The 70,347-nt window shown below is 44.4% G+C and overlaps 4 protein-coding genes, 1 long non-coding RNA gene and 5 other non-coding genes across 17 annotated transcripts; 6 read left to right on the forward strand and 4 right to left on the reverse strand.

Moving 5' to 3' along the window:
• Positions 1-4,767: 4,767 nt before the first annotated feature.
• Positions 4,768-6,215, forward strand: LOC115129039 (intelectin-like). The gene has a single exon (XM_029659184.2). It carries the CDS (start codon positions 4,793-4,795, stop codon positions 5,786-5,788), a length of 996 nt encoding a protein of 331 aa, XP_029515044.1. The 5' UTR covers positions 4,768-4,792; the 3' UTR covers positions 5,789-6,215.
• A 17,965-nt stretch (positions 6,216-24,180) lies between these two features.
• Positions 24,181-33,953, reverse strand: LOC115128546 (glucocorticoid modulatory element-binding protein 1-like). Of its 4 annotated transcripts, none has more exons than XM_029658463.2 (10): positions 33,826-33,953; positions 32,691-32,835; positions 32,445-32,491; positions 32,231-32,352; positions 31,668-31,771; positions 31,250-31,398; positions 30,804-30,941; positions 28,859-28,996; positions 28,340-28,477; positions 24,181-28,083 (listed from the first exon to the last, which is right to left on the reverse strand). In XM_029658463.2, exons 2-10 carry the CDS (start codon positions 32,819-32,821, stop codon positions 27,113-27,115), a joined length of 1,938 nt encoding a protein of 645 aa, XP_029514323.2. In that variant the 5' UTR covers positions 32,822-32,835; positions 33,826-33,953; the 3' UTR covers positions 24,181-27,112. The 4 variants fall into 4 exon arrangements, with proteins under 4 accessions (XP_029514323.2, XP_029514322.2, XP_064873870.1 ...); XM_029658462.2 differs by having other exon boundaries at positions 32,691-32,838; positions 33,826-33,952; XM_065017798.1 differs by lacking the exon at positions 33,826-33,953 and adding an exon at positions 33,536-33,779 and having other exon boundaries at positions 32,691-32,838.
• A 193-nt stretch (positions 33,954-34,146) lies between these two features.
• Positions 34,147-34,282, reverse strand: LOC115129100 (U11 spliceosomal RNA). Its single transcript, XR_003863622.2, has one exon. It is a non-coding gene; the product is annotated as a U11 spliceosomal RNA (small nuclear RNA).
• Positions 34,283-36,647: 2,365 nt separating this feature from the next.
• On the reverse strand, positions 36,648-40,678 carry LOC115128547 (ras-related protein Rab-39B-like). Its single transcript, XM_029658466.2, has 2 exons — positions 40,362-40,678; positions 36,648-39,262 (listed from the first exon to the last, which is right to left on the reverse strand). The coding sequence occupies exons 1-2, from the start codon at positions 40,574-40,576 to the stop codon at positions 38,827-38,829; spliced, it is 651 nt and encodes a 216-aa protein (XP_029514326.1). The 5' UTR covers positions 40,577-40,678; the 3' UTR covers positions 36,648-38,826.
• A 1,212-nt stretch (positions 40,679-41,890) lies between these two features.
• Positions 41,891-44,654, forward strand: LOC115128549 (uncharacterized). 3 transcript variants are annotated; one of them, XR_003863536.2, is made up of 9 exons: positions 41,891-41,932; positions 42,568-42,632; positions 42,899-42,957; positions 43,180-43,244; positions 43,442-43,489; positions 43,717-43,776; positions 44,061-44,140; positions 44,333-44,385; positions 44,578-44,654. It is a non-coding gene; the product is annotated as an uncharacterized LOC115128549 (long non-coding RNA). The 3 variants fall into 3 exon arrangements; XR_003863535.2 differs by having other exon boundaries at positions 44,061-44,136; XR_010463835.1 differs by lacking the exon at positions 42,568-42,632 and having other exon boundaries at positions 41,896-41,932; positions 44,061-44,136.
• Positions 42,674-42,809, forward strand: LOC115129088 (small nucleolar RNA SNORA16B/SNORA16A family). The gene has a single exon (XR_003863611.1). It is a non-coding gene; the product is annotated as a small nucleolar RNA SNORA16B/SNORA16A family (small nucleolar RNA).
• LOC115129087 (small nucleolar RNA SNORD103/SNORD85) lies at positions 43,003-43,082 on the forward strand. Its single transcript, XR_003863609.1, has one exon. It is a non-coding gene; the product is annotated as a small nucleolar RNA SNORD103/SNORD85 (small nucleolar RNA).
• On the forward strand, positions 43,272-43,350 carry LOC115129086 (small nucleolar RNA SNORD103/SNORD85). The gene has a single exon (XR_003863608.1). It is a non-coding gene; the product is annotated as a small nucleolar RNA SNORD103/SNORD85 (small nucleolar RNA).
• On the forward strand, positions 44,439-44,512 carry LOC115129107 (small nucleolar RNA SNORD99). Its single transcript, XR_003863629.1, has one exon. It is a non-coding gene; the product is annotated as a small nucleolar RNA SNORD99 (small nucleolar RNA).
• LOC115128548 (CTP synthase 1-like) lies at positions 44,551-53,487 on the reverse strand. 3 transcript variants are annotated; one of them, XM_029658468.2, is made up of 18 exons: positions 53,009-53,218; positions 51,832-52,004; positions 51,004-51,174; positions 50,568-50,668; positions 50,202-50,402; positions 49,996-50,076; positions 49,632-49,783; positions 48,929-49,061; positions 48,269-48,357; positions 47,858-47,952; positions 47,602-47,708; positions 47,415-47,511; positions 45,844-45,899; positions 45,667-45,763; positions 45,422-45,566; positions 45,202-45,284; positions 45,050-45,102; positions 44,551-44,941 (listed from the first exon to the last, which is right to left on the reverse strand). In XM_029658468.2, exons 2-17 carry the CDS (start codon positions 51,995-51,997, stop codon positions 45,053-45,055), a joined length of 1,824 nt encoding a protein of 607 aa, XP_029514328.2. In that variant the 5' UTR covers positions 51,998-52,004; positions 53,009-53,218; the 3' UTR covers positions 44,551-44,941; positions 45,050-45,052. The 3 variants fall into 3 exon arrangements, with proteins under 3 accessions (XP_029514328.2, XP_064873871.1, XP_029514327.2); XM_065017799.1 differs by lacking the exon at positions 53,009-53,218 and adding an exon at positions 53,439-53,487 and having other exon boundaries at positions 44,551-45,102; XM_029658467.2 differs by having other exon boundaries at positions 44,551-45,102.
• Between the last annotated feature and the right edge of the window lie 16,860 nt (positions 53,488-70,347).

Genomic DNA, 70,347 nt, shown 5'->3' on the forward strand with positions numbered 1-70,347 from the left:
ACCTCATCTTTACTAGATGCTGTTCTTCCACTAACCTCATTGCAACTCCCTCCAAGTCTCCGACCACTACCTTGTATCCTTTTCCCTCTCGCTCTCATCCAACACTTCCCACACTGCCCCTACTCGGATGGTATCGCACCGTCCCAACCTTCGCTCTCTCTCCCCCGCTACTCTCTCCTCTTCCATCCTATCATCTCTTCCCTCTGCTCAAACCTTCTCCAACCTATCTCCTGATTCTGCCTCCTCAACCCTCCTCTCCTCCCTTTCTGCATCCTTTGACTCTCTATGTCCCCTATCCTCCAGGCCGGCTCGGTCCTCCCCCCCGCCTCCGTGGCTCGACGACTCATTGCGAGCTCACAGAACAGGGCTCCGGGCAGCCGAGCGGAAATGGAGGAAAACTCGCCTCCCTGCGGACCTGACATCCTTTCACTCCCTCCTCTCTACATTTTCCTCTTCTCTCTCTGCTGCTAAAACCACTTTCTACCACTCTAAATTCCAAGCATCTGCCTCTAACCCTAGGAAGCTCTTTGCAACCTTCTCCTCCCTCCTGAATCCTCCTCCCCCCCCCTCCTCCCTCTCTGCAGATGACTTCGTCAACCATTTTGAAAAGAAGGTCGACGACATCCGATCCTCGTTTGCTAAGTCAAACGACACCGCTGGTTCTGCTCACACTGCCCTACCCTGTGCTCTGACCTCTTTCTCCCCTCTCTCCAGATGAAATCTCGCGTCTTGTGACGGCCGGCCGCCCAACAACCTGCCCGCTTGACCCTATCCCCTCCTCTCTTCTCCAGACCATTTCCGGAGACCTTCTCCCTTACCTCACCTCGCTCATCAACTCATCCCTGACCGCTGGCTACGTCCCTTCCGTCTTCAAGAGAGCGAGAGTTGCACCCCTTCTGAAAAAACCTACACTCGATCCCTCCGATGTCAACAACTACAGACCAGTATCCCTTCTTTCTTTTCTCTCCAAAACTCTTGAACGTGCCGTCCTTGGCCAGCTCTCCCGCTATCTCTCTCAGAATGACCTTCTTGATCCAAATCAGTCAGGTTTCAAGACTAGTCATTCAACTGAGACTGCTCTTCTCTGTATCACGGAGGCGCTCCGCACTGCTAAAGCTAACTCTCTCTCCTCTGCTCTCATCCTTCTAGACCTATCGGCTGCCTTCGATACTGTGAACCATCAGATCCTCCTCTCCACCCTCTCCGAGTTGGGCATCTCCGGCGCGGCCCACGCTGGATTGCGTCCCTACCTGACAGGTCGCTCCTACCAGGTGGCGTGGCGAGAATCCGTCTCCACACCACGTGCTCTCACCACTGGTGTCCCCCAGGGCTCTGTTCTAGGCCCTCTCCTATTCTCGCTATACACCAAGTCACTTGGCTCTGTCATAACCTCACATGGTCTCTCCTATCATTGCTATGCAGACGACACACAATTAATCTTCTCCTTTCCCCCTTCTGATGACCAGGTGGCGAATCGCATCTCTGCATGTCTGGCAGACATATCAGTGTGGATGACGGATCACCACCTCAAGCTGAACCTCGGCAAGACGGAGCTGCTCTTCCTCCCGGGGAAGGACTGCCCGTTCCATGATCTCGCCATCACGGTTGACAACTCCATTGTGTCCTCCTCCCAGAGCGCTAAGAACCTTGGCGTGATCCTGGACAACACCCTGTCGTTCTCAACTAACATCAAGGCGGTGGCCCGTTCCTGTAGGTTCATGCTCTACAACATCCGCAGAGTACGACCCTGCCTCACACAGGAAGCGGCGCAGGTCCTAATCCAGGCACTTGTCATCTCCCGTCTGGATTACTGCAACTCGCTGTTGGCTGGGCTCCCTGCCTGTGCCATTAAACCCCTACAACTCATCCAGAACGCCGCAGCCCGTCTGGTGTTCAACCTTCCCAAGTTCTCTCACGTCACCCCGCTCCTCCGCTCTCTCCACTGGCTTCCAGTTGAAGCTCGCATCCGCTACAAGACCATGGTGCTTGCCTACGGAGCTGTGAGGGGAACGGCACCTCAGTACCTCCAGGCTCTGATCAGGCCCTACACCCAAACAAGGGCACTGCGTTCATCCACCTCTGGCCTGCTCGCCTCCCTACCACTGAGGAAGTACAGTTCCCGCTCAGCCCAGTCAAAACTGTTCGCTGCTCTGGCCCCCCAATGGTGGAACAAACTCCCTCACGACGCCAGGACAGCGGAGTCAATCACCACCTTCCGGAGACACCTGAAACCCCACCTCTTTAAGGAATACCTAGGATAGGATAAAGTAATCCCTCTCACCCCCCCTTAAAAGATTTAGATGCACTACTGTTCCACTGGATGTCATAAGGTGAATGCACCAATTTGTAAGTCGCTCTGGATAAGAGCGTCTGCTAAATGACTTAAATGTAAATGTAAATGGTCTGGGTGGGCGTCTGTCCGTGGTGGCGGCTCTGACGTGGGACGCGGACCCCACTTCACCATTGTCTTAGTCCGCCTTATTGTCTGCTTCCGTGGCCTCCTAACCACGGCGACCCCTCTAAATGACCCCACTGGACTGAGGGGCAACTCGGGACAGAGGGGCGGAAGCTCTGGACAGGGCGGAAGCTCTGGACAGAGGGGCGGAAGCTCTGGGCTGAGGGGCAGGGGCTCTTGGCTGAGGGGCAGGGACTCTTGGCTGAGGGGCAGGGGCTCTTGGCTGAGGGGCAGGGGCTCTTGGCTGAGGGGCTCTGGGCTGAGGGGCTCTGGCAGCTCTGGGCTGAGCGGCACTGGCGGCCCCTGGCTGACTGGCGGCACTGGCGGCCCCTGGCTGACTGGCGGCACCTGGCTGACTGGCGGCACTGGCGGCCCCTGGCTGACTGGAGGCACTGGCGGCCCCTGGCTGACTGGCGGCACTGGCGGCCCCTGGCTGACTGGCGGCACTGGCGGCCCCTTGCAGACTGGCGGCACAGGCGGCCCCTTGCAGACTGGCGGCACTGGCGGCGCTGGGCAGACTGGAAGCTCCGGCAACACTGGAGAGGAAGGCTCTGACAGCTCTGGACTGAGGGGCGGGAGCTCTGGTAGCGCCGAACAGGCGGGAGACTCTGGCTGCGCTAGAGAGGAGGAAGGCTCCGGCAGCGCTGGAGAGGCGGGAGCCTCTGTAAGGATGAGCCGGAGAGACAGCCTTGTGCGGGGGGCTGCCACTGGAGGGCTGGTGCGTGGAGGTGGTGACGGATAGACCGGACCGTGCAGGCGCACTGGAGCTCTTGAGCACCGAGCCTGCCCAACCTTACCCGGTTGAATGGTCCCGGTCGCCCTGCCAGTACGGTGAGGTGGAATAGCCTGCACTGGGCTATGCAGGCGAACCGGGGACACCGTGCGCAAGGCTGGTGCCATGTAAGCCGGCCCAAGGAGACGCACTGGAGACCAGATGCGTAGAGCCGGCTTCATGGCACTTGGCTCGATGCCCACTCTAGCCCGCCGCTTCACAGCATAACACGGTGCCTGCCCGGTCTCTCCAGCCCCCCGGTAAGCACAGGAAGTTGGCGCAGGTCTCCTACCTGTATTTATCATCATTAGTCATTTAGGTCAACATTGGATCATTCAGAGATCCTCACTGAACTTCTGGAGAGAGTTTGCTGCACTGAAAGTAAAGGGGCTGAATAATTTTGCACGCCCAATTTTTCAGTTTTTGATTTGTTAAAAAAGTTAGAAATATCCAATAAATGTCGTTCCACTTCATGATTGTGTCCCACTTGTTGTTGATTCTTCACAAAAAAATACAGTTTTATATCTTTATGTTTGAAGCCTGAAATGTGGCAAAAGGTCGCAAAGTTCAAGGGGGCCGAATACTTTCGCAAGGCACTGTATATATACCAGCAAACAGAGGAAAATAGGAGGGGTGTTCAACAATAATGTAATATAGAATAAATACCCACACACTACTGAATGTGCAGGTAGACATTTATTTTCATGAATCTTGCCTTGTAGGACTAAGTGATTTCCACTAGATGAGTCAGCTGCAATGTCAAAATTGGCAATATCGTAAAAAGTCATGAAAAATTAGGTTAGGGTTAGCGGTGTGGTTAAGGATAGGGTTAAGGATTAAAATCATATTTTACTACTTTGTGGCTGTGCCAGCTAATGACCACTCTGCAGAGCTGTCTCCAAGGCAGGATCCATGACAATAAATGCCAACCTGCGATGAATGCTCCCATTGTTAACAATGCACAGTAAAACAACATTGGCGTTCATCAGCGTGCAGATATCTTTTCATTATTTCAGAAGTACATTTTTTGTACCCAGCTCCTATAAGTCATTAGATGTGTGTACACTACATTTGAAATGAGTGCTCAACAACAAGGACAGGAATCCAAAAAAGGGCTTACCCAATAAGAAATATTAGAATGCTGAGGCTTCGTTCCATGAGATGGACAGAACAGGTATACTGACGTGGAATTCAAACTTTCTGTTTGAAAAGGAAACTATAGCACACTTGCATTTTTTTTGTCAAAATACCACCATCAATGTTTAGTACCAGGTCCATTAAACACATTGTGGAGCGTAAAATTGGGGGCAACATTTCCCACCTGACAGGTGTCTTCATGAGAGGAAAATGTTTCCCAAGTAAAAAAAATTCTACCAAGTCTGCAAAGATTTTTTATTTCAACATTACCCCATTTGCCAGGTGTGTCATTGTTAATAACTACCATAGTACTGATAGCTATGTGCTTTAACAAACATTGATATTGGAACATTGCCAAAACGTAACATATAAGTACCTCAAAGAAGCAACGTTCAACAGATCTTCACTGAAGCCTTACTACAACAGACATGATGTACCAGGCTTTTCTGCTGGCGATCCCTCTATTGATGGTGTTTCAGACGTCGTGCATAAACACTTCACCACTTGATTCTGTAAAAGCGATTGAGCAGGCAAGAGCTCCAAAAGTTAGCTTGAGCCGTCTTGATGAGCTAAGAAATAGGGCTAAATTCATTGGCAGAAGCTGCAAGGAAGTTAAGGACAGATATGGTCAAGCTGAAGACGGTCTGTACTACCTGACCACGTCTACTGGGGTGGTGTACCAGACCTTCTGTGACATGACCACAGCGGGCGGCGGCTGGACTCTGGTGGCAAGCGTGCACGAGGACAACATCTACGCGAAGTGCACAGTTGGCGATCGTTGGACCAGCCAGCAGGGCAACAATGCCAACTGGCCAAAAGGGGAAGGCAACTGGGCCAACAGGAAGACTTTCGGAACAGTGGAGGCAGCCACGGACGATGACTTCAAGAATCCTGGCTACTATGACATAGATGCAGAAGACATGTCGGTGTGGCACGTTCCCAACAAAACGCCCTTTTACCACTGGAACCTGGCCGCCATCATGCGCTACCACACTGAGAGGCGCTTCCTCCATCTGTACGGAGGAAACCTGTACTACCTCTTCCACCGCTACCCGGTCGAGTACAACGTTGGAAAACACCTGTCCGACAATGGACCCTCCATTCCCATAGTTTATGACCTCGGGGACAAAGAGTCCACCAAAATGTTCTACGGCCCTTACTCTGGAGGGGAGATTGAAGGAGGCTTCATCAGTTTCAGAGCCATAAACCATGAACGGGCGGCCACAGCCATCTGCTCTGGGGTCAAACCCAAAGGCGGTAATGTTGAACACTACTGTATTGGTGGTGGTGGGTTTTTCCCTGAGGGTAACCCTCTTCAGTGTGGTGATTTCACCGGCTTTGCCTGGAACGGCTATGGGACCCATATAGGCTTTAGTACATCAAAACAGATACTGGAGTCAGCTGTGTTACTCTTTTACCGCTAATTCACAGTGCATTTACTTTTCTTTGATTGTTTCATAAATTGATTGATAGATTTTTGGGTAAAAAAAATTAAAAGTACATTTAAAAGTAATTTTGGTAATATTAGTAATACCTTTTTATATTTTTTATCTATTCATTCCATTACTATAAAGAAATAGCATAAAGCAATAACCATTCCATTCATCATAAAAATATTTGTGTCTCATACAATCATTAAATGCTTATAGCTGATAGTGACAAGTATCATTATGTCATGTGAGGCTCTTAATAACTGAATTACGGTAAGGTTACTGTCAACCAGTATGTGACACCTGTTGTGTTGGGGTGATGGGTGCTGTGAATTCAGTGTATGGATTGTGTGTGCTTGTTTGATCATTCTTCCTGCAGTAATGTAACAATAAAGTAGTCTATGGATCTGAGAGCATGAAATGAGCCTACTGTACTTTTTCATTGTACAATTTATTTTTTTGGTGGGGGGGATGAACTTACCTTTTGTCAAGGAGGGAGAGAGAGACAGAGAGGACATATTCTGAGGAGGGAAAAAAGAGAGAGAGTAGAGAGCTATGAGAGAGAGAGAGAGAGAGAGAGAGAGAGAGAGAGAGAGAGAGAGAGAGGCGAACGGACATAGGGAGGACTTGTTCTGAGTGCTGTAATGATGCCCAATTGTTTGACACAACTAGATACACTCAACAACAAAAAATGCTGGGTTGTTAGAACAACCCAACTGCTGGTTTGCAGGGATTGGGTCACTTAGTTGTGTTTTCTTTAACAAGAGCAAGGTTCTGATCTTAATGCTGGGTTATTGATGTTGGGTTATTGAGATATGACCCAGTCATATTTATCCCACAAATGTAGAAGATCAATGTGATCCAGCAAGCTCGTGAATGAGGATTGTTGCAGCTGTGTACCATACAGTGCAGCTGGCACTGAGTAGAATGACTTTTAGACAGGCAAATGGGCAAGGCTTTGTGGCTGACCAACAAAAAAAAGCTAGGAATAAATGACCTAGCTATCATAATTACATATTATCTCAGTAATTGACAATTTTATATAATCAGAGTTAGCAAACTACTAACATTTACTAATTTAGCTGGCTAGCAAGCTATTTTCCTGTGCTGTGTGTGGTACTAAACATTTTAAGTTTGGTTGTATTTTTAAAATCCTAATTGTTTCTGAATTGGCTAGCTAGATGGGGATACCTAATCAGTTATACAACTGAAATGTGTCTTCCGCATTTAACCCAACCTCTGAATCAGAGATCGACATAATTGACATCCACGGCACATGGGGAACAGTGGGTTAACTGCCTTGCTCAGGGGCAGAACAACATATGTTTAACTTGTCAGCTCAGGGAATCAACACAGCATCCTTTTGGTTACTGGCCTAATGCTCTAAAAACTAGGGTACCTGCCTCCCCCTAGTCTCAGTCTGAATGTAGACAGTTACTTTAACTTCATATTGAAATGAAAAAAGCGTCTCAATTGTTCATCCAAATTTAGGCATTTTGACTCTCCACTTAATCTGCGTTAATGTTGTCTTTGTCACCAACTGCCCTGATACTAGAGGCTGCATGGCCCTGATACTAGAGGCTGCATGGCCCTGGTACTGGAGGCTGCATGGCCCTAGTACTGGAGGCTGCATGGCCCTGATACTAGAGGCTGCATGGCCCTGATACTAGAGGCTGTATAGCCCTGATACTGGAGGCTGCATGGCCCTGATACTGGAGGCTGCATGGCCCTGATACTAAAGGCTACATGGCCCTGATACTGGAGGCTGCATGGCCCTGATACTGGAGGCTGCATGGCCCTGATACTGGAGGCTGCATGGCCCTGATACTAAAGGCTGCATGGCCCTGATACTGGAGGCTGCATGGCCCTGATACTGGAGGCTGCATGACCCTTATACTGGAGGTTACAAGGCCCTTATACTGGAGGCTGCATGGCCCTTATACTGGAGGCTGCATGGCCCTTATACTGGAGGCTGCATAGCCCTGATACTAGAAGCTGCATGGCCCTGATACTGGAGGCTGCATGGCCCTGATACTAGAGGCTGCATGGCCCTTAAACTGGAGGCTGCATGGCCTGATATTAGAGGCTGCATGGCCCTGATACTAGAGGCTGTGGTAAATCACATAACCCAACAGTGCTGGATCAAAATAACCCAGTGCTGGGTATGTACTGTAGTGACCCAGCGCTGGGTTACAGGAATTACGTAAATTGGTCATAATTGACCCAGCATTTTGTGGGTGATGTATGTGATGTTTTGAAATGTAGATATACATTATATGCTGCTGTCTGTCGGATTAAAACATGTTTGTCACTTGACGAAAGACACTGGACATGATCGTATTCAACTAACAGTGCTCCTGTGGCACACACACATAGCTGAGAAGCAACATGTGACATAATGATGAAGAGAAGAAAAGCAGCCAGCCTGGCATAAGAATGTCCATGGCAATACAGCATCATTATTTCTGGGTCTGTTTCCCTGGTTGAGGCTTTCCTGGAGGTTGAGAGCCAGAGACGCTACCACCACCATCAGAGTAAAGGACACATAACTAGAGTGTTCTGGATAACACACTTCACCTTGTGTTAGGATCACAGTCACACACAGCCGTACACACACACCAGTGGAGGTTGCTGAGGGGAGGACGCCTCACATTAATGGCTGGAATGGAGTCAATGGAATGGTACACGTGGTTTCCATGTGGTTGATACCATTCCATTGACTCCATTCCAACCATTACTGTGAGCCGTCCTCCCCTCAGCAGCCTTTACTGCCACACACACGTGTCAAATCAAACTTTATGTGTCACATGCGCCGAATACAACAGTGAAATGATTACTTACAAGCCCTTAACCAACATTGCAGTTCAAGAAAGAGTTAAGAAAATAAAGATAAAGTAAAAAATTATAAAAAGCAACACAATAAAATAACGATAACAATAACGAGGCTATATACAGGGGGTACCAATACCGAGTCAATGTGCAGGGTTACAGGTTAGTCGAGGTCATTTGTACATGTAGGTAGGGGTGAAGTGACTATGCATAGATAATAAACAGCGAGTAGCATCAGTGTAAAAAACAAATGGGACGGGGGGGGTCAATGTAGATAATGATTTGATTAGCAGTCTTATGGCTTGGCGGTAGAAGCTGTTAAGGAGCCTTTTGGTCCTAGACTTGGCGCTCCGGCACTGCTTGCCGTGCGGTAGCAGAGAAAACAGTCTGACAATTTTATGGGCTTTCCTCTGACACTGCCTATTTTATAGGTCCTGGATTGCAGGAAGCTTGGCCCCAGTGATGTACTGAGCCATACACATTACCCTCTGTAGTGCCTTATGGTCAGATGCCGAGCAATTGCCATACCAGGCTTTGATGCAATCGGTCAGGATGCTCTCAATGGTGCAGCTGTAGAACTTTTTGAGGATTTAGGGACCCATGCCTTTTCAGTCTCCTGAGGGGGAAAAGGTGTTGTCGTGCCCTCTTCATGACTGTCTTGGTGTGTTTCGACCATGATAGTTCGTTGGTGACGTGGACACCAAGGAACTTGAAGCTCTCACCACGCTCCACTACAGGCCCATCAATGTTAATGGGGGCCTGTTCGGCCCGCCTTTTCCTGTAGTCCACGATCAACTCCTTTGTCTTGCTCACATTGAGGGAGAGGTTGTTGTCCTGGCACCACACTGCCAGGTCTCTGAGCTTCTCCCTATAGGCTGTCTCATCGTTGTCGATGATCAGGCCTACCACTGTTGTGTCGTCAGCAAACTTAATGATAGTGTTGGAGTCGGGTATGGCCACGCACGTATGCAAACGGCTGAGAGGTTGAGCACAGATACAAGGTCTAGTGTGTGTGTGTGTGTGTGTGTGAGAAACACAAGGGTAACCTACAGGCTTGTGCATTATTAGGAGGGAACCCTCACTGCACACACACACAGCAGAGGTATGTCATAGTTTTGAAACAAACTCTACATGGGACACTGAGTTATGCACCTTTAAGTGAGCCATTGAGAGCATACGTCATCACCCATCACGCAATAGACGTCATCAGAGCGCACAAAAGATCAGTGTACTGTCTACATTGTTGTTTTCATGACATACTGTAGTTTTGATTAAATTGTTTTTAATCATGTCAACAACAACAACATCTTTAACGATTGGAGGTTCTGATAACAAAGGATTCCGCAACGCGGTTAGCTTATTTGGTTGGGACCGCAAGTTTGTTTCCCAGATTCCTGCAAAAAAAAAAAAATAGTTATTGGTTAGCCATCAGGCTAACAAAGCAAGATCACGCTAGCAGCGCTAGAGTCAAAACACCAGCGGTATTTGTGTCTACGTCTGGGCTCAAATGCGCTAGGTGCGAGATCATATCTATGCAAGAGTAGGAAAATAAGGTGGAACTGATATATTTACAAATTCTTGTTTGTTCCAAATGTATCATCATCAAGCAGTTTAGAGAAGAGATTATCTGACTGCTAGCTCAGTTTTGGAAAAAACACATTATTTCAGTTCTGAATGCCTGCTACCGCCAAGGGGTGCCGACAAACCGGTGGGAATGACGTGCTCCAATCCACTGGACAGATGGTAAGCTCAACTCTGCGGCCCGTGGGAGACTTGACACTGGAAAGACGAAGGAGGTCGGGTGAAAGGCAGTCTGGTCGGCCTCCATATATCCTAGAAGATCAGGTCCAGCTTTTAAACAGCTTTACCCTGCTGGAGGTGGACATACTGGCCCGGGGGTCAGCTCTGATCCTGGGAGTACACCAACAGCCTTCAGCTGTCTAGGGACACCCTCCACAGCTCAGCCGGTCGCTGATCAAAGGACACTAGGTCTTGGGCCCTCCTCTATTTCTCTGAGGATTCCTACGCCATCCACTGCTACTGGTACATGTACAAACCTCCTCCCCCCAGGCCTGTTCTGTTCCACCTCTTCCTTCCCCTTTGGATTCCATCGCAACCACCATTGTCAAATCAAATCAAATTTTATTTGTCACATACACATGGTTAGCAGATGTTAATGCGAGTGTAGCGAAATGCTTGTGCTTCTAGTTCCGACAATGCAGTAATAACCAACAAGTAATCTAACTAACAATTCCAAAACTACTGTCTTATACACAGTGCAAGGGGATAAAGAATATGTACATAAAGATATATGAATGAGTGATGGTACAGAGCAGCATAGGCAAGATACAGTAGATGGTATCGAGTACAGTATATACATATGAGATGAGTATGTAAACAAAGTGGCATAGTTAAAGTGGCTAGTGATACATGTATTACATAAGGATGCAGTAGATGATATAGAGTACAGTATATACGTATGCATATGAGATGAATAATGTAGGGTATGTAAACATTATATTAGGTAGCATTGTTTAAAGTGGCTAGTGATATATTTTACATCATTTCCCATCAATTCCCATTATTAAAGTGGCTGGAGTTGAGTCAGTGTCAGTGTGTTGGCAGCAGCCACTCAATGTTAGTGGTGGCTGTTTAACAGTCTGATGGCCTTGAGATAGAAGCTGTTTTTCAGTCTCTCGGTCCCAGCTTTGATGCACCTGTACTGACCTCGCCTTCTGGATGATAGCGGGGTGAACAGGCAGTGGCTCGGGTGGTTGTTGTCCTTGATGATCTTTATGGCCTTCCTGTAACATCGGGTGGTGTAGGTGTCCTGGAGGGCAGGTAGTTTGCCCCCGGTGATGCGTTGTGCAGACATCACTACCCTCTGGAGAGCCTTACGGTTGTGGGCGGAGCAGTTGCCGTACCAGGCGGTGATGCAGCCCGCCAGGATGCTCTCGATTGTGCATCTGTAGAAGTTTGTGAGTGCTTTTGGTGACAAGCCGAATTTCTTCAGCCTCCTGAGGTTGAAGATGCGCTGCTGCGCCTTCTTCACGATGCTGTCTGTGTGAGTGGACCAATTCAGTTTGTCTGTGATGTGTATGCCGAGGAACTTAAAACTTACTACCCTCTCCACTACTGTTCCATCGATGTGGATAGGCGGGTTTTCCCTCTGCTGTTTCCTGAAGTCCACAATCATCTCCTTAGTTTTGTTGACGTTGAGTGTGAGGTTATTTTCCTGACACCACACTCCGAGGGCCCTCACCTCCTCCCTGTAGGCTGTCTCGTCGTTGTTGGTAATCAAGCCTACCACTGTTGTGTCATCCGCAAACTTGATGATTGAGTTGGAGGCGTGCGTGGCCACGCAGTCGTGGGTGAACAGGGAGTACAGGAGAGGGCTCAGAACGCACCCTTGTGGGGCCCCAGTGTTGAGGATCAGCGGGGTGGAGATGTTGTTGCCTACCCTCACCACCTGGGGGCGGCCCATCAGGAAGTCCAGTACCCAGTTGCACAGGGCGGGGTCGAGACCCAGGGTCTCGAGCTTGATGACGAGCTTGGAGGGTACTATGGTGTTGAATGCCGAGCTGTAGTCGATGAACAGCATTCTCACATAGGTATTCCTCTTGTCCAGATGGGTTAGGGCAGTGTGCAGTGTGGTTGAGATTGCATCGTCTGTGGACCTATTTGGGCGGTAAGCAAATTGGAGTGGGTCTAGGGTGTCAGGTAGGGTGGAGGTGATATGGTCCTTGACTAGTCTCTCAAAGCACTTCATGATGACGGAAGTGAGTGCTACGGGGTGGTAGTCGTTAAGCTCAGTTACCTTAGCTTTCTTGGGAACAGGAACAATGGTGGCCCTCTTGAAGCATGTGGGAACAGCAGACTGGTATAGGGATTGATTGAATATGTCCGTAAACACACCGGCCAGCTGGTCTGCGCATACTCTGAGGGCGCGGCTGGGGATGCCGTCTGGGCCTGCAGCCTTGCGAGGGTTAACACGTTTAAATGTTTTACTCACCTCGGCTGCAGTGAAGGAGAGTCCGCATGTTTTCATTGCAGGCCGTGTCAGTGGCACTGTATTGTCCTCAAAGCGGGCAAAAAAGTTATTTAGTCTGCCTGGGAGCAAGACATACTGGTCCGTGACTGGGCTGGTTTTCTTCTTGTAGTCCGTGATTGACTGTAGACCCTGCCACATACCTCTTGTGTCTGAGCCGTTGAATTGAGATTCTACTTTGTCTCTATACTGACGCTTAGCTTGTTTGATAGCCTTGCGGAGGGAATAGCTGCACTGTTTGTATTCGGTCATGTTACCAGTCACCTTGCCCTGATTAAAAGCAGTGGTTCGCGCTTTCAGTTTCACGCGGATGCTGCCATCAATCCACGGTTTCTGGTTAGGGAATGTTTTAATCGTTGCTATGGGAACGGCATCTTCAACGCACGTTCTAATGAACTCGCACACCGAATCAGCGTATTCGTCAATGTTGTTATCTGACTCAATACGAAACATATCCCAGTCCACGTGATGGAAGCAGTCTTGGAGTGTGGAATCAGCTTGGTCGGACCAGCGTTGGACAGACCTCAGCGTGGGAGCCTCCCGTTTTAGTTTCTGTCTGTAGGCAGGGATCAACAAAATGGAGTCGTGGTCAGCTTTTCCGAAAGGAGGGTGGGGCAGGGCCTTATATGCGTTGCGGAAGTTAGAGTAACAATGATCCAAGGTTTTTCCGGCCCTGGTTGCGCAATCGATATGCTGATACAATTTAGGGAGTCTTGTTTTCAGATTAGCCTTGTTAAAATCCCCAGCTACAATGAATGCAGCCTCAGGATGTATGGATTCCAGTTTGCAAAGAGTCAAATAAAGTTCGTTCAGAGCCATCGATGTGTCTGCTTGGGGGGGAATATATACGGCTGTGATTATAATCGAAGAGAATTCTCTTGGTAGATAATGCGGTCTACATTTGATTGTGAGGAATTCTAAATCAGGTGAACAGAAGGATTTGAGTTTCTGTATGTTTCTTTGATCACACCACGTCTCGTTAGCCATAAGGCATACGCCCCCGCCCCTCTTCTTACCAGAAAGATGTTTGTTTCTGTCGGTGCGATGCGTGGAGAAACCCGCTGGCTGCACTGCCTCCGATAGCGTCTCTCCAGTGAGCCATGTTTCCGTGAAGCAAAGAACGTTACAGTCTCTGATGTCCCTCTGGAATGCTACCCTTGCTCGGATTTCATCAACCTTGTTGTCAAGAGACTGGACATTGGCGAGACGAATGCTAGGGAGTGGTGCACGATGTGCCCGTCTCCGGAGTCTGACCAGAAGACCGCCTCGTTTCCCTCTTTTACGGAGTCATTTTTTTGGGTCGCCGCATGGGATCCATTCCATTGTCCTGGTTGAAAGGCAGAACACAGGATCCGCGTCGCGAAAATCATATTCTTGGTCGTACTGATGGTGAGTTGACGCTGATCTTATATTCAGTAGTTCTTCTCGACTGTATGTAATGAAACCTAAGATGACCTGGGGTACTAATGTAAGAAATAACACGTAAAAAAACAAAAAACTGCATAGTTTCCTAGGAACGCGAAGCGAGGCGGCCATCTCTGTCGGCGCTGTCGTGGACAGCTCGACAGGTGAGAGATTTTGGCCTTCCTGTGGCCTGTGGGCAGACCAAGGTTCACTGTCACCCAGGCACCCATTTCCAAGACATCAACTCCTTCATGCCCACAGTTCTACTACTCTAATATTGGCACCATTGTCACTCACGTTGGATTTAACAACATTTGCTTTCGGCAATCTCAGGAACTGAAAAAGGACTACAGCATTCTCTTGAACACCCTTGTTAGCACATGGAAGAGAACAGTCATCTCTGGTCCCCTTCCATGCTATAGAAGGGGAGCGGAACATTACAACCTCCTCGCTACCTCTGAACGAGTTCCTGAAGAAACTGTCTCCTTTTGTGAAAATGTTTACTTGCTATGGGAGCAACCAACACTCTTTAAAATATGAGCATGCATTTATAAGATTGTGCTGTTATGATTTCTATTAATATTATCTATTATTGTTACATTTTTTTTTTCTGGCTGTTTTCCATGATATTTGGTTAGTTCTCTTAAAAATCTCCCTCATACACTACCGTTCAAAATTTTGGGGTACTTTAGAAATGTCCTTGTTTTTGAATGAAAAGCAATTTTTTGTCCATTAAAATAACATAAATTGATCAAAAATACAGTGTAGACATTGTTAATGTTGTAAAGGACTATTGTAGCTGGAAACAGCTGATTTTTTATGGAATATTTACATAGGCGTACAGGGGCCCATTATCAGCAACCATCAATTCTGTGTTCCAATGGCACTTTGTGTTAGCTAATCCAAGTTTATCATTTTAACTTGTTAGGGCCGTGGTCCCGTGGTGGGAACATCAATCAGCGGAAATGTTCAAGAGCGCCACCTATAGTGGTTGATAAAACTCAAACTTTCATTAAAATGGACATACAATGTACTGAATTAAAGCTACACTCGTTGTGAATCTATCCACCAAGTCAGATTTGTAAAATGTTTTTCGGCAAAAGCATGAGAAGCTATTATCTGATAGCATGTATCCCCCAGAATACAGCAACGTCACCTAACGACAGATTTTGCGATAGCCGGGGCTACTCAAAACGCAGAAATAAAATATAAAACATTCATTACCTTTGACGAGCTTCTTTCTTGGCACTCCTAGATGTCCCATAAACATCATTTTGGGTCTTTTTTCGATTAAATCGGTCCATATATAGCCTAGATATCGATCTATGAATACTGTGTGAACAACGGAAAAAAATAGCGTTTTCTAACGTCATAATTTTTTTAAATTAAAAAAGTCGACGATAAACTTTCACAAAACACTTCGCTAATTGATCATTAGAAAACCCTTTTGCAATTATTTTAGCACAGCTGAAAACTGTTGTTCTGATTAAATAAGGAATTCAACTGGCCTTTAGACTAGTTGAGCATCAGCATTTGAGGGTTTGATTACAGGCTCAAAATGGGTAGGAACAAAGATAAACTCATCAGTTTATTCTTGTTCTGAGAAATTAAGGCTATTCCATGTTAGATATTGCTAAGAAACTGAAGATCTCGTACAACGCTGTGTACTACTCCCTTCACAGAACAGCGCAAACTCTCTAACTAGAATAGAAAGAGTGGGTGGCCCCGGTGCACAACTTAGCAAGAGGACAAGTACATTAGAGTGTCTAGTTTGAGAAACAGATGCCTCACAAATCCTCAACTGGCAGCTTCATTAAATAGTACCCGCAAAACGCCAGTCTCAACATCAACAGTGAAGAGGCAACTCCGGGATGCTGGCCATCTAGGTAGAGTTACTCTGTCCAGTGTCTGTGTTATTTTGCCCATCTTAATCTTTTTTTTTTTTGGCCAGTCTGAAATATGGCTTTTTCTTTGCAACTCTTTAAAGTATTTAGCTTCAAACAGGAGTAAAACAAGGCAGTCTGTTGTCTCCATATCTATTTATTTTGGCCATTGAAATGCGATTAAAATTAGATCCAACAAGAACATCAAGGGGTTAGATATCCAGGGGATAAAAACAAAAGTGTCACTGTATGCTGATGACTCAAGTTTTTTCTTTTCTTAAGTCTGCAATTTGGATCCCTGCGCAGTCTCATTGAAGATCTTGATCTCTTTTCTAGCTTCTCTGGACTAAAATGTAATCATGACAAGTGCACCATACCACGCATTGGATCGTTAAAAAACACTACCTTGTAGTTTACCAATAAAATGGGCGGATGGGGATGTAGACATACTTGGTATTCACATCTCAAAAAATATAAATGAATTTACCGCAATCAATTTCAATAGAAAATTAGCAAAAATAGAGAAGATTCTGCAACCAGGGAGAGGTAAATACTTGTCTATTCATGGAAAAATCACACTGGTAAACTATTTGTTCCTATCACAGTTTACTTACTTGCTAATGGCACTGCCTACTCCACACAACTTGTTTTTTAAATCATATGAGCAAAAAATATTTAATTTTACAAAATTAAACGTGCCTATTTATATAATGCATATGAGTTTGGGTGGCTAAAATTATTAAATATTAAAACTTTAAACCTCTCACTAAAAGCTTCACTCATACATAAAATATACTCATACATAAAATATACTAAGAATCCTTTGTTCAAAATGGCCTTTCTGCCTTTAAACAGATTACAACTTCTCATTTCCAACTAATTGAAAATCAAATTTTGTTTAAAGTATGGCCCTTTCTTAAACAAGCCATACAAAACTGGTTACAATTTCAGTTTTATCAACCAGAAAAGATAGAACAAATATTACAACAAATGTTATGGTTAAAATTCAAATATATTGATTAATAAAAATAAAATATATATTTTTTAATGGTATTATATTTATTAATGATATTATGAATAGAAATTGAGGAGTTATGTCACATACGCATGACAGCTGCACCACACAGGTTGCAAAATAAATGGGTAGAGATTTTCGATGTACCAATTCCATGGCATGGTGGCCAGGAAAAACTCCCTAGAAAGGCCAGAACCTAGGAAAAAACCTAAAGAGGAACCAGGCTATGAGGGGTGGCCAGTCCTCTTCTGGCTGTACCAGGTGGAGATTATAACAGAACATGGCCAAGATGTTCAAATGTTCATAGATAACCAGCAGAGTCAAATAATAATAATCACAGTGGTTGCCGAGGGTGCAACAGGTCAGCACGTCAGGAGTAATTGTCAGTTGGCTTTTCAAAGCCGATCATTCAGAGTATCTCTACTGCTCCTGCTGTCTCTAGAAAGTTGAAAACACCAGGTCAGGGTTCCATATAACATTTGAAACTGGAACAGCAGCACAACCAGGTGGACTGGGGACAGTAAGGAGTCATCAGGCCAGGTAGTCCTGAGGCATGGTCCTAGGGCTCATGTCCTCCGAGAGAGAGAAAGAAAGAAAGAAAGAAAGAAAGAAAGAAAGAAAGAAAGAAAGAAAGAAAGAAAGAAAGAAAGAAAGAAGAGAAAAAGAGAAGAGAGAATTAGAGAGAGCATACTTCAATTCACATAGGACACCGGATAAAACAGGAGAAATACTCCAGATATAACAGACTGACCCTAGCCCCCCGACACATAAACTCCTGCAGCATAAATACTGGAGGCTGAGACAGGAGGGCTCGGAGAACACTGTGGCCCCATCCGATGATACCCCCGGACAGGGCCAAACAGGCAGGATATAACCCCACCCACTTTGACTAGAAGGATATCTTCAACCACCAACTTACCATCGTGAGACAAGGCCGAGTATAGCCCACAAAGGTCTCCCCCACGGCACTCCCCCATGGGCGCCAACCCGGACAGGAAGATCACGTCAGTTACTCAACCCACTCTAGTGACGCACTCCCCCTAGGGGCGCTATGGAAGAGCACCAGTAAGCCAGTGACTCAGCTCCTGTAATAGAGTTAGAGGCAGAGAAACCCAGTGGAGAGAGGGGAACCAGCCAGGCAGAGACAGCAAGGGTGGTTGTTGCTCCAGTGCCTTTCCGTTCACCTTCACACTCCTGGGCCAGACTACACTCAATCATATGACCTACTGAAGAGATGAGTCTTCAATAAAGACTTAACGGTAAAGGTTGAGACCGAGTCTGTGTCTCTCACATGAATAGGCAGACCATTCCATAAAAATGGAGCTCTATAGGAGAAAGCCCTGCCTCCAGCTGTTTGCTTAGAAATTCTAGGGACAGTAAGGAGGCCTGCGTCTTGTGACCGTAGTGTACGTGTAGGTATGTACGGCAAAACCAAATCAGAAAGATAGGTAGGAGCAAGCCCATGTAATGCTTTGTAGGTTAGCAGTAAAACCTTGAAATCAGCCCTTGCCTTGACAGGAAACCAGTGTAGAGAGGCTAACACTGGAGTAATATGATCAAATTTTAGGGTTCTAGTCAAGATTCTAGCAGCCGTGTTTAGCACTAACTGAAGTGTATTTAGTGCTTTATCCGGGTAGCTGGAAAGTAGAGCATTGCAGTAGTCTAACCTAGAAGTGACAAAAGCATGTATTAATTTTTCTGCATCATTTTTGGACAGAAAGTTTCTGATTTTTGCAATGCTAAGTAGATGGAAAAAAGTTATCCTTGAAACAGTCTTGGTATGTTCGTCAAAAGAGAGATAATGGTCCAGAGTAACGCCGAGGTCCTTCACAGTTTTTTTGAGACGACTGTACAACCATCAAGATTAATTGTCAGATTCAACAGAAGATCTCTTTGTTTCTTGGGACCGAGTTTAAAAGTTGAACATTTGCAGCCATCCACTTCCTTATGTCTGAAATACAGGCTTCCAGGGAGGGCCATTTTGGGGCTTCACTATGTTTCATCGAAATGTACAGCTGTGTGTCATCCGCATAGCAGTGAAAGTTAACATTATGTTTCACCAAGAGGTCAAATATATAGTGAAAACAATAGTGGTCCTAAAACGGAGCCTTGAGGAACACCGAAATTTACAGTTGATTTGTCAGAGGACAAACCATTCACAGAGACAAACTGATATCTTTCCGGCAGATAAGATCTAATTTAGGCCAGAACTTGTCCGTGTAGACCAATTTGGGTTTCCAATCTCTCCAAAAGAATGTGGTGATTTATGGTATCAAAAGCAGCACTAAGGTCTAGGAGCACGAGGACAGATGCAGAGCCTCGGTTCTGACTCCATTAGAAGGTAATTTACCACCTTCACAAATTAAGTTTCAGTGCTATGATGGGGTCTTAAACTAGACTGAAGCGTTTCGTATACATTGTTTGTCTTCAGGAAGGCAGTGAGTTTCTGCGCAACAGCTTTTTCTAAAATTTTGGAGAGGAATGGGAGTATAGGCCGATAGTTTTTTTTTACATTTTCTGGGTCAAAGTTTGGCTTTTTCAAGAGATTCTTTATTACTGCTACTTTTAGTGAGTTTGGTACACATCCGGTAGATAGAGAGCCGTTTATTATGTTCAACAGAGGAGGGCCAAGCACAGGAAGCAGCTCTTTCAGTAGTTTAGTTGGAATAGGGTCCAGTATACAGCTTGAAGTTTTGGAGGCCATGATTAATTTAATCTATGTGTCAAGAGATATAGTACTAAAAAACTTGAGTGTCTCCCTTGATCCTAGGTCCTGGCAGAGTTGTGCAGACTCAGGACAACTGAGCTTTGGAGGAATACTCAGATTTAAAGAGGAGTCCGTAATTTGCTTTCTAATGATCATGATCTTTTCCTCAAAGACGTTCATGAATTTATCACTGCTAAAGTGAAAGACATCCTCTCTTGGGGAATAGGATGATGGAGCAGCAGTGAGGGCTCTTCGATACTGCATGGTACTGTCTTTCCAAGCTAGTCGAAAGACTTCCAGTTTGGTGTGGCGCCATTTCCACTCCAATTCTCTGGAACCTTGCTTCAGAGTTCGGGTATTTTCTGTATACTAGGGAGCTAGTTTCTTATGACAAATGTTCTTTGTTTTTAGGGGTGCGACTGCATCTATGGTATTGCGCAAGGTTAATTTGAGTTCCTCAGTTAGGTGGTTAACTGATGTTTGTACTCTGACGTCCTTGGGTAGGTGGATGGAGTCTAGAAGGGCATCTATGAATCTGTGTGTTGTCTGAGAATTTATAGCACGGATTTTGAATTTCCTTGGTTGGGGTCTGAGCAGATTATTTGTTGCGATTGCAAACATAATGAAATGTTGGTCCGATAGTCCAGGATTATGAGGAAAAACATTAAGATCCACAACATTTATCCCACGGGACAAAACTAGGTCCAGATTATGACTGTGGCAGTGAGTAGGTCCGGAGACATGTTGGACAAAACCCACTGAGTCAATGATGGCTCCGAAAGCACCTACGGCCATTAAAAACAAATTCAAATTGAAATACCTACTCAAATTTGGCAAATAGTAATTGAATGTGTCTATGAACCAATTGCACTTTATGGCAGCTGGGTGTGGGGTCCACTTGCAGAACAAAATTTTACCCAATGGGACAAACACCCCTTTGAAACCCTGCATACAGAGTTCTGGAGAGAGATGTGTGAGCAGCCAGTCACTGGATACGTTTTTTTTTATTTCACCTTTATTTAACCAGGTAGGCCAGTTGAGAACAAGTTCTCATTTACAACTGCGACCTGGCCAAGATAAAGCAAAGCAGTGCGACACAGACAACAACAGAGAGTTAAACATGGAATAAACAAACGTACAGTCAATAACATAATAGAAAAAAAAGTCTATATACAGTGTGTGCAAGTGGCGTAAGGAGGTAAGGCAATAAATAGGCCATAGTGGCGAAGTAATTACAATTTAGCAAATTAACACTGGATACATTAAGAGATTAAGTGTACCCATCTATAATCTTCACAACGTGTCAACTGTGTTGTCAGAATCCTCTGAATAGCCAAAACACTGAATAGACTCAGCTACCATTCTAGCTGGAAAAGGACACTATAGTACGGGTCTTCTCTTTCTTCTCGTCCTCTGAAGATGGATGGAAAGGTAACACTATCCAGACACTGTAATAGACCTGTCCACAGCTTCTCACCTTGACACAGGTGTGTGTGCTTGTGCACGTGTGTGTGGCCTGCATGTGTGTGTGTGTGTGTGGCATGCGTATGTCCACATGTGTGTGTGTGTTTGTGCGTGCACGCATGTACAGTGGGGCAAAAAAGTATTTAGTCAGCCACCAATTGTGCAAGTTCTCCCACTTAAAAAAGATGAGAGAGGACTGTAATTTTCAACCCAGATACACTTCAACTATGACAGACAAATTGAGGGGAAAAAATCCAGAAAATCACATTGTAGGATTTTTAATGAATTTATTTGCAAATTATGGTGGAAAATAAGTATGACAAAATATTTAGGAAGAGGTCATAATTTCATGGAGTCTGTAAAGGAAGAATGTGTGTGGCCTGCATGTGTGTGTGTGGCATGCATACAATATGTATACAAGATGGCATAGCAGTGGGGATATCTGTTATGATTGTCTTGTCACGTCCCTTGTATATATCGTTTTTCTTCGTATATACAGTGCCTTGCGGAAGTATTCGGCCCCCTTGAACTTTGCGACCTTTTGCCACATTTCAGGCTTCAAACATAAAGATATAAAACTGTATTGTTTTGTGAAGAATCAACAACAAGTGGGACACAATCATGAAGTGGAACGACATTTATTGGATATTTCAAACTTTTTTAACAAATCAAAAACTGAAAAATTGGGCGTGCAAAATTATTCAGCCCCCTTAAGTTATTACTTTGTAGCGCCACCTTTTGCTGCGATTACAGCTGTAAGTCGCTTGGGGTATGTCTCTATCAGTTTTGCACATCGAGAGACTGAAATTTTTTCCCATTCCTCCTTGCAAAACAGCTCGAGCTCAGTGAGGTTGGATGGAGAGCATTTGTGAACAGCAGTTCTTTCCACAGACTCTCGATTGGATTCAGGTCTGGACTTTGACTTGGCCATTCTAACACCTGGATATGTTTATTTTTGAACCATTCCATTGTAGATTTTGCTTTATGTTTTGGATCATTGTCTTGTTGGAAGACAAATCTCCGTCCCAGTCTCAGGTCTTTTGTAGACTCCATCAGGTTTTCTTCCAGAATGGTCCTGTATTTGGCTCCATTCATCTTCCCATAAATTTTAACCATCTTCCCTGTCCCTGCTGAAGAAAAGCAGGCCCAAACCATGATGCTGCCACCACCATGTTTGACAGCGGGGATGGTGTGTTCAGGGTGATGAGCTGAGTTGCTTTTACGCCAAACATAACGTTTTGCATTGTTGCCAAAAAGTTACATTTTGGTTTCATCTGACCAGAGCACCTTCTTCCACATGTTTGGTGTGTCTCCCAGGTGGCTTGTGGCAAACTTTAAATGCCGTGCCTCCAGCTCGCCTAGCTACTCACTGGACCCTTTGATCACTTGGCTACACATGCCTCTCCCTAGCGTCAATATGCCACCTGTGCTACTCCTCCTACTCCTCCTGCCTACATGCCCAGCCCTCAGACACTCTGACTGTTCAGTGTAAGGAAAACATCCCATATAATGGTGGGCCAGCTGGGCCCAGGTACCATGTCAGCAATGCACTGCGACCAGCCCCACACCCTTCATGGATACATCACATGACAGGGCGGATTAAACCCTGCAGAGCAGTGGGCGTGATAGAGAGAATCCAGAATGTTTATGCGTGCTGTCTATATTAATGAAGGACAGGGCAGAAGCAATTCTTGACTCAAACTCTGCAACCTACAATGAAAAGATCTTTACTGCTCTCTAGTGGTGATATAATGACATTACTTTCTTCCTTCATTTCTTTAGGAGCATACAGCAGGCCCCTCAAACTCAACTCTGGACCTCGAAGCCAGTTCCACCACATAAGGTTGGTGGGACTTAAATTAGGGAGGACGGGCTTGTGGTCAAGTCAAGTCTCAAGTAATAAACTTTGAGTTTCGAGTCCTTAACAAGTCATAATGTGCTCTTCACCAAATGTAATACCATTTTATATTTTTAACAAGAGTAATAGTTAGTATATTACATTTACACAAATCATGAATGCTTTTAAAAATATCTATATTTTTATTACTTTGTCAAGTCAGGTTGAATCAAAAGGCTCAAGTCGAAGTCACGAGTCAGTGGTGTTAAAGTCAAAGTCGAATTGCAAGTCATCATATCTGTGACTCAAGTCCTAGTCATGTGACTCAAGTCCACACCTCTGTTGATACCCTACAAAGGCAGTTGACGACTTCTCTCTATAACACTCTGTTCTGGGCTTCTCCAGCTCATTCCACCCCCCGCCAGATCTTTTGGTATCTGCTTCAAGCGCTCACCTCCAGGTGTTTTGTGGATGCCCTCTCTTCTATTTCCCTAGCGCAGGGGTATTAAACTCTTACCCCACGAGGTCCGGTGCCTACTGATTCTGTTATACCTGATCATTTATTGTACCCACCTAGTGTCCCAGGTCTAAATCAATCCCTGATTATAAGGGAACAGTTCAAAAGCTCTGTTGAACTTCGAGGTCCAGAGTTGAGTTTGAGGTCCCGAGCTGCATCCAGTACAGAGCTTGCCTGGTGATGTTGGAGGGTGGCTTTAAGAGGGTGTGGCCAATCCATCCATCTCCATCTCCTTTGGATCTCCTCCTCCACAGAACGTGACTGGTACGCTCCCAACCACCACACCCACAACAATCACCACACCACTACCAACCACCACACCCACACCAACCACCACCCACTACCAACCACCACCACACCACTACCAACCACCACACCAACCACCACCCACCAACCATCACACCCACACCAACCACTACCAACCACCACCACACCACTACCAACCACCACCCACCCACCAACCACCACCCACCACACCCACACCAACCACCACCCACCACCAACCACTACCAACCACCACACCCACACCAACCACCACACCACCACCACACCCACACCAACCACCACACCCACACCACTACCAACCACCACACCACCACCACACCAACCACCACACCAACCACCACACCCACACCAACCACCACACCCACCACCACCAACCACCACACCCACACCAACCACCACCAATTTATTTGTCTTTTAATTTTAATATTAAAACACATTACAAAGTCATTATGGAAATAACTTTTCAAGCCTTGAGTAAACAGAGGTTAACTATAGAACAGGTCATTACATATATATTAGTTGGCTTCAAATATCCTGCATGTATGTTCACATTCATTGACCAAAATAATTGAATGGATGTATTAATTTCTGTCTCAACACTGCACTTCTGTGTCTGACAGCAATCAGGATCATGGAACTTTGCATGTTATTATGGGTAAAGAAAACAAAGTAAGAACTTTCGTTTTTTGTTCTAGGCTGGGCAGCGGTTTGGGTAAAACTTTCTGACGGTTGTTATGAATGATACTGCAAGCTTTACATTTTAGTCTTTTAGCAGACGCTCTTATGCAAAGCAACTTACAGGAGCAATTATGGTTAAGTGCCTTGCTCAAGGGCACATCGGCATATGTTTCACCTAGTTGGCTCAGGGATTTGAACCAGCGTCCATTCTGTTACTGTCCGAACGCCTTCAACAGCTAGGCTACCTGCCGCCTCAAACACTGATTTCTCACATAAATGCAAATATTAATTCAGGTTACAGACCATGTAACTATGCCTAGGACCCCTAGACAAAACGAGTGCAACAATATCCGTAGGCTAGTGAATTGTTATGAATGTTTTCATAAAGGTGTTATGAATGCCGTATGTATACCCCCTACCTAAAGTGTTAACAGCATTTTGTTCAGCTTGACATTGGAGTCCCTGTGATTCTACTTTGACTTACATAAATAACCATCTTAGTCATACTTTAACTTTAGGTCCATTTATATCTATTAAACTTGTGAGGAAAAATAACCACACACTAAAAATCATAAACAGAGAAAGAAAATGCAATGGAGAGAAATGTGTTGTTCTCTATGGAACTTGCATATACAGTACCAGTTAAAGGTTTGGACACACCTACTCATTCAAGGGTTTTTCTTAATTTTTTACAACTATTTTCTACATTGGAAACTAATAGTGAAGACATCAAAACTATGAAATAACACATATGGAATCATGTAATAACCAAAAAAGTGTTTAACAATTCTTCAAAGTAGCCATCCTTTGCCTTGATGACAGCTTTGCACACTCTTGGCATTCTCTCAACCAGCTTCATGAGGTAGTCACCTGGAATGCATTTCAATTAACAGATGTGCCTTGTTAAAAGTTAATTGTAGAATTTCTTTCCTTCTTAATGTGTCTGAGCCAATCAGTCGTATTGTTACAAAGTAGGGGTGGTATACAGAAGATAGCCTTATTTGGTAAAATACCAAGTCCATATTATGGCAAGACCCAGAGTTACCTCTGCAGCAGAGGATAGGTTCAAATAACAGACACATCTCAACATCAACTGTTCAGAGGAGACTGTGTGAATCAGCCCTTCATGGTTGAATTGCTGCAAAGAAACCACTACTAAATAATAAGAAGAGACTTGCTTGGGCCAAGAAACACAAACAATTGACATTACACCAGTGGAAATCTGTCCTTTGGTCTGATGAGTCCAGATTTTAGATTTTTAGTTCCAATCGACGTGTCTTTGTGAGAAGCACAGTAGGTCAACAGATCATCTCTGCATGTGTGGTTCCCACTATGAAGCATGGAGGAGGTGTGATGGTGCTTTGCTGGTGACACTGTCAGTGATTTATTTAGAATTCAAGCACACTTAACCAGCATGGCTACCACATCATTCTGCAGCGGTACGCCATCCCATCTGGTTTAAGCTTAGTGGGACTATCATTTGCTTTTTAACAGGACAATGACCCAACACACCTCCAGGCTGTGTAAGGACTATTTGATCAAGAATGAGAGTGATGGAGTGCTGCATCAGATGACCTGGCCTCCACAATCACCCGACCTCAACCCAATTGAGATGGTTTGGGATGAGTTGGACCGCAGAGTGAAGGAAAAGCAGTCAACAAGTGCTCAGCATGTGCTCAGCATATGTGGAAACTCCTTGGAAAAGCATTCCAGGTGAAGCTGGTTGAGAGTATGTCAAGAGTGTGTAAAGCTGTCATCAAGGCAGAGGGTGGCTACTTGGAAGAATCTCAAATATATTTTGATTTGTTTAATACTTTTTTGGTTACTACATGATTCCATGTGTTATTTCATAGTTTTGATGTATTCACTATTATTCTACAATGTAGAAAATAGTAAAAATAAAGAAAAACCTTTGAATGAGTAGGTGTGTCCAAATTTTTGACTGATACTGTACATCTACTGCATTTATCGCCATACAGACAATCATGTGAAAAATTATGCAAATCTTGAAAAGAAAAGGCGTCCAGTGAAGAATACAATGTGTCGATTCACAGAACTGACAACAGTGAGCTCAACATATTATCTTTGTTTTGTTTTACAAAAACTGCAGAAAAGACTTAATCCCAAAAGCTGCACAGAGGAGGAGTGGTATGCTTTCTATTTAATGAAAGAAATATAGAGCAGACTTTATTGTCTTATAACTGTTGCTGTCATCCCACAGTAGACCTCTAGCCCCACACACACACACCCAAAAGGGTAACACACGTGTTACAAAACAAACAACATAAGATACCTGCCTGTGTTGTCGTTTTGATAAAAATGACCGAAACAACAATGAAAATAATGGACACCCTGGCCTAGCTGCTAAGGACCACAGCTTCTCTAAGAAGGAAAGGTCTTTGGCATCTCTCTGTGTAAATAGCATAATCCAAACACTTACTCACACCACAAGTCTGCCTGCATGCTCTTTTATGTTCTGTCAATGAGTCCACCCTCTGTTTGTGCTGTTTTTCCAGCTCTTATGATCATTGTCACAGAGAGTTGGCAAGACAGCACAAACATATATGGAACCAGGATAGTCCATCCCTACTGTCTCACATGGCAACATGGAGAGGAGAGGGTATTGTCTCTGTCTGCAGAGCAGAGCTGGGTCATTTGACCTGGTCCTCTTCCCGAGTCTCCTCCTCGATCACCATTATCCTTAGGCATGAGATCTGCCCGTTAGCATCCAGCTCTACCCCTTCTACCTGGCTCTGCTGCCCAGCTTCGAGAACCTCCCCCTGAACCACCATTCCCTCCCCTCCCTTCCCCTCCTCCGAGACAATGGTCACATCCATCCCACCATGGACGACCATGGCGGAACCCTCCTCCCCAACCTCAGTCTTTCCTTCTTGGGCCAGCTGTAGCTCCATTACCGCCCCCATGGTCTGGTCAACCGGGGCAGGGTCAATCTCGGTCACTGTCGTTTGTGCCTGGCTCTTGTCCTCTACTCCCTCCACCAATCCCTCCTGTATCATCCCTTCCTGGTAGAGTACCATTGGCCCACTCTCCACAACTTGGCCCATGGGCTGCTCAACCATCATCTCCCCACTGACGGTCACCCCTCCCTGGGTGAGTTGGACCAGCTCCAAGGGACTCATCATGGTTCCTCCCAGCTGACTTGGGTCCTGGAGGGTGGTGCCCACCAGCGTCAGCCCTTGGGATGGTTGGAGGGTCACGGTCTCAGTCTTGCCGTCGGCCCCAACCATGGTGGTGATGTATTGGGTGAAGGTCTGGGTGCCAGCGGGTAGGGTGTGGAGGGTCACCGTGTTGTTCTGTTGACCCAGCGTGGCCATAGGGAGGCCTGACAGGCCAGACAGGGAGAAGGGCTGGCCCATGGAAGAGAATGAAATGGGGGAAAGTACAGTGAACTGCTGGGGCTGCAGGGTGGCTGTCTGGGGCTGGGAGAGGGAAGAGGTGAGGAGGGTGGTGGAGGCTGGCCGTTGCAAGCGAGGTCGTTTGGCCTTGGGCTTGGTGGGTTTGCCTCCTGGGGTGTGACTGATGTTGTTGTCGGGCTGGGGGTGGCAGAGCTGAGCTCTGAAGTGCTGCTGTCGTCTCTGTTCCTCCAGCTGCAGCTCCAGGTCTGTGGAGATCAGAGGTCAGAAATGACTCAGATTGAGCTCTACAGTAATCAACCGTACCAATTAGCAAGTTTGAGGCCAGATCCAATACAGGTCCATCTTTACTATTTAATGTAGACTTGGCTTTTTTGTTTCCTGACCATTGACATTAAATAATATGACTAAAATGGAAATGATCCAAAACATCATAGGAATATTTATATACATATCTCAATCTCCCTTCCTCTGCCTGAAGTTACTGAATTGAACATTACTCACTGGTCAGTGTGCTAATGACCTGCTCCTCTCCAGGGTCAGTCTGTTCTCTCCTTACATTCAGGATGTGTTTGACTGAGTCCAGCAGGCCAAACACCTGGGCCAGGTTACTCAACACTGCCACCTCTACCAGACAGGAATCTGAGATCCATCAGTGGGCAACCAATCACATGGTCAGTAACAACACATCCATCAACCAATCACAGGGTCGCTTACAACACATCCATCCACCACCCCCCTCACTCCCTCATATCGTCTGTAACAACACATCATCAGTCAATCAATTAATTAATCAAAACAAATAAGTGTAAACTTTATTCACTTACTAAAGTAAGACAATTCAACAAGACTTAAAATGTGTCCCCTATTTTGGGGGATGCCCCACAAAAGACCCATAATGTAGACTTTACTTTATTTAATCCCCAGACTTGATCAACAGAAACCAACATTGCACCTGTGTGACACCATGCATATACCCTTAGAATGTACCCTATTCCCTGTGTCTTAGGTGCCAGTACCCACCCGCGTCCTGCAGGGCAGCCTGCTCGCTGCGTAGCTGCACTCCTCTCAGCATCTCCAACAGCTCTGTCCTGATGTTGTCTACCACCTCCCCCATCAGGCCCACGTCAGCTATGCCTTTCCAGAAGTTCAATGTCTCTTCTGGGGGAACAAAGGACACAGCAGAGTTCAAAGTAGTTTATATGCCATTTGAGTAACAAGGTAGAGAGAGATGAGAAAGACCTTAAGTCAATTACATGTCACATACTTGTGATGTGGTTGGTTTAGCTTGACCAGCATATAGGGTGGGCAGAGTTTGCACTTTGGGGATTATTCCATTGGTTCCATTTTACCGGTCGAGCTAATCCAATGGCACCCAATAGCAAGTATCTGACATAATGTATTTGACCCAGGTACGAACCTTAGATTGATACAAGACTAATGACCAGAAAACTACATTGAACAAAAATATAAATGCAACATGTAAAGTATTGGTCCCATGTTTCATGAGCTGAAATAAAAGATCCCAGAAATGTTCCATATGCAAAAATTTCTCTCAGGTTTTGAGCACAAATTTGTTTACATACCTGTTACTGAGCATTTCTCCTTTGCCAAGATAATCCATCCAGCTAACAGGTGTGGCATATCAAGAAGCTGATTAAACAGCATAATCATTACACAGGTGCCCCTTGTGCTGGGGACAATAAATGCTGACAGCAGGAATGTCCACCAGAGCTATTGCATGTTTATTTCTCTACCATAAGCCACCTCCAACATCGTTTTAGAGAATTTGGCAGTACGGCCAAACGGCTTCAAAGCGCAGACCCCTGGTGTGTGCGAGGAGTTTGCTATTGTCAACGTCGTGAAGTGCCCCATGGTGGCGGTGGAGTTATGTTATGGGCAGGCATAAGTTACAAACAAACACAATTGTATTTTATCAATGGCAATATGAATACATAAAAATATTGTGAGTTTTTTTAAAGGTATATGTGACCAACAGATGCATATCGGTGTTCTCAGTCATGTGAAATCCATATATTTTTTTATAGATATTTTTTATTTATTTAACCTTTACTTAACTAGGCAAGTCAGTTAAAAATCTCTGAAGCTGGAGACTCATATCTCCCTCACTAACTTTAAGCAGCAGCTGTCAGAGCAGCTCACAGATCACTGAACCTGTACATGGTAAGCCCATCTATCTACCTACCTTATCCCCCATACAGTATTCATTTATTTATCTTGCTCCTTTGCACCCCAGTATCTCTACTTGCACATTCATTTTCTGCACATCTACCATTCCAGTGTTTAATTGCTATATTGTAATTACTTCGCCACTATGGCCTATTTATTGCCTTAACTCCCTTATCTTACCTCATTTGCACTCACTGTATATAGACTTTTTGTTTTCTTTTGTTCTACTGTATTATTGACTATGTTTTGTTTATTCCATGTGTAACTCTGTGTTGTTGTATGTGTCGAATTGCTATGCTTTATCTTGGCCAGGTCACAGTTGCAAATGAGAACTTGTTCTCAACTAGCCTACCTGGTTAAATAAAGGTGAAATAAATAAAAAAATAAACATTTTAAAAGAACAAATTCTTATTTTACAATGACGGTCTACTCCGGCCAAACTCTCCCCTAACCCGGACGACACTGGGTGCGATTGTGCGCCGGCCTATGGGACTCCCGATCACGGCCGGTTGTGATACAGCCCGGGATCAAACCGGTCTGTAGTGACGCCTGTAGCACTGAGATGCAGTGCCTTAGACCGCTGCACCACTCGGGCACCAGATTAGGGCCGAATTTATTTATTTAAACTGACTGATTTTCTCATATGAACTGTAACTCAGTAAAATCAATGAAATTGTTGCATGTCGCATTTATATTTTTGTTCAATATATTTGACAGAGTTGTGAGTGTAACTACTGTAAATAGTCACTAGTGGGAGCTGTTTGGGTGAAGAACACACCTGATATCTCACTGGTTTCCTTCTTCTCTGTCTCCATGGCTACAGCCCCTGAACTCCACTCCATTGTTCCAGTCAGAACATCTGACCTCTCCTCTGTTGTCATGGCAACCTGGCCACCATTACCTATCACCACCTGGGCTACATGTCCAACAGGGGAGAGACATGGTCAGCTACACTACTTACAATATTCAATACACAAAATAAAACAGATGTTTCTGGTCCTGGATGCTTATTTGCTGATACTGTATTCCAAACTTGTGTATATATCCCAATGAAAATGTCAAGTTAATGGACATGTGTACGATATCACCAATTAAAAAATAAGTTAAAATGGGAGAAAATAGGATTAAAAGGTCCCTTACAGAAAATAACTGCCTGATAAATTGTTTTGCTACAGACAACCTGAGATCTTTACAGCCCTCAGTGAGGGGTGTGTCTGGTCTCACCTTGTGAGGAGGTGGGCGTGGTGAGTCCGCTGCCGTCAGGGGGGAAGCGTGTGTTGTTGATCAGCAGGTCAAACTTGGTGCTACGACATGTGTTGGTGCACAGAGTGCTGTGTTCATAAAAGTCTAGCTGACCCGAGTCCATCATCTTCCTGAAGGAGAGAGATTATTAGATAAAGGACAAGAGTGAAGAAAGACAGAGGGAAGAGAAGGGACACATCGTCTACATCAATCACCTCGGGTTGATTTTCCCCTCAGACCTGGGATCCTAACTGGCAACCCTCCAGTTTCTGGTCCACCTCTCTAACTTCAAACTACCTCTAGATTATGTCTGTCTATCAAATGATCTCAGATCTCTGCACAAGTGCTTTGGGGCTAGAGGGCAGGGGTTAATTTGGGACTGGTCAACTCTACTCTTCACCTGAGCATGACCCCTCCCATCCGGATAGCTCTTTTCCAGTCCTTCAGTGTAGCCTTCCCAGACATGTGGACAAACTGCTTGGGACTGATCAGTTGGTCTTCATACTGTATGGGGCAGATGTTATTGTGAGAGTTTAGAAAGGAACCATACCTGTTCACTGGGATTACAATCATATACCTACACCACCTTATTAGAAAGGAGACAGCAAAGAAACAACTGGCCAATGAGAAACATTCAACCGATGTCTAAGGCATTGTTAAAGCAAACAACTGGTCCTATATGGCTCAGTTGGTAGAGCATGGTGTTAGCAATGCCATGGTTGTGAGTTTGATTCCTGGGGTCACTCAGAAGTAAAATGTATGCACACAAGACTAAGTGGCTTTGGATGAAAATGTCTGCTAAATTGCATATATTAAATGGTATGTGACAATCTCTTCTGCTGACATTGTACAAACAGGATTATAAGTATATCAATAGCTGGCAGGCTGAGCTGTTCCTTCTCTGCATACCAACATTTGAAAAACTTGATGATTTCTGTAGAAAATACAATGACCATGACTAACCTTGACACATTTGACGTTTATTCCAGGACAGACAAACCTCTTGACCAGCAGCACTGCTTTACACTCTCCACATGTGATGGGATAACCCAGCTCTACCTCCTCCCCATCAACTGTGGCTTCTTCTGAAGGAACATTTTTTATGATATACTTTGTTTGTTTATTTATGAGTGTGTTTATTTATATATGTTTATTTATTTTAGTATATGTCAATTACCTGGGTGTGCCTCCACAGCTGTGTCTGTCTCTCCTGACTCATCCATACTGCAAGGGAAAGTGAAACAACAAATGAAAATGTTGGCAAAAAACAAAGCAGGGTCTGACTATGTTAGCTCACTAACCTAAAGCCTGGGCAATTAGATTGGGAAGCCATCATGTGAGCATGGTTCACCGAACCAACTGTTACACTAGTCTTGTCCCCTTTTCCCCTATCAGGTCCAAGTAAACATCAGTGTGTACCTACCCTGCTGTGATTGGTTGTAGCTGGAGGATGACCTGTGTGTTGCTGTCCTCATCATCACCATTCTCTTCATCAGTAGCCTTCACCACCACTAGGTCCCCCATAGAGACCGTTGTCACCTCGGTTTGTGCCATCCTCCCAGAGTAGCCTACTGAATGCCCAGGTGAGTATAGGGAAGAAGAGCACAATGGTTACAAATACAGTAGATTATAATAATAGAGAGAAGAGAGGAGGGGAGAGACTACAGGAGGACAGACTCGACAAGGCAGAATCTGGATAAGATGCCCTTAGGGCTGACCGTGCCCATAAACAGATTCAATTGCCTCAAAGTTCCAGCCAATGACTATGGCTTTTCAGCATTTTAAACTCCAAAGTGTTACTCAGTTATTCTGTCATATTTAGAAAAGGGGGCACATCATGGTTACTAACTTGCCGTGCATAACTTTTAACTAATAGCTAGCTATTGTTACACCGGATCTCCTAACTGAAACTAGTGTACTGCACTGCCCATACCAACAGAAACGTTGCGTTAGCTAGCTACTAGTTAAGCTTTATGCACGGCAAGTTTTCACTATTTTTCTACTAACAACGTTTCTATGGGTATGGGCAGTGTGGTGCATTAGTTAGTCATAAGATCAGGTCTAACATTGATAGCTAGCTGCTAATGCACCATTTGCCCGAATAGCCTACACCAGTGAGGTATATATGAACGGCTAACGCCCTTGCAATGACAATGTACTATCTTGCTAGCAAGATGGCTAGGCTAACTAAAGTAATAGACTTTGGGCAGAGGTTTTGAGCTTAAGCAACCGAAGGCTGAGCTGTTACTAGCCACCTTGGATATTTACATAGTGACGGCGGTTACGTGACGCTTTTTTCTGAACAAGCGTGCGCCCGTTCGTTCAACTATTTCCTTTTCTCCGCTCCCTCAAAATTACGTCCCTGTGCGGCAGCACGTACACGAAAACAACAACGCGACGACGGCGTTGCCCCGCCATTCTGAGCGAGCCCGGGGTGTTGCCCCTTTACAAATACCAAACTCTACGTGGAGATAGACATTGCCTAGCATATAAATCAGTTCGCCCTTATAATCCGAATAAACCTAAAATTACAAAACCATCGTTCTGATTTTCCTTACCGTTTTTACGAAGTCGAATACATCCCTACAAGCTGCTGGGCATGCGCACTTCGAGCAGTTACACTTCCTGAGATATAGCGCGGCTCGCCAGTCATGCATGCTGCTTCCCCCAAAATAGGTCAAACATAAAACACAAGCCTGTTGACAATCAGTCACTGTAAAAAAAATGTTTTGACAGCAATCATCACTTATTTCACAGACGTTCGGGTTACGACCTGCTTTAGCAATTGAATATGTAATTTTGTGGTCCAGTGGCACAGACCTGTCTGTTTGTACAGGCGTCGCACAACAATTAATCAATACTTTATTTGTACAATAAATTGGGGCGCAAAGATTCACGTTCATTCGCAACCCCAGAAGTTAAAAATTATGCTTCCGAAATCTCTTGATATAGATTCCGCAGGAATAGTGGTGAATCCCTACCTTCCCTGTGCTAAACATAGCAGAAGCCCTTTTTACGTTAAAATACACAGTTCTACAATCTGCTCTCTGAACACAGGGACTTCAGTCAGGGTAGAGAATATAATTACCTTTATTTTACGAAACATGTTCTGTTTGTGATTTTCAGTTGGGTTAAATATGTAAATAATATTTTAGATGACAAAACAAGAGATAGCATTGAATCAAACAGAATTAATTTCATTTATCTGTAATTTTTCCTGACGCAAAGCATCGTGGGATAGATAGGCTGAATTTACAATTTTATTCCAAATCGACACTACCACCTACCCTCTGCGTCCCATTCCGCCTGAAGTGTGTACTTGTTCACGACTCCCCCGCAAATGTACAAATATTGGATCGGTGTACTGGCGTTTCCATCCATATACCATTAATTTATTTCAAATCCATGAAGGGAACAAATGCACACTTCAGAAAAAATGTGAGATTGTTGGGACACACCTCTAGGGGTCAATCATTCCGGAATGGGAAACTTTGATTGGGGTCCACAAAAAATAGGATCTCATCAATTGATTTAATTGTGCTATTATTGGTCCCTTTCCCATCTCTGATCTAGACCAATCTAGACTCGGTACCAGGCCCAAAATCCATGCTCAGTAGGCTCACAAAATACCTTTACTGTCACTTTAATAAAATAATTAACTTTAAAAAGATATGATCATATAAATGAATCAAGTCTTTCTTTAATTTAACATAACATTTATTTTATCTTTCATCACCTATCAAATAATCACACATTTTGGCAGCTTACAAAACCATATGATACAGCTCAGCTAAACTAAATGTACATTAGAAATTGCACAGAGAGATTTGCACTGTCATTTTAATGAATTTGCACCTTTAGCTTGTGTGTATCTGCATTTCCTCACTCCAGATGTTTCATTGAGAACCACGGTTGTTTCTACCATAAGTCTATATATGGTTTCTAAAGGTGAGCTTGGACAGCAGTGGAGGGTGCAAGTGAAAGCAATATCAGTGAACAGCTTCATTTCCACAAGTGATATTAATCTGTTATTGTTGATATTGATTAGTTATACCAATTAACACTTTTGATTTTCAACAGAGGCATATGAAAATTAAAACACACCATCACTATTATTACCATACACAGATTTATGTTTATTAGTTGAAGTTTAGTATTTTATTTGCACTGTGATTCAGCTAAGTGGGTCAGGTATGCAGTTCTGTTGTTACCAAAAGAGGACGCCACAACCCTGGCATGGAGCTGGTCAATCATAATATGGCACCATGGACATAATGTTGTTTATTGACTGAATACCCCTTTAACAGTAGAGTACCTTGCCCAGAACATTTAGAATAGAAAATAAATAACATTTATTCCATCAAGCTGTGAACTGTGATCAGACTTAGTCAGAGGCAAAATAGAGGCATCAACTGCACTGCTGTGATGCTATGTCTAGTTCTAAGCTTGCCAAAAAACAGAATTTGCAAGAAAAATGCATTAGTGATTTGTCATATGTTGTTGTACTATCATGGACCTAAATAGATTGTTTTGTCGATTGATATTTGAGTTACAGTATTATGATATAACTATCATCACAATGAAAATTGCCACTTATTACTTATAATCAACACTTTCTAAAATATCAATTATTAAAATCTCAAATCTAAACTTTTCTAGTTCGACTGGCAATGTGTCAAGATCCAAGAACCAAGCTCAATCTCTTCTTTCAAGTCCTTGAGCCTGATTAGGCTGTTGAATATAGCTGGTGCTCCATCTCAGTGACATGGGCATTTCTCCAGATACACCTTTTTCATAGACCGTCATCGGCATCATCATCACCACAGCTTGCTATTTCCTGTTTTCTTCATATCTCATGTAACAATAGAATAAGAATCCGTATTAAATTCAGTGATCAGGAATATGTTGCATTCACTGACAAGCAGCTGTATTACAGCACAAATTATCATTATTATAAGCATTAAAAATACAGCTGTACAAAAAAAAACTTTTATAAATTACACACAAAGCTGAAAAATGAAAGAGGTACGTACTATAAGGAACATGATTTGACTTTAACTTCCTTTGTGGATTAGAATGGAAACATTTGCTGCTTTTCAAAAGGAGTTAAATTGCGATGACCAAACAGACAGCAGCCTACATGATCATACCTCTGAAACCATGTCTGAAAAACATAATTCTCCATTTCTATACATTCCCAGGCAGACTGTTTTTGTTCATTTAAAGGGTATGTCTCTTCTCCCTAGGCCTCGGTATTGCCTTCTCTTTGTGGATGTGTCCTTCCTTACCGTAACAAGAACATGTGATCAATACAGAGTGTCATAGATATTAGTTATCCAACTGATTCAACTTTGAAAGAAATGAGACATGGGTTATGACCTGTGATAACAGAGGTTTAATCAAAGTCTGTGAATGTTCACTGGAGCTGAAAAAAACGGACCACGGCATAACTATAAACCTGGTTAAACCCATGAGTGCGGGAACAACTAAACTATGTTTGCATCAGACTTTGTAAAGCAAGAGGCAAAACATAAGGACTGTATGTAGACAAAAACACATACTGTTGTCAAGAAATTGTTTGCTGAGGCTTTGTAAGTTGTTTGCCAGAATGTATGTAAAGGCTTACAAAAGTTAGTTAGTTAGACATTCCTTTCAACAAGTCAAGTCGCATGGCCATGATACAGCCCGGATGCTCCTGGACATTGCCCAATGACCACTAAAACACAAAACCAACATAGAACACAATATCCTATAAAGCCACTGTTGCTGAATGCACAATGTCTCTCCTGTCATCTACAGTGTGTGAAATGTCTGGTGAGGTGTGGTGCTGGTGAGAGGTGGACAAGGTGAGCTGAGGGGAAGGAAGGAGGGAGGTAGGAGGAACCAGGCAAAGTGAGCTGTTATCTAGGCCCTGAGCCATGGCTGTACACTCCTATGGTAACACCAGAATCTACAGCCAAGTCTCAGCGCAAATGTTATCTGCACTGGGGTTTGCTGTATAGAGGTAGTAGCCAAAGGAAACTAGAGTTATCTTCCTGTGCCTCTCTGCAAGCAGAAAGGGACTATAGACAGAGCAGTGCAAAATTCTGTCTGTCTTGATATCGGATCCATTCTGATGGAGCATGGAAGCCATTAGGGCCAAAATGTCATGTTCTCAACCAGATAATGTAATAATGCCAATAAATTGTTATTAAGGCAACAAAAGCCCCATGTGAGCAGTCTTAAAGTCAGCCAATACCTCTCTCCAATTAAAGGAAAATTGTTTGGTGTGGTTTTCCCACCTTGGAAGGTTTGTTTTGTTTTTAATATGCCATATAGTATTCAAATACAAAGAGTGACTACCAAATTGTTTGTGGCTTCAGCAATGTACTACAAATGATAGATATGTTTTTAAAAATGTTGAAAACATTACTCAGGAAGTTCACAACATGAAAATGATTTGGCTTATGTGCACTTACTTAGATTAGTAGTCTACAGGACCATATTGATTAGCAGCGGATGGGGGGTCGTGGTGACACATATAGAGTACAGTTTATTCTCCCTGCCTATTATCAGTGACCTTTTAACACCAGAGCTAACCATACCGAACATGATGTACAGTCTCAGGGGACTGCAGGCAGAGCAACGACATATGCACACACACACACACACACACGCAGAGCCAACCAACAACAACGTAATGGGAGTGATGCCAGACCACAATAATGCATTGTCCGCAAGTCCTGACCCTCGCTTGCTTGAGACTCCAGTAACTCCTGTGGCAGCAAAGGGCATCCAGGAATGAATAGGGTATGTACTGGAATAACTCAAGGCCTGATCGCTCTCATACAGGTGTCTCTGGCTGCAGCCCAATTCTGATCTTTTGCCCACTTATTGGCAAAAGGCCTTTTCTCATTGGCCAAATGAACAATAATTGGGCAAAATATCAGAATTGTCTGCCTGTGAAAATGCAGCCTCTGTGTCTGTCTTACCTAACTGAGCCCAAAGCTACCCAGGTGATGCAAATGTTTGTACGTTTAGCATGTACATGTATGATGCTTTTCCACTGCAAGGATTTACACTAGTGTTTGGCCTAAAGACTCAGACTTTTGTGTTTGTAGAGAAGCTTTTGTCACATCAAGATGTATACTACAGGATGTGTATTGTGTACTCCCATCAGAAAACAGCCCCATCCTGACCTCTGTAGGAACTGATACAGAGGGGACTGGCATCCTATCTACACTAAGCATAAGGTGACACGTGGACGTGTGATGATGATGTCATAGGACAAGGGCCTCACTTTAGACTGTGGCTTAATTTCGATGGGAAACTGACTAAACTGTGAGACAATGTGAGATACTTGTGGAGATAAGAGAGGGGGAACAACAGTGGAGACATGAGTCGTGTTTATTAGGGCACATATTGGAACACGTTTTCTAAAACGTTTCGCAATGGAAAATAAAAATCTTATTGGACAATTCCAAGTAGTCCCTCTCTTTTTCAGTCCGTTTTCTTCCATTTGGTGCCTAATGAACATGACCATGGATGAGGTCAGGGGTCAGAGATTGAGGCTCAGTCTCTCAGCAGTTGCAGCTCCTCTCCCTTGGCTCCACCTCAATGTCCTCTTCGCCCGGGTACAGGACCCCCGTGGTGAGGCCGCTCTTTACCCCATCCCATCCGTCCCTCGTGGTGATCTCCCCCATCTTCATCAGCTCATAGATGTCCCTGCTGAGCAGCTGGAAGGCCCGGTCCACGTTGCTGTTGCACTTAGCCGATGTCTCCACATAGCGGATCCCCATCTCTGCCGCCAGCTGCTCAGCCTCGTCCCGCGTCACCTTCCGGTCCTTGTTTAGGTCGCTTTTGTGGCCAATCAGAATGTAGACCATGTGGTGCGGCAGAATGTGCTCGCTCACTTCCTTGTGCCACTCTCTCACGTGGTCAAAGGTCTTGCGATTGGTCAGGTCGAACACGAGGAGCCCGCCCACTGAGTTACGGTAGTAGGAAGTAGTGATGGACCTGGAAGATGGAGTAGGAGATGTTACAATTCAGCTCTGACCCATAGTGAAACGTGAATTTAAACAATGCTGACTTGAATCTCAGTGTAACTCTGAACCGAACTACACTCATAGCATGACAATAGCCATACAGGAGTTGGCAAAACAGCATAACAAGATCCACGACTCCTTGCAGGTCCAGGGAAAAAGATAACTTGTGGCTTACAAAGGAACAATAACTAACAGTACAGACCTGTAGAGACAGTTAATTCATGCCACTGAGAATCTATTTTAGGTGTGTACTGTGACCCTCCTAGGGGAAAACAGTCTTTCTTCCATAATATTCTGTCAGAGACATGCAGGTTTGGCTTCAAGAGGAAAGGGAGATCTGAGAGCAGTCTGCAAACACAGTTATAATGATCTTAGAGGAATTGTATCTGAGACTACAGGCATCAGTGGATAATGAATTATGTTGTTTACATGTTCTTTTCAACTACAATATACTGGCTCCTGGATGGCTACTGTACATGTCCGGGCATTGCAGACTAGGCTACAATGAGGCACATTACAACATGTATGTAATAGAGAGAGAGAGACATGCCTGCGGATTTACAGGCCATCTCAGCAGCAACAAACGACACTTACAGAATAACTGGATTTGAGTGTACTCCATCCAAAGATAAAAACCTTCTCATCATTATATTATAAAAGGATATTTAATTAGTGTATTACACAAAACAATATCAAGGCGAGGTTGTTGCCCATCATCAGTGAATGAATGTAACTGATGATGCGCCACAATTTGGTGACTGTTTTTATAATGAAGATTGGAGTAAGGGGCCTCCGTTATTACAGTCATAGGGTAAAACATGACTGACGATGACTGACCTCGTTTCTCTGTGGGATACTAGAGAGACAATAAAAACAAATATTTTTCTCCACTGTTATTCACCAAAAATTGTAAACCAATCACAATAGATATCGTGAGGGCTGGTGCGTGTTACTTATTTGTTACAAATCGGTTAATTTATACTGATGGAAATAATGAATTACATGATCTTGTCAACAGATTATTGATAACAGATATAGGCCTAGGATAACATTTATTGTCTACATCTCACCTGAATCGTTCCTGTCCAGCCGTGTCCCACAGTTGAAGCTTGATTTTAATCCCTTGCTCAATGTCTAGCGAACGGGCATAAAAATCCACACCGACCGTTGGATCCGCTACATCGCTGTAAATTCCATCTGTAAACCGTTTCAGCAAAGACGATTTCCCTACCGTCGAGTCTCCGAGCAAAATTATCCTGAACTGATATTGCCACAAAATATCCATGACATGGCTAGAGAGAGACCCACAATGGTGGTGGTTCCGAAACAAAGCTGCGCAGCACGTTATGTTTACAAAGCCAGTGACTGCTGCTGCCTACTGCCTTCTGGTCAGACAGAGATGGGAGCGCCAGCGAGCAAAGAGCGATAGTGCTGCAGTCATGTGATAGGCTACCTACCCAGGTCCATGCACGGGCTTTATTATAGGGCCTATTGCTTCAGAACATCACCATAAAAAGAATACAGCGTCACATTTATGTTATGACAACTCTACAGCCTTATTGTATTTTATTCTAGCCTATGGGCCAAGACTACGAAGCGTAATTTCGATAATGAAAATATGAATCGTACGTGAGGCCTATACAGTGTGAAAATATAGTTAGATAGCAGATGATAAGGCAATATGTTATCTGACTCTTAAATTGGTGTGAAATTCCATGGAGCCTATGCCTGGTCCGTCTATAAATTGCTTATTGACTTGAGATGGCCATGACGGCGTACCATGAGCTGTAGGCGAAACTATTTCCTGCGCTGTACACGAATTGTGAAATACATTGCATGATATTATTGTATTTGTTGTGTTATGTCTGTTCGAAAGGCAATTAAATCCTGTCGTTTCAATGAAACTGTGGTCGCAGCAGTCATGGAACTGTCCCTGGTGCTGAAATGTTGAGACGGGTTTTTGGCGTCAGTCAGTGCGTGCGTTTGTTGGGTTGTTGACTTTGATCAGTTTAAATCTAGTTTTCACTTAGGCTTGCCTAACAGCATTGATTAAAGTAACCACTTTCAACACTATTGGCCTACTAAAAATATACACCTCGATTGCATAGATGTCCTACAGACCTACACATCTATTTTCAAATCCGGATGTGTAATTTCCCATTGTTGCCAACTCGTATAGGCATAGGACGTCTGGAATAAATACTAGTGTGTAGGCTTGATCAATCTCAGATGCCTTAATCCAAAAATCACAACGTGCAGCAATCCATTGATTTGTCTTGTTCAGAACTACATTGACCAGGCGTAATAAATTAGCAATAGCTTCAAGTGAAAATGTTTTTGTATTTCAGGTATTTCTGTTTGGATTTTCATTTTTTTAATCCCGTCTATTTTCGTTGTATTATTTGTTCATGTTTTATTGTTAATCTTATGAGTAGCCAATGCATGCATTAGCTATCTAATTTATGCCACATTCTAGCATTAGTAGCTATGTTGATAGCGGTCTCTGATTTATGGCGAACGTCATATAGCGTCATACATCTCGTCCATGTGACACATGTGGACCAATCGCCAGGTTGTCCCACACTATATAAAGCAATAGAGGGTGCATTTTCTTTCTCTTCAGTTCAAGCTAAATGCAAAGGTGAGTCACCAGCAAAAGAGTTATCGCCTGACATCACCTTTTAAATTCAAGTGAAAGCTATTTAACTTATTTGCCAATATCACGTTTTGGGAAAAGCATTTACTTTAATGTTAAAATGGGTTTTCTGTCGATTTGCTATCGGTTCCTAGGACGGGTAGACTAACTTCCGTCGGGATCTGCACCTTCCTGTGCTCTCGTTGGCTATATAGCTAGCTAAGTTAGCAACTAAAGTAGTTTCTGTGGACCTTGTGGGCAAACTTATGTTAATCGTGAAGTTGCATGTACCATTTCGAAAATGCTTACCTACGCTAGTTCGATACTCATTGTTAACCAGCTATGTTGGCCTGTGATTTCCACGTGGCGGCTGCTGCTCGCGGCCCTTATTGAAGCCGAGTCAGTACACTCTTCCGGCTGACTCGATCAACAAAGGACTTATGGTTTTTACCGAAAAGAACAGTGGGCTAGAACTTACTTTTTTTAGTGAGCCAGCAACTATGGCTAATCATGTCATACATTGAGTAGATGGTTATGCTAACAATTGTCACATTTTGTGCAGTGAGTGTAGGCCTACACAGCTAACGTTCGTTGGTTAAGGTTAGCCCTACTGACTATACCTCATTGATCTCTGCTTCTAGGTGGACAAACGGCATACGATAAACCCTGCTCAGCCCAATATGGCTGCATTGCTACTGCAGAATAGGTGAGCAGTGTCAAATCACTCTGTACAACCCATTCTAAAACCCAGGCACCTATCGAAGCCGTTCCTGCATTCTTGTAGCAGACATGGTCAACAGGATGCCAAAAACAATACTTTCACCGACGGTCGCTGTCCAGTTCGAAAGTAACTGACGCAGCAACATTAAGGGGAAGGACATTCCATGCACCATTGTACCTAGAAAATGTTGATGTATTGGTCATGTGATGGATGAAGTTTTCTAATTGGATTGCTTCCCTATGCCCTTTAAGCTCAATGGGATCTTCTGAGCAGACCCCAGATGGAGGAATAACAAATGGATATGCAGAAGGTACGTTTATGCAGGATGATTTCGTGACGTTTGACCATCCTTCATTCTGGCTGTGATGAGACACTTGCCCTCACTTAGAGGAGTGCCTCGATGCTGAGAACTTCTTAGTACTCGTCTGAGCCCAAATATATCATAGATTTAAACTGAATGTAAATTGTGTGGTTTTGACTATACAACAAAGTATCTCTATACCTGATTCTTATCTTCTAATGCTCTCTACAGGATTAGTCTATCTGAAGACTCTATAAAATGGGATTCGAATGAACCAGTGGATGTTTTAATTGGAGGTAAAACTGATTTGTTTTTAAATCTGTTTTGGCTGTGATGACAAACTTGCCCTCACTTAGAGGAGTACCTCGTTGATGAGGATTTATAGTACTCGTCTGAGCCAAAATATTGTTGTGAGAGCAAATTGTGTGGTTTTTACCATGTATTAAAAAAAAAACACATGCAGCAGTCTCACCTGACTAAATTTTCTCTATAGGCTTATAACCTCGGATGGCTTGAGAATTAACCACGGAACATTCTGAAGGTAATTCAAAATGTCTGCCTTTCATTCTGGCTGTGACACATTTGTCCTCATCGCCTTGGTAATTTAACCTACCTGGTTAAATTAAGGTGAAATGATAAATGAGGAGATTCCAGTATTCAACTTCTGAGCCTGTTTATTGAAAGTAGTAATGAATTAAACATCCATGCTTTGGAATGGAAATGAACCTAGATTGATCATCCCACTAAGGTCACTTTGTTTCTCATCAGGTCTCGTACCAACTGAAATGGCAGCGGTGATGACCCAATCACCTTGTGATTGAACAGCCGGTAAGGATTTTTTTTTAAACAAAGTGTTATCTGGTCGCATGCTATCCTAAGGACCCGGGCTCTGTCTGTAGCCTCTGGTTCTCCAAGTTCATGCCAGAGAAATGGGGAGTCTTTGACTGTCCTAGCCTCTCTGTGCCTGAGGTAGTCACTCTACTGTCCTACATATTTAGCTGCATCTTTGAACCATAGTAACGTTGCTTTGATAGTTCCACCAATGTAAACCATGCCGTTGGCGCTTAATTTGTGCATGGCTGAATTTCTAATGTCTGACTGTATTTCTGCAGGTATGGAGGTACAAGTGTGCCTTAACACTTAAGATGAAATGGTGCAATCTAGGTCCCTTGATGGGAATGTCAATCTGTAGGTATATCCTGAACTTTCATTTGGGGGGGATAAATCACTCAATTTATTTTCAGAGGGCCTGGTATGTTCTGATCAATGCTGATACCTTTTATGTGACTGCTGGATGAAAGATGCAGATATGGGACTTAAGATCAGAGTTAATTCTTGGATATGTGTATATATATCAAGATGCTAAACTTTATTTCATTTGCAGGTCTTATGACCAACTACACTTCAACGTTGATATACCCGTAATACGGGTTTAAGGTACTTCTGTTTTGCCTCGTGCTAATCAGTCATCTGTGCAGGGTCTGGGTTGTTCTGATCAATGATTGATACCTTTTTAAAATGTGACTGATGGATGAAACATGCGGATATGGGACTGAGATCAGAACAGCACCTTCAAAGTGTACATGATACAAATTGTCTCCAGCCACTAAAACATTACTTTATTCTCAGGTCTTGTGAAAAATGATTGAGGCCTGTCATACATCATAACATCCAATCACATTGACGTGGGAATTCCACTAACGAGCTGCTGCTTGAAAAATGGAGAAGGCCCACGTCCTTCCAATGAGTGAAGCTAACTAAAACAATATTATTTGTGCCTTGGTGCTATAAGCTCATCACGAGCCAGGTTGAGTGATTGGGGGGGGGGGGGCTCCACTTGTAAAGCCCTTTTACTGCAATAAAGATGAGTTAACCCTGCAATGTACAGATGTAATTTCTTGTCAAATATTGGGGGGGGGGCTCCTTAGGACATTCAGTGTTTCGATGAAACAAGACAATCCCCATCCATTGGTTTCATCTCAAGGGAGTTATCCTGGGGAAAGAAACAGTCACATCTTCGGTACTGCATGTTTGACATCCTGTTGTCGGGCGCATATAGACATGCCAAACAATCCATTCAGGTCAGGAAAAAAGTTCTTACAAGCTAATTTAGCCCTTGTCTTGATCCTCCGTTTAAAGGGATTTCCTTTCCCTCTGCAAGAAAGAAATTGTTTGGGAAGATGAATGGTTCCAGCCAAATATGCTCCATTTCAATTCCAGGCTTTAAAAGGTCAGAATGAAATTGTTGCTTACCAGTCACACATTCCTGTGAGATTGAGGACTCAACTATTTCTGAGTCTGGGGTGCTGCTGCCGCTCTGATCACTGTATGTGTCCCTACAGAGATGGTATTCAAACGGCATATTGTTACTATACAATGGAAGTTCCACAACACTTTCATTTAGCCAGTTCTCGTAACTATGCCTAACATTCAACACGGGTTTAGGAATCATACGGAGTGAATATTTGGTTACCGTGGAGACAGACAGCAGCCCTTCTGTAGGTAGCTCTGTAGTTTCCCGGCTGATGCCAGCAGGAGGCCAAAGTAGGGAGGCGAAGGTTTGATGGGGCGAGAGGTGAACTCGGGATGATACTGCACTCCTATGAAATACGGATGATCTAGAAATAAAAGCAGAGGGGTTAAGCGCTGTAGGTATAAAAGGTACGTGCAAACCAGAAAACATTTTGTCCACTCATACATGATCCCGGACACTCTTACCGTCTAACTCAATGACTTCCATTCGCTCGCCTTCTACGTCTTGACCCACGAAGTGAAAGCCTTTCTCCTCAAAGTGATCCTTCAGCTCTGGGTTCACCTGAGACCGGAAACAAGTTAAGTACACTGAAAAACTGACATGTAGAGAAAGTATATAGAGAAAGTGACGTGAACATGAACCTCAAAGCGATGTCGGTGTCTCTCATCCACGTACTCAGCATCTCCGTAAAGTCTTCCTGCAATGAAACAAGTATAAAACACAGCAGGTGAAGCTTTTTCCACATCGTTACCTTAAACTTACTGTAAAATGGATGAAAGTTTTTTTCCCCTAATCAATCTACAAATCTGTTCCCTATAATGAAGCAAAAAAGGGTTTGAAGTTTTTGCAAATTCATTTAAAATAAACAAATATATTTACATAAGTATTCAGACCCTTTACACCATACTTAGTTGAATCACATCCGGCAGCATCGAGTCTTCTTGGGTATGACGCTACACGCTTGGCACGGCTATATTTGGGGAGTTTCTCCCATTCTTCTCTGCAGATCCTCTCAAGCCCCGTCAGGTTGGATCGGGTTCGAGTCCGTGCTCTGGCTGGGTCACAGACTTGTCCCGAAGCCATTCCTGCATCGTCTTGGCTTTGTGCTTGAGGTCCTGAGCAGGTTTTCATCAAGGATCTCTCTCTATACTTAACGCCGTTCATCATTCCCTCGATCCTGACTAGTCTTCCAGTCCCTGCCGCTGAAAAACATCCCCACAGCATGATGCTGCCATGCTTCAACGCAGGGATGGTGCCTGGTTTCCTCCATACGTAAAGCTTGGCATTCAGGCCAAAGAGTTCAAATGGTTTCATCAGACCAGAGAATCTTTTTTTATCATGGTCAGATTCTTTAGGGGCCCTTTGGCAAACTCCAAGCGGGCTGTAATGTACCATTTACTGAAGAGTGGCTTTGTCTGGCCACTACCACGAAGGCCTGATTGATGGAGTGCTGCAGAGATGGTTGTCCTTCTGGAAGGTTCTCCCATCTCCACAGAGGAACTCTGAATCTCTGCCAGTGACCATTGGGCTCTTGGTCACCTCCCTGACCAAGGCCCTTCTCCCCAGATTGCTCAGCTTGGCCGGGAGGCCAGCTCTAGAGTCGTGGTGGTTCCAAACTCCTTCCATTTAAGATTGATGGATGCCACTGTGTTGTTAGGGACCTTTCAATGCTGCACAAATGTTTTGGTACCCTTTCTACAAGTTCAACAGTTTCTACAAGTCCCCAGATCTGTTCCTCTGAGCTCTATGAACAATTCCTTCGACCTCATGGCTTTGTTTTTGCTCTGACATGCACTGTCAACTGTGTGACCTTATAAAGACAGGTGTGAGCCTTTCCAAATAATTTCCAATCAATTTAATTCACCACAGGTGGACTCCAATCAAGTTGTAGAAACATCAAGGAAGATGAATGGAAACAGGATGCACCTGAGCTCAATTTCTAGTCTCATAGCAAAGGGTCTGAATATTTGTAAATAAGGTATCTTTTTATTATTATTATAAATGTGCAAAAAGATCCTAAAAACTAGTTTTCACTTTATCAATGTGAACTATTGTGTGTAGATTGATGAGGAAAATGTTTTATTTAATCAATTTTAAAATAAGTCTAACATAACAAAATGTTGAAAAAGTCAAGGGGTCTGAATAGTTTCCGAATGCACTGTATAGTGTGTGATTACAACAGTGACTTTACTCTCAAAGTTTGGTCTCTTACTTAGTATACTGTTGGTGGTCTTGAAAATGGTCCGTCTCTTTCCCAGCCTCATGGTCCCACCCATCTGCCCAGGATTGTGTTCTGGCATGTCAATCACCTAGAAAGAACCAGTAAGGAATCAGATTTATTTTTGTTGGCCTTCACGACCAGTAAAAGGGAGGCGAGATCTTATGAAGGTGGAACCTACAACAGGATGCTTTGATTCGGGATGAAACTCTGTAGAGTTGGCATCTTCCCATTCTAGCACATTCCTGGCAAATTCACACACAGCCAGCTGCATCCCTAGACACACACCTGCAAACCCATAGAAGTCAGGTTAACGCTGCACATACATGAAGGAATGTGAATGGAAAGCTTTAATTCCACCCTTAGGTGTAATTTGTTCCTTGATGTAAAGACTGCATCCTCATGGCTGCCTGCCACCAACACAGACAATTCTGAACCTAGGAAGGGTTTCTTCTGTTTGCGTGCCCAGTTGATGGCGTGGATCTTCCCCTCTGTCCCTCTGACTCCAAACCCTCCAGGTACCAGGATGCCACTGTGGAGGGAGGGAAACACCATTATCATGAACAGTCACAATATTGACCCTGTTCTCTACCAGTCCAACTGACCCCCCGTGATGCCATATCTCAGTGTTTCTCCCCGTATCCCCCCCAGCCACTTCTACTTAATTGATGTATTTAAGTTCAGGCATACCCTATTCAACTGGATGAATCAGCTGTGCTGGTACTGGACTACCGTACATAAAATAAGTAGAACTGTCTGGGGGTACAAGAAGAGGATTGGAGAACAATACCATAAAAGATGCCACATCCCACCGCTAGACCTTCTACCCCGGACCCTACCATACTTACTCAGCACTGCAGAGTTTTTGCCACGCCTCATGGTACTTCACAGGCTCCTCCTTCAGTGTGTTTGGCTCCAGGTCTGCTGAGTCAATATACTGAGAAAAAAAAAATAGACGAGGGGAGGGGGAGACATGAGAATGGGTTGCTATTGACCTGATCGGATGTAGCTTATCCAATACATGTCAAACGATTTTACGGAGTTAAAGTTCATAGAAGGAAATCAGTCAATTTAAATCAAATTAATTCGGCCATAATCTATGAATTTCACATAACTGGGTAGGGGCACAGCCATGGGTAGGCATAGGGTCACCCACTGGGGAGCCAGGCCAAGCCAATCAGAATTAGTTTTCCCCCCACAAAAAGCTTTAAAGACAAAACACTCCTCAGCAGCCCCCCCGGTGAAGAAGCCGGATATGGAGGTCCTGGACTGGCGTGGTTACATGTGGTCTGCAGTTGAAGCCGGTTGGATGTACTGCCAAATTCTCTAAAACAACGTTGGAGGCGGCTTATGGTAGAGAAATTACCCTTCAATTCTCTGGCAACTGCTCTGTTGGACATTCCAGCTGTCAGCATGCCAATTGCACGCTCCCTCAAAACTTGACATCTGTGATATTGGGTTGTGACAAAGTTTGTACATGTGTTTTAGCCTGGCTGTGTGCGTTTTACCTTGATATCCAGTTTGTGGCAGATGGCTAAGGCCGAGTGTTCTAGCGCTTTGATGACTGACGCGTAGGAGTCTGTGAACTTGGTGTATTTCCCCACCAGGGCTATAGAACACTGCTCTAGGAGCCTGTCTGACCTGGGATTCAAAAACACCACAGGCAAAGTTATATGCCGTGTTCAAAACTGAGACCTCTGAAATCTCCAACTTCAGTGTTTTCAAGACAACTGGGAACTCGGAAACTATGACCTCTTTCTAGAGCTCCCGACTTGAAGATAACCGCTGTCATGATTTGACCCCCTTTTTCAGAGTTCCCAGTTGGCTTAAAGCACCAATCATCTGAATACAGGTCACTCCATAGTGCTGCAATACAACAGGTGAGTAGGCAGAGCAATCAAACAGCATCATTACATACCTCGGTAATTCTTTATCCAGAGGTCAAACTCAAACTCGGTGGGTCTAAATATGGGCTGTTCAATTCTGGTCCTGGAGGGTCGACACACTTGTTTTTTGTTTCTACCTGGTAGTTAATTGCACTCACCTGGTGTCCCAGGTCTGAATCAGTCCCTTATTAGGACCGACAATTAACAGCCCAGGGCCCGGTTTCCCAAAAGCATCTTAATCACGGGAAACTGAGCCCTGGTCTAAATAATCGAGCACTACCAGTCCCAGAGACTGCCTGCCCGCATGCCTGTCAGACACACCCACCTGTCAGACATCTCCTTCCACTTAGTGAGCATCTTCCTGGGGCGTGTCTCTATAGGAAGGTCTAATCTCTGACAGAAGTAGCCCACCACCCCCTGGTTCTCCAGTAGCAGAGGCACTCTGTAGATGGACGAAACGTCTGCCACGCAGATCACCTGGGAGAGGAGGGGAGAACTAACACTCAGTCACAACTAGTGGTTCTTTATTCATCTTTCCTTGATTCCTCACATCAACCAAGGGGAGATTTATTGGACCTTCTCTAATACAGTTGAGAAGGAAGTGACAAGGTAGGTTGTGAGGAATCACTGGGAAGATTTATTGAGCCAGTGTCATTTCATCCTAGTCTGACTGTACGGTCATGTCTTACCTGTTCAGGTTCTACATGACAGAACATGGAGATCTTCTCTTTAACAGAGTTCTCCAGGGAAGTGGAGCAGCGACACATGATCTGGAGGGAATTGACAACAAACACAATTAGCTAACAGACAATCCTTGCACTAAATGTACAAATGGACAGAAGTAGTTATGATGGCTTGCTAAGATTAGAAAAAACTTGGGTTCATTTAAACTCACCAGATCAGGAGACAGGCCGAGTCCTCTGAGCTCTCTGACACTGTTCTGAGTGGGTTTGGTCTTCTGCTCTCCTGTGGCACTGGGCTGTGGGACCAGGCTGACGTGGATGTTACAGAAGTTCTCCCTCTTCACCTTGAACTGGAACTGCCTGAAGGCTTCGATGAAAGGCATGCTCTCGATGTCTCCCACAGTGCCTCCTAGCTGCACACATGAAACAGACATACCGGGAAACACAATTACACAGGAATACAACTAGTAACTACCCAGCCTGAAATGGCTCCTCAAGTACATATGTCACACTATTATCAAACCAATAAAGGTTCTCTGGAAGTCATTGATCTACCAGTGTTAACCATAATATTTTACCTCGATGACACAGATCTGAGGCTCCACACCGTCATCGTCAACAGGTACTCTGGCCTGACGCATCACCCACTCTTGGATCGCATCAGTGATGTGGGGCACCACTGCAAGGATACACCAAACAGGGACAGTTAGTCTAGAGATGCAGAGAAAGTGACGAGAACTTGATAGCTCATATCCTTCCTTTTTGTCATTGGTTCTTCATAGGATATTGGACTGAGGTCAGAACTGCCATGTCACACAAGCTAAATCAAATGCACATCAACTATTCAACAAGGGTCTGAACTCCTGTATACCCAGTCTCTCTCCCAGCATGACTATCTTTCCCAGGTAGTCTCTTCTTCCTGTTGATGACAGATTGGTAGCTCTTCCTTTAACCCCTGTATATACACAGTTTCTACAAATCATCCCAGCCCTTGTCCCGCACTGTTAATCTTACCCTGTACGGTCTTTCCCAGGTAGTCTCCTTTCCTCTCCTTGTTGATGACAGACTGGTAGATTTTGCCGGTGGTCAGGTTGTTGTCTTTGGTCAGTCTGATGTCCAGGAACCTCTCATAGTTCCCCAGGTCCAGATCCACCTCACCCCCATCGTCCAGCACAAACACCTCACCTGGAGGGAGAGCAGAGAAACAGCGTTAAAACACCTCACCTGGAAGAAGTCGAGTGGGATGGTTAAGACCCTAGCCAACACGCAAACATGTCACATAGACAAAGAGCGAGGGACAGGATTCTGTATATTTGAATAGGTGTTCATGTCTCCATCTGTATCGATGTTGATCTAGACCAGGGGTATTAAACTCTTACCCTATGAGGTCCAGAGCCTGCTGGTTCTCTGTTTGACCTGATAATTAATTACACACACCTGGAGCCCCATGTCAAAATCAGTCCCTGATTAGAGGGGAGGGGAACTGACTTCAAGGTCCAGAGTTGAGTTTGAGGAATCAAGACTATTGATGTTGAAGTACCCTTCTGTGTACACAGGACACCAACACACATTCCTAGTAACATTTATTGTATGGCAATAACATTTTCTGATTCTGACAACTGTGCTTGAGCAAAGAAAGTAATTCCATAACAAACAGAGAATAGTACTTAGGAGGCCTCATCATGGCATATAACTGCATTGACAGTGTCGTTTCAACCTATAATAGCATTTTCTTGTTTCATGACCCTGGACTCACCATTGTGAACCAGGTTACACAGCATACACACAAGACAGATCTTAAACATCACTATTTCTATAATACAGAACATTTCTTGAACTCACCATGCTCGTACGGAGAGAAGGTCCCTGCATCTATGTTGATGTAGGGGTCAATCTTGATGGCAGTGACACGCAGACCACATGACTTGAGGATAGTTCCCACACTGGAGGCTATGATGCCCTTCCCGATGCCTGAGATGACACCACCAGTGACCAGGATGTACTTCATTGTGGCACTGGGTAGGAGACAATAATACGGATTACAGTAATGTAGTTAATTGATTCTAGTAGCTACTTGAGGTGGCAGGTAGCCTAGAAGCTGGAGAAGTGCACCAAAAACTGGAACATTTCTAGTTCGAATCCCAAGTCCGACTGGGAGGATTCTAGGTATCCTACACCTAGATGCCATCTCCTGCGTTGTGACCTTAAGCAATACACATTAGCCCTGTCTTTTTCACGTGGTGTTGCTCAACCAAGCAGGTCTACCCCTCTGAAATGGTGGAAAAATTGCACAAGAGTTTTTTTGTACCGTAATCAACATTCCTTCCCCTCAGGATGGAAGGGGTCTTGCTGATTCCTATCGTTCAATAGTACAGTACATGCAAAGACCGTACAGTGGTACCTGCGTGGTGGACAAAGGACAAAGAGGGCGCGCGCATCTAAGGCATCAACGTTACTTTTTTTTCTAAAATCGGAAATACAGCTACTCTCAGCGGTTACAACCACCAAGTAAATGCAACAATGTACAACAACGGAGCTCGTTGATAAACATTGCAGTTAGCCAGGTGCAAAGGTTGTAACACAAGTTACCTAACAGTAAAGGTCTTGCAACATATAAAGTAACGTTATCTACAGAACAGTTAGCTTTACTAGCTTAATATCCTATTCCATTATCAATAACTTTGAGCCACACTAGCCGGATAGCTAGCTAAACTGAATCCTAACCTAGGACAATGCATTGATGTACCACGCGCCCAAACCTGTCATAATACAGTACAGGGGATGTATAATACGCGGACTCCACGGGAAACAGGCCCGAGGACTCCGTCATAGATAGAACAACGAGCTCTACAAATATTTGACTCCATAAAGTTGATTGTTGTAATATGAATAATTTTAAAAAATATATATAAAAAAATATTTGACTCCATCGCGTCAATTGAGCTAACAAGCTAACCGCAGGCTAGGCTACCTCAGGGCTGCGGTGAAGTTCACAAAGGAAGCATGTTTATCAACTCACCAAAACGAAATAGTGTAAGGCGGTCAAATGGTAAATATTTGGACTTGATTGATTTCAAATTGTCGATATATATATACACATTTAAATTATTCCTTCAAATCTTGAATAATACTTTTAAAAAAGGTGACTTAATTAGAATTGACTATCCAATCCACTCCAAGTTCCAACACGTGTTCGTTCACTGGCCAAATCTTGTATCAGAGCAGTACAGAAAACGACGCGCGACCAAGCCAGAGTAGCTTTGTGGTCGAGGACGCCAAGGTTGCGTAGGGTCTGCGCATTCACCACGCTGGAAATGTAACAATTGCATTTTTTAAGGGTAGCTATATCAATATGCCAATCGTTATTGCATTTTTTGTCTACACTTTCATACTAATTGCATTATTGTGAGTAAAATAGTCAAACGATCATACGACAATAATGTTTGTACCATGTTTTGCGCTGCTCCCATGTTGCGTTGCTACCATGTTGTTGTCATGTGTTACTGCCTTGCTATGTTGTTGTCTGTCTTAGGTCTCTCTTTATGTAGTGTTGTGTTGTCTCTTGTCATGATGTGTGTTTTGTACTATATTTATGTTATTTATTTTTTATCCCAGCCCCCAAAATACCACAGGGGGTATTTAGCCTTTTGGTAGGCCGTCATTGTAAACAAGAATATGTTCTTTAACTGACTAGTTAAATAAACAGACAAAAAATACTCCGAACAGTCCAGATGATGGTGGGGGTAAGTGTTTACAGCTGATAATTAGTGGGACAACCGGCAGGTGACAGTATTGCTCCATCTACAATTCTTGTTGGCTGCTTTGACGGGCTGTACATGGCAGAAAAATGCAATGAATAAACTAGAAACAATAAACGTTGTCTTTAATGCATAGACATATTTTGAAAAGTATATTATATATTCTGCAATGGAGGGAGTACAATAGTGGTGCAATGCCTCTTCACTCTACCCCTGGTACCTAAGGCCTTTATAATTATGTTTACATGCAAACACACAAGATCACAGGGGGGTGTCACAGGTACATTATCCATTTCAAATGATATATTTATAAAACATGTACTAGTAGGCTGCCACTCAAAAGAAGAAGAAGAAAAAAATACAGAGTTTAAGTAATAACACTTTCAGTATAAATAGGAAAAGAAAACAAAAAGAAGTGGGCCTCAACCCCCAACCTCATGTGTCCCCCACGGAAACCTTCCCACCCCCCTAGCAACTACGGTTGCTCATCAGGCAACACCCACCCTCCCTCAGACCAGAGAAAACCATCCCAATATCAACCTTTTCTCATGGGCCTGAAAGCAAAGAAAGTAAAAAAGATTCAAATATAGTATATATACTGAGTGTATAAAATAATAGAAGCACATGCTCTTTCCATGACATAGACTGACCAGGGAATCCATGATCCCTTACATGCTTGTGTTGGGCTTTATGAATGGCTCATTTGTAAGTGTTGGGCTTTTGCTGAGATAATTCTTTAACTAGGCAAGTAAGTTCAGAACAAATTCTTATTTACAATGACAGCCAACACTGGGCCAATTGTGCACCACCCTATGGGACTCCCGATCACAGCTGGATGTGATACAGCCTGGATTTTAACCAGAGACTGTAGTGATGCCTCTTCCACTGAGATGTAGTGCCTTAGACCACTGCGCTATGCAGGAACTGAATATACTTGACTTTAAAGTCAAGTATATTTGTCCAGGCCTCAATTGTTCTTTGACTAGCACCATTCCTTCTCACTGTCGAATTTTATAACTTCTAATAGTAACTTTATCCGCTGGCAAATTGGGAGAGAGTGAGGTGATTGCCTTCTAAGAGCCAACATGTTTCTTACTGCAGTGCTGCCTGCCAGCAGTAATCGTCTCTGATTTATGGAGAGATTCAAGGAGCTATCATTGTTAGGTAACACAATAGATGCAAATAATTGAATATTTACATTCATGCACGAATAAAAACTTTACCCTATAAGTATTTAACTGCAGGGCACTCCCACGTCAAATGGAGGAATGTGCATACCTAATTCAGGGCTCCTGTGTGGTGCAGAGGTCTAAAGCACTACTTTTCAGTGCAAGAGGTGTCACTACAGTCCCTGGTTCAAGTTCAGGCTGTATCACATCTGTCAGTGATTGGCGGTCCCATAGGGCGTTGCACAATTGGCCCAGCTTCATCTGGGGTAGGCTGTAATTGTAACTAAGAATTTGTTCTGAACTTACTTGCCTAGTTAAATAAAAACTCTGGGAACAGTGAAAAAATGGGAGTTGGGGCCAATTTCATCATAAACTGTTTCCTTGGTGTTAAAAACAGTTTGTGAGCAAACTGTTGATGGTTCTGTTTACGGGATGCCAAGGACATTTTTCCATATTCTGTTCCAGATAAAGGGTTGTTCAGATTCAACATAGATCTGTGGACCATACTTTTTTAATGGCTAGCTCAGACTATGAGCTTTCCAAAAGTTGACCAGATCATTTATTTATAAATAACATCATTAGCTAGTTCGGTAGTTGGGTTTCCCAAGGGACTCCATAGGCAGCATAGTTGACATGAATTGTAAATATAGAAAAAAGGATTTGCCTGGTAATGTGTATGTATCTTTCAAATCAGGGAATGTTCTCAAACCATTACTGTCCATGATATTGACAAGGGTATGGATTACACATTTGGACCATTAGGGGGATGCAAAAGGTGGTCCTCCAGATCGCAAGTCATTATTGTGAAATATTTGAGTAGGAGCATGCCATTTTGATTCCCAGTTACATTGTTTTAAAATGTTGCGCCAAATAGACATTCTGGGAGCAATAATAGGACCAAAGCATAGTTTGCATTAAGGGATACAGTGGGGCAAAAAAAGTATTTAGTCAGCCACCAATTGGGCAAGTTCTCCCACTTAAAAAGATGAGAGAGGCCTGTAATTGTCATCATAGGTACACTTCAACTATGACAGACAAAATTAGGGAAAATCCAGAAAATCACACTGTAGGATTTTTTATGATTTTATTTGCAAATTATGGTGGAAAATAAGTATTTGGTCACCTACAAACAAGCAAGATTTCTGGCTCTCACAGACCTTCTTTAAGAGGCTCCTCTGTCCTCCACTCGTTACCTGTATTAATGGCACCTGTTTGAACTTGTTATCAGTATAAAAGATACCTGTCCACAACCTCAAACAGTCACACTCCAAACTCCACTATGGCCAAGACCAAAGAGCTGTCAAAGGACACCAGAAACAAAATTGTAGACCTGCACCAGGCTGGGAAGACTGAATCTACAATAGGTAAGCAGCTTGGTTTGAAGAAATCAACTGAGGGAGCAATTATTAGGAAATGGAAGACATACAAGACCACTGATAATCTCCCTTGATCTGGGGCTCCACGCAAGATCTCACCCCGTGGGGTCAAAATGATCACAAGAACGGTGAGCAAAAATCCCAGAACCACACGGGGGGACCTAGTGAATGACCTGCAGGGAGCTGGGACCAAAGTAACAAAGCCTACCATCAGTAACACACTCAACTCGTTGTGTTTGGAGGACAAAGAATGCTGAGTTGCATCCAAAGAACACCATACCTACTGTGAAGCATGGGGGTGGAAACATCATGCTTTGGGGATGTTTTTCTACAAAGGGACCAGGACGACTGATCCGTGTAAAGGAAAGAATGAATGGGGCCATGTATCGTGAGATTTTGAGTGAAAACCTCCTTCCATCAGCAAGGACATTGAAGATTAGATGTGGCTGTGTCTTTCAGCATGACAATGATCCCAAACACACCGCCCGGGCAATGAAGTGGCTTCGTAATGCAGTGGCTTCGTAAGAAGCATTTCAAGGTCCTGGAGTGGCCTAGCCAGTCTCCAGATCTCAACCCCATAGAAAATATTTGGAGGGAGTTGAAAGTCCGTGTTGCCCAGCAACAGCCCCAAAACATCACTGCTCTAGAGGAGATCTGCATGGAGGAATGGGCCAAATTACCAGCAACAGTGTGTAAAAGACTTACAGAAAACGTTTGACCTCTGTCATTGCCAACAAAGGGTATAGAACAAAGTATTGAGATAAACTTTTGTTACTGACCAAATACTTTTTTCCACCATAATTTGCAAATAAATTCATTAAAAATCCTACAATGTGATTTTATCTGTCATAGTTGAAGTGTACCTATGATGAAAATTACAGGCCTCTATCATCTTTTTAAGTGGGAGAACTTGCACAATTGGTGGCTGACTAAATACTTTTTTGCCCCACTGTATATATATCAGTGAAGACCACCTCTTCCAGGGCAATAGGAGACACCATATTTCTTCTATACTCAGTCGGGGTAAACCATGTCTAAACCAATTTAGGATTGGGTGAAATGCTAATGCTTGGAAATACTATTTATGTTTGGTACGGATAGTCCTCCTATGTCTTTCCCTTTTTGTAGGTTTGTTCATTTTTCCCGGGATCATTTAGCCTACCTTGCCATATAAATTTAGAAAACGGCATTATGAATTTTGGATCGCCTTGTATGCTGCTTCTAGTGATTCTGAACGGAGTAGAGAAGATATTGTCTCTAATAACTTTGGCTGAGGGATTAAAATATTTTAATCATATTCATGAAATTGGAGCCAATTCCCATATGTTCCAAGACAGACCAGAGATATGGCCATTCTTGTCTGTCAAAACCTTTTTCTGTATCGAGAAATAAGCAGTTGTTTCTGATGAAGCATTTAAGCTATGTAATAGTCAATTGAGGTAATCCGGGGATAAAGGTATTTTTTTAAACAAACCAGCTCTGGTCCGTGTGGAACAATTTGGGTAAGTAAATGTCTAGACAGAACCACAACATTTTGTAAAACAGTTTAATATCTGTGTTCATCAAAGATAGTGGAAGATAGTGTATGGCTTTGTTAATCATTTTGTGCAATAGTGGACCTAATTTATTTAAAAACGTTATTTATTTTTTATTTAACCTTTATTTAACTTCAAACATTTTAAATAGACTTCAGGAGGAATACTGTCCCATCCAGGTGATTTGCCTTTATTCATGCTATCCAATGTCCTTTTGAGTTCATTGAGAGTGATTTGGTCTCCCAGCGAGGTGGCTACCTCTGTTGAAAGAGGAGTTCTTAATTCTTCTGTCCTGACTTTGGAAAGAGTAACAGCTACCAAGGTCTGAAATGAGTGTTTGTTGAGAACGCTCTATCACAGTTAACAACCTTTAAAATTCTGATATCTTCTTTAATTGTGATTTATTCAACCTAGATGCAAATGCAGTTGCATTATTTTTTTAAAAAGCCTTTGGTGGCATCCCATAGAATCCAGGGGTCATCGACTGAATTTTTGTTAATTAATATGAATTCATTCAATTCAGTTTCAAATTCTTCACAAAAAGTAATGATTTTGTAGTAAGGAAACATTAAAGCACCATCTTGTGGTTCTTTTAGAAAATTCTGAAATGTGTAACAGGCAGTAGTATGCATGATGATCAGATAGGCTCATATGCCAAATTTCTATTTTCGTGATTGAAGAAAATGGAAGTAGTAGATAATCGTTTTGAAATGGGTTTGGGAGAATGTTTTGTGCCTTTTTGAATGGAAAGTGTACTCTTTGGCTTTAGGGTTATGAGTTCGCCTGGCATCAATGAGGTTGTAATCAGAGAGTATATGTTGGAGAGCCTTAGTTGCCTGTGGATTGTAGTTGGTCTTATTAGATTTGTCCAAAATGGCATTCATGTCTGTCCCAATATCCAGTTGGAATTCAATTAATTCTAACAATATGCTCTTCAGAGACTCAAAAAACGTGGAACATACACATTAATAAAGGCCATTTTTGTTCCATTTTGGATATATTTAAGGAAAGTGATTCTACCTTTGCCAAGGATGGTGATTTTGAGTTTCTTATGTATCAGTATGATTACACCCTTAGTTTTGTATGGGGCTGATGAACAAGCAGCCAGTTTGAACAAATGGTTCTCTATTCTATGTGAGTCCTTTTGGAGTTTGTGTGTTTCTTGGAGCATTGCTACAGTATATCAATATGGTTTCTTGCCAGTGACATGTTGATGTGCTTCCAAGCATGCAGGCAGTTTATCAGGGTACAGCAGGAGTGGCTAATATAATTTGTGGGGGAAGTAAAAGCACATGTTTTAGGGTGAGTTTCAGTTCAGTGTAGTTGAACAGACAAAGGTCACCCTCTCTTATGTAGCAAACTCCAAAACAAACCGTCCCCTTGTAGAGCTTCCTGGGTAGGACAGAGTGGTGCATCTTACACGATCTCCTTCTGACTCATAGTAATTCATAGGAGCACTACACTTACATGCTGTCCTCCACTCCAACGCACGGGCTCCGTGTGTGTGTGTGTGCGCGTGTGCATTTCCCTTAGCAGGTACATTTTATGTTGTTGAAATGCAGATAAATAAAATTCACACTGGGAGTAGGAAAAAAAATAAAATGTAGAAATAATGCTTTTCAGCCTATTCATTGATGGAAATAGAAGTGGAAGTTGGTCTATGAGTTAATTTGCATAATTCAGTGGAATTCAATTGGTGAATTCAATTCGTTATGTATCTTATTTATCACACTTTCACAGCATACAGATACAGAGCCTGTCAGACAGCGCTTTTATAAGTCCAATCATTGCGCAACAGTTCTAAATGCAAGATTCAAAAGAGCTACTCTTTTTATTTCACAACTGAGAATTAATTGAAGCAAGCTTCCCATTCGCCGTTCAAATGAATAGACAACGGAAGGCAGACTTCATCGGTGCTTCACACACCACTTTGCAATGATCTGGAGGCAGTTCGCATTTTGAAAATATATAGCTACTTAATTGTTTGTAACCTGAATGTTTCACTACAAATGATGAGGCATGTTTTACCTTGCCTCAAGGTAGCCTAGGCAAAATTCGTCCATATCAGAAGAGGCAATTATTTTATAAGACTTCCACATGCATTGGAACCAGTAGCCTATTTCTCTCATGTTCTTTGGTTTTCAACTTTCTTTCATTGTCCGGTAGCCAAATGCAGATTTGCGCCGTAGCCTACTGCCGTGTGCGCATTGATGTGCCAACAATGTTAAGAAATAATAGTTTCTCAAAATGTTAAGCTAAACGTTCTGATCTGTTGCATCAGATTCAATCATTTTAAACATGTTTTTATGTAGCCTAGGCCTACTGGTTATATGAATTTGGGATCTATCTTCCCACTACTGTCCCATAGTCTGTTTTGAGTTATTTCTTTTTCGACATACTGACCAATAGAATACGTACACCTTTCTACTATGGGGGAATGTTACTGAACAAAAATATAAACATCTAACAGTTTCAAAGATTTAACTGAGTTACAGTTCATACAACGAAATCAGTCACTTGAAGTAAATCAATTAGGCTTAGGGCTTTATTTGCAAACATTTCTAAAAACCTGTTTTCGCTTTGTCATTATGGGGTATTGTGTGTAGATCAATGAGGAAAACATTTGTTAAATAAATTAAAAAATATGGCTGTAACTTAACAAAGTGTGGAAAAAGTAAAGGGGTCTGAATACTTTCCCGAATGCATTGTAACTATTTGTTCAGCTCTTTTGAAATGTACAGAGACAGAATTCAAAACATGAGCCATTCTTACAGTATTTTCCCTGTACACCAAGTCAGAACGTTAGGATAAGTAAAGGGGGCATATAAGCTGACAATAATTTTAAATATTTTATGACATTTCTCTAAAACAGGCTAAAGGCTACATGTCCACCACCAAGTCAGAACAGTAGGCTAAATTATGAAAGGAAAAGGGACTAAATTATAGGGTGAGGCACATGGACTGTTAGGACCAAATGATTAGGGTGAGGCACATGGGCTACCAACAGTTTACACAACATACGCTTAGTATTACTTTCTTAGGTACAGCATATCATTTATGCAGCAACATACGATATACTTTTGTACTCACCTTGTTGTGCTGTGCTCACTTGAACAGGAAGGGGGTATGGCGGTCCTTCATGGGCAAATTCTGTCATCAGACTTTGTCATCAAAGTCTGTCATTCTCTGGAATTATGGTGCTTTCAAAACAACTGGGAACTCTGAAAAAAAAACAAGGTTGAATCATGACATCAGTGATCTTCAGGTCAGAGCTCTAGAAAGAGGCTCGAGTTCCCAACTTGCAATTCCAAGTTAGATGACTTTTGAAAACATATTTTCCCAGTCAGAGCTAGTTTTTTCAGAGTTCCCAGTTGTCTTGAACTCACTGAAGTCTGAGGTTTCCCAGTTTGAAGTTTCCAGTTGTCATGCTGGATTGAAAATAAACCTTTAAACCCAGATTTGGACCACACAGCCACTCCACTGAATAGCAGGCTAGTGATTGTTTTGCAATACTTGCAGTTAGTCACTGATTCCTTCCAAACCACTCATTGTTGAATTTGTGATTTCTAACTTATTGTGTGATGTTTATGGTCGATGAGCACCGATATGTTTGATCTATAATTTCTCTTCATTATTTCTCTTCAAATGACAAGGATTGAAAAGAATTTGCCAGTAGATAGCCGACTTGATTCATGATGATGATTGCATGCTTGCTAGCTAAGATTATGAAAGTATGATGTTGATATGATCAGACCAATCAAAGCTATGGTAGATATAACGTGATTTGACATCATTTTATCTGGCCAATGACCTTGAGCCTTCTTGGATGGGCACTTCTATGGCAGAAACCTAGGTGCTTGAATTTTTTAGCTCTCCCCGTAGAATTTGTGGTGACGTAGCGTCCCCATGAGTGACAGAACACTGAGCCAATCATGGAACAACTACAGAACATTACCAACCCCTACGCGCTGTATTTTCCGCTAGCTGCCCCACTACCACAGAAAACACTGAGCTAGGCTCAAACACCTGCATTTTGGAGCTGCCTTATTGAAGAAAGCAAAAAAAAGAGACCATGTTGGTATGCAGCTTTATTTAACTCAATTATTAATAACATTTTTTACGTTGTTTGCAAACTGATATGTGACACGTAATAATGCCAGAATTACATGACATTTCCATTTATTTTTTGCTAACAGGTGGAGCTCAAAATAGGTGGGGCTCTGTCCCACCTGCCCTGAATGACGGGTCGCCACTGGCCAATATACAGGAGAGCAGGGTTATCTTCAATATTCCAATATGGCACACAGTAGGAAAACATTTAGCAACAGACAATGAAAATATGTGTTCAGGTAATACCTCCCCGTTTTAGAACGTTAATCTATATTGAACACAACCCTGGGCATTGAGTATTGGAGTGTCTGACTGACGACTGGACCAGAGGGGTGACGACCACAGCACTTCCTAGGGCTAAATGATTCCTTTAGTCCAGAAACAGTCATCCCACGCTAGTGAATATTATCATCAGGCCCCTGTCTCTGGGAAGTAACGCCAAATGAGTCCATTTTAATATGGAATCTGACCATGGCAATGATCTCATTAAACTCCCACAGTGTGACTGGCTGATTGGCTGCCTGCCTCCTCCACAAGCCATTTCCTCTGGTTAGAAATGGAAAAGCAGCATGGCAGCTGATTAACCACATGGTGTACTAGGCCTAAGTCCCATATGCCTTGTGTGATAAAAGAAAAGAACAGGGTTTCATCCCTTTCTCAATCTTTCATGAAAACCTCCCTGCCTGATCTATGAGACTGGAGACTGGGAAGTGCAGGTAACAACATAGGGGGTGGGAAAAGAGAGTAATATCTTCGGGTCAGGCTGGGTTGTAATAAAGGTAGGGGTCAGACCTAGTGGAGGCTCTTTAATGCTGGTGTGGATTACCTTGACATGCTCAGAGCATACCACTGACCAGGCTGATGGAGTGAGTATGTGTGTGAGGGGGGAAGGGTAGTGAGGACTATGTGTTCTTGCTCTCTCTCACTGTCTTTCTCTCTCTCTTTCAATCTTTCTCTCACTTTCTAATCTACAGCTATCTCCCTAGGGTCCCAAGTCAGGAGGACAGCCACATGCATCCACACATGTTATCTCATCAACATCAGAACAACCAAAACCCAGCTAATAGTCATGGCAGTGTGTGTGAAGGGTGTGTGTGTGGGTGTTTGGGGCTGTTCTCCTCCACCCACTGTGACTTTTATCTCATTTGATTATTCTGAGAGGATGACATTCGACCAGGGGGTTTATACATGGTGCGATATCGCGCTGTCATGTTGGAGTGTCACACACACACACACACACACACACAGCCAAACCCAGGCCCCGTCTCCCACTCTCCCATCCATTGGCTAATTACATTTAGCCTTCTGCTCCACGGTGACTGTTGGAACAGCTGGGCTTGGTGGTTCCTGGAGAACAGATAACACAAATCATGAATCAAACTACTGTTGCTGCCATGGGGAGAGAGGCAGTGAGGGTGGGGAGCGATGAGAGGGATAGGAGTGGGGAGAGAGAGAGAGGACAAGGACACAGTGATAATATTTAAAGCCTCATCCCCCACACATCTCATTCATATCTATATCACAGGCTGAAAAGAGGGGGATGGAAAGGCCAGCATATGACTGTTTCATGGTCAGAACAATGTGATGCAGCTGGTTGGCTGTCTTCCTGGTCCAACAGAACAACATGATGCAGCTGGTTGGGTGTCTTCCTAGTCCAACAGAACAACATGATACAGCTGGTTGGGTGTCTTCCTGGCCCAACAGAACAACGTGGTGCAGCTGGTTGGATGTCTTCCTGGCCCAACAGAACAACGTGGTGCAGCTGATTGGGTGTCTTCCTGGCCCAACAGAACAACGTGGCTGGTTGGGTGTCTTCCTGGCCCAACAGAACAACATGATTGGATGTCTTCCTGGCCCAACAGAACAACGTGATGCAGCTGGTTGCTGGTGTCTTCCTGGCCCAACAGAACAACATGATGCAGCTGGTTGGGTGTCTTCCTGGTCCAACAGAACAACATGATGCAGCTGGTTGGGTGTCTTCCTGGCCCAACAGAACAACGTCTGGTCCAACAGAACAACATGATGCAGCTGGTTGGGTGTTTCCTGGCCCAACAGAACAACGTGATGCAGCTGGTTGGGTGTCTTCAACAGAACAACGTGATGCAGCTGGTTGGGTGTCTTCCTGGCCCAACAGAACAACATGATGCAGCTGGTTGGGTGTCTTCCTGGCCCAACAGAACAACATGATGCAGCTGGTTGGGTGTCGTCCTGGTCCAACAGAATAACGTGATGCAGCTGGTTGGGTGTCTTCCTGGTCCAACAGAACAACATGATGCAGCTGGTTGGGTGTCTTCCTGGCCCAACAACAGAACAGATATAATGCAGCTGGTTGATGCCCAGAACTGGGTTGGGTGTCTTCCTGGCCCAACAGAACAACGTGATGCAGCTGGTTGGGTGTCTTCCTGGCCCAACAGAACAACATGATGCAGCTGGTTGGTTCTTCCTGGCCCAACAGAACAACGTGATGCAGCTGGTTGGGTGTCTTCCTGGTCCAACAGAACAACATGATGCAGCTGGTTGGGTGTCTTCCTGGCCCAACAGAACAACGTGATGCAGCTGGTTGGGTGTCTTCCTGGCCCAACAGAACAACGTGATACAGCTGGTTGGGTGTCTTCCTGGCCCAACAGAACAACGTGATACAGCTGGTTGGGTGTCTTCCTGGCCCAACAGAACAACGTGATACAGCTGGTTGGGTGTCTTCCTGGCCCAACAGAACAACATGATGCAGCTGGTTGGGTGTCTTCCAACAGAATTGATGCAGCTGGTTGGGTGTCTTCCAACAGAACAACATGATGCAGCTGCTTCCTGGCACAACAGAACAATGGTGGTTGGGTGTCTTCCTGGCCCAACAGAACAACGTGATGCAGCTGGTTGGGTGTCTTCCTGGCCCAACAGAACAACGTGATGCAGCTGGTTGGGTGTCTTCCTGGTCCAACAGAACAACATGATGCAGCTGGTTGGGTGTCTTCCTGGTCCCTGGCCCAACAGAACAACATGATGCAGCTGGTTGGGTGTCTTCCTGGCCCAACAGAACAACGTGATGCAGCTGGTTGGGTGTCTTCCTGGCCCAACAGAACAACGTGATGCAGCTGGTTGGGTGTCTTCCTGGTCCAACAGAACAACATGATGCAGCTGGTTGGGTGTCTTCCTGGCCCAACAGAACAACGTGATAGCTGGTTGGGTGTCTTGGCCCAACAGAACAACATGATACAGCTGGTTGGGTGTCTTCCTGGCCCAACAGAACAACGTACAGCTGGTGGTGGGTGTCTTCCTGGCCCAACAGAACAACGTGAAGCTGGTGAACAGAACAACATGATGCAGCTGGTTGGGTGTCTTCCTGGTCCAACAGAACAACGTGATGCAGCTGGTTGGGTGTCTTCCTGGTCCAACAGAACAACATGATGCAGCTGGTTGGGTGTCTTCCTGGCCCAACAGAACAACGTGATGCAGCTGGTTGGGTGTCTTCCTGGCCCAACAGAACAACATGATGCAGCTGGTTGGGTGTCTTCCTGGTCCAACAGAACAACATGATGCAGCTGGTTGGGTGTCTTCCTGGTCCAACAGAACAACATGATGCAGCTGGTTGGGTGTCTTCCTGGCCCAACAGAACAACGTGATGCAGCTGGTTGGGTGTCTTCCTGGCCCAACAGAACAACGTGATGCAGCTGGTTGGGTGTCTTCCTGGTCCAACAGAACAACGTGATGCAGCTGGTTGGGTGTCTTCCTGGCCCAACAGAACAACGTGATTAAGCTGGTTGGGTGTCTTCTTGGCCCAACAGAACAACATGATACAGCTGGTTGGGTGTCTTCCTGGTCCAACAGAACAACATGATGCAGCTGGTTGGGTGTCTTCCTGGCCCAACAGAACAACATGATGCAGCTGGTTGGGTGTCTTCCTGGCCCAACAGAACAACGTGATACAGCTGGTTGGGTGTCTTCTTGGCCCAACAGAACAACATGATACAGCTGGTTGGGTGTCGTCCTGGTCCAACAGAACAACATGATGCAGCTGGTTGGGTGTCTTCCTGGTCCAACAGAACAACATGATGCAGCTGGTTGGGTGTCTTCCTGGCCCAACAGAACAACGTGATACAGCTGGTTGGGTGTCTTCTTGGCCCAACAGAACAACATGATACAGCTGGTTGGGTGTCATCCTGGTCCAACAGAACAACATGATGCAGCTGGTTGGGTGTCTTCCTGGTCCAACAGAACAACATGATGCAGCTGGTTGGATGTCTTCCTGGCCCAACAGAACAACGTGATACTGCTGGTTGGGTGTCTTCTTGGCCCAACAGAACAACATGATACAGCTGGTTGGGTGTTTTCCTGGCCCAACAGAACAACGTGATGCAGCTGGTTGGGTGTCTTCCTGGCCCAACAGAATAACGTGATGCAGCTGGTTGGGTGTCTTCCTGGCCCAACAGAACTACATGATACAGCTGGTTGGTTGTCTTCCTGGCCCAACAGAACAACATGATGCAGCTGGTTGGGTGTCTTCCTGGTCCAACAGAACAACATGATACAGCTGGTTGGGTGTCTTCCTGGCCCAACAGAACAACGTGATACAGCTGGTTGGGTGTCTTCCTGGCCCAATAGAACAACATGATGCAGCTGGTTGGGTGTCGTCCTGGTCCAACAGAACAACATGATACAGCTGGTTGGGTGTCATCCTGGTCCAACAGAATAACGTGATGCAGCTGGTTGGGTGTCTTCCTGGTCCAACAGAACAACGTGATGCAGCTGGTTGGGTGTCTTCCTGGCCCAACAGAACAATGTGATGCAGCTGGTTGGGTGTCTTCCTGGCCCAACAGAACAACGTGATGCAGCTGGTTGGGTGTCTTCCTGGCCCAACAGAACAACGTGATGCAGCTGGTTGGGTGTCTTCCTGGTCCAACAGAACAACATGATGCAGCTGGTTGAGTGTCTTCCTGGTCCAACAGAACAACATGATGCAGCTGGTTGGGTGTCTTCCTGGCCCAACAGAACAACATGATGCAGCTGGTTGGTTGTCTTCCTGGCCCAACAGAACAACGTGATGCAGCTGGTTGGGTGTCTTCCTGGCCCAACAGAACAACGTGATGCAACTGGTTGGGTGTCTTCCTGGTCCAACAGAACAACATGATGCAGCTGGTTTAGTGTCTTCCTGGTCCAACAGAACAACATGATGCAGCTGGTTGGGTGTCTTCCTGGACCAACAGAAGAACGTGATGCAACTGGTTGGGTGTCTTCCTGGCCCAACAGAACAACGTGATGCAGCTGGTTGGGTGTCTTCCTGGTCCAACAGAACAACGTGATGCAGCTGGTTGGGTGTCTTCCTGGCCCAACAGAACAACGTGATCCAGCTGGTTGGGTGTCTTGGCCCAACAGAACAACATGATACAGCTGGTTGGGTGTCTTCCTGGCCCAACAGAACAACGTGATGCAGCTGGTTGGGTGTCATCCTTGTCCAACAGAATAACGTGATGCAGCTGGTTGGGTGTCTTCCTGGTCCAACAGAACAACGTGATGCAGCTGGTTGGGTGTCTTCCTGGCCCAACAGAACAATATGATGCAGCTGGTTGGGTGTCTTCCTGGCCCAACAGAACAACGTGATGCAGCTGGTTGGGTGTCTTCCTGGCCCAACAGAACAACGTGATACAGCTGGTTGGGTGTCTTCTTGGCCCAACAGAACAACGTTGGTTGGGTGTCTTCCTGGCCCAACAGAACAACGTGATGCAGCTGGTTGGTGTCTTCCTGGCCCAACAGAACAACATGATGCAGCTGGTTGGGTGTGGTCCCAACAGAACAACGTGATGCAGCTGGTTGGGTGTCTTCCTGGTCCAACAGAACAACGTGATGCAGCTGGTTGGGTGTCTTCCTGGTCCAACAGAACAACGTGATGCAGCTGGTTGGGTGTCTTCCTGGCCCAACAGAACAACATGATGCAGCTGGTTGGGTGTCTTCCTGGCCCAACAGAACAACGAAGCTGGTTGGGTGTCTTCCTGGCCCAACAGTGATGCAGCTGGTTGGGTGTCTTCCTGGTCCAACAGAACAACATGATACAGCTGGTTGGGTGTCTTCCTGGCCCAACAGAACAACGTGATGCAGCTGGTTGGGTGTCTTGGCCCAACAGAACAACATGATACAGCTGGTTGGGTGTCTTCCTGGCCCAACAGAACAACGTGATGCAGCTGGTTGGGTGTCTTCCTGGCCCAACAGAACAACGTGATACAGCTGGTTGGGTGTCTTCCTGGCCCAACAGAACAACATGATGCAGCTGGTTGGGTGTCTTCCTGGTCCAACAGAACAACATGATACAGCTGGTTGGGTGTCTTCCTGGTCCAACAGAACAACATGATGCAGCTGGTTGGGTGTCTTCCTGGCCCAACAGAACAACGTGATGCAGCTGGTTGGATGTCTTCCTGGTCCAACAGAACAACGTGATACAGCTGGTTGGGTGTCTTCCTGGCCCAACAGAACAACATGATGCAGCTGGTTGGGTGTCGTCCTGGTCCAACAGAACAACATGATACAGCTGGTTGGGTGTCATCCTGGTCCAACAGAATAACGTGATGCAGCTGGTTGGGTGTCTTCCTGGTCCAACAGAACAACGTGATGCAGCTGGTTGGGTGTCTTCCTGGCCCAACAGAACAATATGATGCAGCTGGTTGGGTGTCTTCCTGGCCCAACAGAACAACGTGATGCAGCTGGTTGGGTGTCTTCCTGGTCCAACAGAACAACGTGATGCAGCTGGTTGGGTGTCTTCCTGGCCCAACAGAACAACGTGATGCAGCTGGTTGGGTGTCTTCCTGGTCCAACAGAACAACATGATGCAGCTGGTTGGGTGTCTTCCTGGCCCAACAGAACAACATGATGCAGCTGGTTGGGTGTCTTCCTGGTCCAACAGAACAACATGATGCAGCTGGTTGGGTGTCTTCCTGGTCCAACAGAACAACATGATGCAGCTGGTTGGGTGTCTTCCTGGCCCAACAGAACAACATGATGCAGCTGGTTGGGTGTCTTCCTGGTCCAACAGAACAACATGATGCAGCTGGTTGGGTGTCTTCCTGGCCCAACAGAACAACGTGATGCAGCTGGTTGGGTGTCTTCCTGGCCCAACAGAACAACGTGATGCAGCTGGTTGGGTGTCTTCCTGGCCCAACAGAACAACGTGATGCAGCTGGTGGGTGTCTTCTTGGCCCAACAGAACAACATGATACAGCTGGTTGGCCCAACAGAACAACGTGATCAGCTGGTTGGGTGTCTTCCTGGCCCAACAGAACAACATGATGCAGCTGGTTGGGTGTCTTCCTGGCCCAACAGAACAACGTGATACAGCTGGTTGGGTGTCTTCCTGGTCCAACAGAACAACGTGATGCAGCTGGTTGGGTGTCTTCCTGGTCCAACAGAACAACGTGATGCAGCTGGTTGGGTGTCTTCCTGGCCCAACAGAACAATATGATGCAGCTGGTTGGGTGTCTTCCTGGCCCAACAGAACAACGTGATGCAGCTGGTTGGGTGTCTTCCTGGCCCAACAGAACAACGTGATACAGCTGGTTGGGTGTCTTCCTGGCCCAACAGAACAACGTGATACAGCTGGTTGGGTGTCTTCTGAACAACGTGATACAGCTGGTTGGGTGTGTTCCTGGCCCAACAGAACAACATGATGCAGCTGGTTGGGTGTCTTCCCCAACAGAACAACATGATACAGCTGGTTGGGTGTCTTCCTGGCCCAACAGAACAACGTGATGCAGCTGGTTGGGTGTCTTCCTGGCCCAACAGAACAACGTGATGCAGCTGGTTGGGTGTCTTCCTGGCCCAACAGAACAACATGATACAGCTGGTTGGGTGTCTTCCTGGTCCAACAGAACAACATGATGCAGCTGGTTGGGTGTCTTCCTGGTCCAACAGAACAACATGATGCAGCTGGTTGGGTGTCTTCCTGGCCCAACAGAACAACGTGATGCAGCTGGTTGGGTGTCTTCCTGGCCCAACAGAACAACGTGATACAGCTGGTTGGGTGTCTTCCTGGCCCAACAGAACAACATGATGCAGCTGGTTGGGTGTCTTCCTGGTCCAACAGAACAACATGATACAGCTGGTTGGGTGTCATCCTGGTCCAACAGAATAACGTGATGCAGCTGGTTGGGTGTCTTCCTGGTCCAACAGAACAACGTGATGCAGCTGGTTGGGTGTCTTCCTGGCCCAACAGAACAATGCAGCTGGTTGGGTGTCTTCCTGGCCCAACAGAACAACGTGATGCAGCTGGTTGGGTGTCTTCCTGGCCCAACAGAACAACGTGATGCAGCTGGTTGGGTGTCTTCCTGGCCCAACAGAACAACATGATGCAGCTGGTTGGGTGTCTTCCTGGCCCAACAGAACAACATGATGCAGCTGGTTGGGTGTCTTCCTGGCCCAACAGAACAACGTG

This window comes from Oncorhynchus nerka, linkage group LG4 (genome assembly GCF_034236695.1).
Source record: "Oncorhynchus nerka isolate Pitt River linkage group LG4, Oner_Uvic_2.0, whole genome shotgun sequence".
Taxonomy (NCBI): domain Eukaryota; kingdom Metazoa; phylum Chordata; class Actinopteri; order Salmoniformes; family Salmonidae; genus Oncorhynchus; species Oncorhynchus nerka.

Bases quoted from the DNA above. Each gene is read 5' to 3' on its own strand.
- LOC115129039 (XM_029659184.2), top strand. From the start codon at position 4,793: ATGATGTACCAGGCTTTTCTGCTGGCGATCCCTCTATTGATGGTGTTT.
- LOC115128546 (XM_029658463.2), bottom strand. From the start codon at position 32,821: ATGGCACAAACCGAGGTGACAACGGTCTCTATGGGGGACCTAGTGGTG. The intron at 30,942-31,249 runs GTGAGACCAGAC...TTGGACATGTAG, and splicing joins CACGCCCACCTCCTCACAAG to CCCAGGTGGTGATAGGTAAT. The intron at 28,478-28,858 runs GTGGGTACTGGC...GATGGATCTCAG, and splicing joins GGCTGCCCTGCAGGACGCGG to ATTCCTGTCTGGTAGAGGTG.
- LOC115128547 (XM_029658466.2), bottom strand. From the start codon at position 40,576: ATGGATATTTTGTGGCAATATCAGTTCAGGATAATTTTGCTCGGAGAC. The intron at 39,263-40,361 runs GTGAGATGTAGA...TCCATCTTCCAG, and splicing joins GCTGGACAGGAACGATTCAG to GTCCATCACTACTTCCTACT.
- LOC115128548 (XM_065017799.1), bottom strand. From the start codon at position 51,997: ATGAAGTACATCCTGGTCACTGGTGGTGTCATCTCAGGCATCGGGAAG. The intron at 50,403-50,567 runs GTAAAATATTAT...TCATGTGTGCAG, and splicing joins CTCAGATCTGTGTCATCGAG to CTAGGAGGCACTGTGGGAGA. The intron at 45,567-45,666 runs GTAAGAGTGTCC...TTTTATTTCTAG, and splicing joins GGAAGTCATTGAGTTAGACG to ATCATCCGTATTTCATAGGA.